We start from the raw sequence: 72,089 nt of genomic DNA, 5'->3' as shown, positions 1-72,089 counted from the left end.
AGAACAGTGATGGGTACGTGGGGGATTGCTCACCCACCATGCCTCAAGGCTGTGAACACATCTGCAGCTTCCAGTTCTGAAAACAGTCTTCCGTGAAGTATCACCCTGTTTTAGCGTCAGTCAAGACTCAGTGTTCTTTCTAATGGTGAGTTTTATATTGTGTACCAGCCTGAGTCCACTTAGGATCTGTTTTTAATGGCCAAGTCAGAAAGATGCTGTAAAGCACTTGACACCTCAACCGCCTCTGGAAAAATGTGTCCCAATAGGCTGCACAGTTCAGAAAACAGAAGTGAAGGGCTGGGATTGTGTTAGCTTCCACACTTTTCTGTGGATACCCAGGCCTAATCCAGGAGCGCGCTTTCCTGAACCAGGGCCACGAGAATGGATGACTGTCCTAAGGGTTTAAGTAGACAAAGACACAAGAGACCTGCTCGCTTGCCATTGCCAGAGAGTAAAAAAGCCGCTGTTTATTAACTCAGGTCGGGTATATATACCAGGAGGCAAGAGGGTTCAAAAGGGCATGGCCCCCTCCCATCAGGAGCAGTAGAATAGATTGATACATTCCCAGAACTCAGGCAGGGTCAGCTATGGGGGAGGCAGGCGTGGGAGGCGTGTAGGGCCTGTAGGGCCCGCAGCTGCAACCTTGTTTACAGGTGAAATTACCATAACAAAACAGCCTTGTTCTTTCTAAGCTACCCTCAAGCCAGTGCCAGTGCAGAATCTCCAGGGGCCAGAGGTCAAACAGCCCTGGGAAATGCCAAGGAAGAAAAGGGAAAAAGACCTGGGTACCTACAGGATTGGACTGCCGCTGTGCCCCTGATAGGAACACTCCACACTGGGATAATGCCTTCTTTTTGTGCATGTCTGTGGCAAGGAGCCTGCTTGTTTGTCCTGGCCGCCCAGAACTGAAATAACCACACATAAACTGTATTATTTAAAACATTTCTTGGCCTACTATCTCTACTTTCTTATTGGCTAGCTCTTACAAATTAATCTAACCCACTTCCATTATTTATATTTTACCACGAGGCTTGTGGCCTACCAGCAAGGTTCTGACATCTGTCTCCGGTTGGGCTTCATGGCTTTTCCTTGAATCCACGTTCCTTTCTTCCAGCATTTGGTTTAGTTTCCCCACCTATCTACCCTATCAGGCCAAGCCAGCTTCTTTATTAACCAATCGTTTTCACAACATACATAGGGAACTCCCACATCACGTCTGAACATTAAGTGCAAAGAAAACACCTGTCAATCTTCTCTCAGTCCGTTCTCAAAGCCAAGTAGCAACACACTGGCTGACCCAGGGAACATAATGATATCATTACCTAATGAACTGTCAAGAAACACATTTGAACATGGCGGTCCTTCGGAGAAGCGTGAATCTTCCCATGATTAAAGTGATTTAGAGCGGAGAAGTTCAGGGTAGACCATATTAATTTAGGAATGAGTCATTATGTTCAGCTCCAGTCTACAACCTAATGAGCTGATTGAAATTCATTTAAATCCCTTGGAAATCCATGCAGAGTCTGAACAATATACATAATTTGGAACCAACAGATATTTCCTCGAAAAAACCAATAGATTTCAATCACTAAAAATCAAATAAATCTACGGAAGGTTTTTTTTCCCCGTAAAATCATTGGACTCCCTCAGTCCTGAGCTTCTAAAATTAATGAAGACTGATGAAAACCCCTGAACTGAAAGCTTCCTTCAAAAAAGATGAATGAAAATGTTGATTAATAAAATGTCATGATTTACTTAAATGAGAGGTTTATTAACCAGGATGAGGTGGGAACCATCTGTGAGACTAACTGTGTGTTCAACTATGCTAATGTTTATGAATTTGCTAGAAATCTTGGTACCTTTGGTTAAAAACAATAAAAAGAATCAGAATTACATACATACTTTGCTTATTACATAAAAAATTATAAAGTGTTCTAAGAGTTAATGTACCAAAGTAAAGAAAAAATGCACCAATAATTTTAGACAAAAGCTTTGCATACATGAAGAGAAGATATAAAGCTAACATGAACACAGTTTTGAGTTGACTTTTCTACATCTTTACATCTTATTTTACTGTAAACATTATTTTTTCAGCTTAAGTCTCACTGTGGATCTCCATATGTAGCTCAGGTTAGCCTTATACTTGCCTCAGCCTCCCATATGCTGGGATTATACACATGTACCACTGCCTCTAGCTCATGTGCGTTTTCAGGATACTGTGATCCAAGGACAGTTTCTTAGAAAGTGGTTTCCCAGACTCCATATATTCTGGTTGCTTCCGTTCATCCCTGCACTGAGTGCTAATTGCTAGGAGTAGGTCAGCTGGCTTCGTTTAGCCTGAGAAGATGACCACAGGCTCTAATACCACAGAGGCCATCTTTTAGTGTGTCCTAGGGCCTGCCCTATACTCCATTCCTCTTTCGGGAGGCTGTGAAATTCTTGTTTCTTTAAGCCAAGTGCCTGATGGCTTCTCAGATCTTCTAGCTGCAAGTGTTCTAAATAGCATCCAGACACCCACAAATAGAAATTATTCCCCAGGGTGAAGCTAATTGCCTTGACCTGGAGATTAAGATAAGGGACCGCAGAGTTGTCTTCTGATGTCAGCTGCTGTACGAAGGTGATGACCTTTGTCTCCCTTACTGAAAGTGCACTGCCTAACTCCCCATCTCCCTTCCTCCATGAAATCTACCATTTTTCCTGTGGTCCTGGGATGCCTCTATCATAAGATGGTGGTGATGGTTAATGTTCATTAGCAATTTGACAGGATCTGGACTCACCTAAGAGACAAGTCTCCATGTGTGTCTGTGTGGGTTTCTAGATTAGGTTAAGTGAAGTGAGAAGACCCACTCCAACAGTAGAGGGCACCATCTTGGGAACCTGAGCTCTGGACAAGCTGAGTACCCGCACTCATCTGTTTCCTGACTGCAAACACAAGGTGGTCAGTTGCCTCCAACCCTGCTGCCATGCCTTTGCCACCATGATGGACTGCATCTCCTGGAGCTGTGAGCCAATAGAAACCCTTCTTTCCTCAAGTGGCTTTCGAGTTTATCACCAGAGTGAGAAAATTAACACAGCAGTGTACCTGGGTAGTGATGACAGGTGAAGACTGAAAGCAATGTAGCATCTAGGCCAATCTCTGTCTCCCAGGTATTTAATGGAGAACTGCTTTTGCCACTAGGAGAGGATTTGTGAGTTCTTAGAATGAAAAAAAATGTCAAAACTACCTTCATCCCACTCGCTCCCAGCTTAACACTATTCTGGCCTTGAATCTCAGAACAGCCCTGATTTGGCTAAGCAACAGGGGCAAGTGTTTGAATATGGGTGTACTAAAAGATAAAAGAACTTCAAAATGTTTTACAACAACAGTAATTCCGTTTCCTGAATCATACTCAGTTTAAGCAGAAAGATGGCTAGAAGCATAGTTGGGATCAGGAAGACCACGCATTTAACATCTGGATATACAATATATACAATATACAATATATAATAAGTAAATTCTGTACTGTCAACACTGAATAGCGTGGTGTGCGCGAGCGCACATGCACACACACACACACACACACACACACACATATATATATATATACAAGCACTTGTATAATCTATGATCTGCTTAGCTACTTGGTTAGAAAGTCTGTCTTCATTTTTATTTTAATATACACATCTTTAGTTGTGAACTCAGTAAATTATTTTATTTTTAAAATAATGACTTATTAATCTTCACTATTTTTCTTTTGAGATCCTTTATGTTTTTCTTATTAGCATCAATGAATGTTTAGCTATAAATGCAACTAATTCCTTTCAAGGCATATATGCTATTTTTTTCCTGTGTACTGTCTCTTTTCATTTTACATTTATTCCATAGTTTATATGTGTTCGATTGTATATTTGTTTTTTCATAGTTTCACGTAGCCCGGGATAGCTTTGAACTCTCTATATAGCCATAGATGACTTTGAACTTCTGCCCTTCCCACCTCCAATTCCAGGTGTTGGGATTACATGTGTGTACCCCATCCTCAGCTCTTTGCAATATTGGCAATGGAACCCAGGGCTTTGTGCAGGCCAAACAAGCACTCTAGCACTAAGCTGCATCCTCTTTAAAACACCCTGGAGATGCCATTTTCTCACTCTTGGATGCCTTCTGAGTCCTCAGACTTTTTCTTCTAATATTTTCACATTTTTGTAAATCATTGTTTATTAGATTTTACTTTAGAGCAAGAAGTGAGGTAAATTGGCCTTAATTGGTCTATGTTTGTCTGCCACTGTTTGTTAATTAATCCATTTTCTTTCATTGATTTGAATTGCAAATCTCATTTTGTGCTATTCTTCCATATTTACTGGAGGCTATTTCTGTACTTTCTTTTCTGTTTTAAGGAGTGTGTTTCTCAACTATCAGCAAAAGAACTCACTGAAACTTGGCAGAGTATGTTTATACTTCTGGGTATTCTTTATCTGGATTTTTTGTATTTAGTTTATAATCAATTCTTTTGCAGATAAATTCATTGATTAAGTTAGTGTTAATTATAACTAAAATATGAATTTTATCTGCCTCTAAATGAGGCATATCATGTACTTATTAAAGTGTTCTTTTTTGTGTGATACTGAGAATTGAACATAAGGAGTTACATATTCTGGGCAAGTGCCCCACTATGGATGTATATGCCCAAACCTTATTAAAATATTCTTGATTTGCTTTTGGAGTGTCTTAAAACCAACTTTGTATAAGTTCCAAATGTCTCGTACTGATTATTTATGTCTTTGTAACCAGCCAATGTGTACAGTTCTTCTCTCGGGCGTAATTCTCCTTTAGTTGCATCCCTGGGGCATTTAAAAAAATTAATGTCCACACTAACTTGTAAAGCTGTGTAAAAAAGAAAAACCTTTTTCTTTTTAACATATGTGACTTGATGATCATTCAGTGACTATGTTTTGAGTCAGAGACAATGTGAACATAATGGAACTTAAATTAAATTCTAGTAAAGCCTGTGCTTTTTCTTGGTTAATTACAAATAGAGAGAACCTCTGGGGTCTTCATTTTCACTGGTCTGTCCAGAGTTATGTATGACAGTGGTCCTGTCCTCAGCCCAAAACACACATCTCTATCTGTTATAAAGGTAAGATGTGTGCAAATAGTAATCTCTACATTTTATTCTTAGCAATTTTTATCAGGAACCTACGTACATTCTAGTTGTGTACCTTCTCGAGATCTGTGCAATAATTGCTAGTTTTCATCTTTTCCTACTCTCTTTTTTCTCCTCCTCCACTCCTCCTCCTTCTTCTGTCTCTATCTGTCTCTATCTCTCTTTCTCTCTCTGTCTCTCTCTGTCTTGGTCTCTCTTTTTCTCTCTGCCTCTCTCCCTCTCTCAGTAGGGTATAAACGTGAAGCCAAAAGCCACCCCCAGATGTTGTCCCTCAGGGGTCATCCGCCTTGTTTTTTGTTACCATGGCAGAACTCATTGGGTAGGGTTAAGAGGCTGGATAGAAGCCCCAAGACACCGAGACACACCCATCTCTGCCTCTGTAGTGCTAGGATGGCAAGCTCATGGCATGGTGTCTGATTTTTTTCTGCTCTCTTAACCTGTCAAAGTACGGTACATACTATTCTTTCATAAATTGAATGTTAAATGGTCTCTTGAGAAGAAAGAACCATCTCTGCCTACAGATCTTCTTGTATTACCCTTCGTACCACCCTATGTTACAAGTTTTTTTGTTTGTAGTCTTTGAATCACCCCATGCTGACTAAGTCATCAGTATCTTAAAGTGGCTGAAATGAGTTTGTTAATCTTGTTCAAAATTTTTAGAAACATTTATAATGCAATATTCTACAAATTCTTGGTTTTGGTTTATCAATCCAGTATCACCTGTGAGCCAAACTGATTTTTGAGCTTCAATAACAAAACAACCACCACTCACATGCATTGTGTATAATCTGGTTTCTATTTTTCTTTTTCTATGAACAAAGCTCCACTGACTTTTATTTTGAAGTTCAGAGTCTCCGTCCCCACCTACTCAATGGTTTGTCCTGTCTGTATTAGGATTTTGTCATACTGCAATCAGTCAGGGTCTGGGTGTTGACAGAAACTTTGGGACTTCAGGTTTATGGTTCGTACTATTGGACTACTCTTTATATCCAAGGCTTTATTTTCTGTTTTTCCAACAAAATAGATTTTTGGTAATCTGATCTTGGATTTCTTTGACGTATTCCTAGAGATGATTTTCCCTCTGATCCCTTTATCTCACTGCCTGTGTTTGTTACACTTCTCATTGCTATAAGCAAATGTACAGCCAGAAGCAGCCAGAGGGAGAAGTTTTACTTTATCTTATGGTTTGAGAAAGAATGTAGTTCATCATACTAGGGAAGGTGAAATGGAAGAAGCATGAAGCCATTGGACATACTAGCTCTCCAACTCACGGAACTGCCAGTGATTAGGGCCAGGTGTGAAGACCTCACCGTCAGCCCTCGAGGTTCACTCCAGCTGGCAACGCTCTGACTCCTTCATAACTGTTCTACAACCTTCTGAAACAACGCCATCATCTGGGTACCAGATATGCAAATAGGAGCTCTCAGGAGAGATTTCACATGCAAACCACATAACTACCCTCAAACAAAACAAAGCCAAGATTCTGAGACATGTAGTTTGACGTCTCTCCTGCATCGTGTCACATACTGCATAGGTGTTGGGATATTTTGCACTTTTCTACCTTTTCTTGACTCAGATTCATTTCTTAATCAGGAACCCATAAGTTTCAGTTCAGCAGAGTTCAACATGACTTCAACTGCTCTGGGATCAGTGTCTAGTGGACTCGGTAGCTTGGTCTGCATTCATTAGCCGAAAGTTGGCACAGAAATTCCATCTCAGGGATTTGCACAGCTGAAGATCAATATTTGCTTCCCACCTTGCAGCAACACACCTCTGTTGTTAAGATGGAGTAGTGGCTTAGGTGTTCGTTACAGAGATGAAACAAGATCATCTTTCTGAGAAACGAGGTTTTAGTGTGTTAGTCAGCCTGGAAGAATTATTATTATTATTTTTGAACAGCACACAGTATGTGGCATTAGAGACTATCTGAGTTTCTTTATTTTTGGTATGGAGCTTGCAGTGTTCTATTGTGGATACTTGCCATGGAATGTCTGGCAGATGGGCATCTAGGCCATCAGTTCTTGGTAACAGCTCTCCTGAGGGAGAGTCAGGAGAATGAACTACAAAGCTTTGATCTTTTCTTGACTGGCAAGGCCAATAACAGCTGCATGGCTGTCTCTCGCATCCTTACTTCTGTCGTTTGTAAAGCAATGCAACTAACACATTATTACCCTTCTCCAAGAGTCATGGGCACCAATTTGACCTCAGTTGCTTTGGGCTTGCTTGTTTAGACTTGGATGCCGCCCATGTGCCCAGCTTGTGTTTTAACACTCAAGATCCACTGCGAGATTACAAACATTTCTCAAAATGCTAAAACCTCTAATGCTACAAGCTGCATAGCTCAATTGCCTTTTCAATAAATACATTTATTGGCATTAGATTAAAAATAACCTTAACACAAAATTTCTACTTTCTAAACTTGGAAATTATTTATATTTTTAGTGTGCATGTTCATCCTGAACACATATATGTGCAGCATGGATGTACCTGGTGCCCACAGAGGCCAGAAGAGAGCCTCAAATTCCTGGAAGTGGAGTTACAGTAGTTGTAAACTGCCACGTGGGTGGTGGGAACTGAACTTGGGTCCTCTGCAAGAGCGAGCAAATGCTATTGGCCACGGAGACATCTGTCCAGACCCTAAAATGATGCTCTTTCTAAACAGCAAGAACTGAACTTAGGTAGTCTGTAAGAGCGAGCTAGCGCTACCCTTGAGACACCTCTCCAGTCTCTAAATTGATGTTCTTTCTAAATAGCAAGGAGCATCCCCAGAGAGCAGCTCATCTGAATGATGACTTTGAGGCATCAGATGTTGTAACGTTCATTTTCATGATTATGTCTGTCAACAATTTGAGTTTGGATTTCATCTTTGACAGAAGCCACCACACATTTATCTCTGGTTTTGCTTTCATGGCTATCTTTGCAGAGATTTGTAGTCCGAAGCTATTGGTGTTTGGGGTATTCATTTATTTTCCATTGTTCATGTTTAGGTTGATCTAAAAAGATTTTTTTAGAAGATTTAGAAGTTTAAGAAGATTGCATGAAATATTTTTTCTAAATTCTTATGGATGGATAAAAAGAGATTTTCTTTTGAGATAGGGTCTCATTATATCATCCTGACTGCCCTGGAATACACTCAGTATACCAGGCTGGCCTCAAGCTCACAGAGATCCTCCTGCCTCTATCCCTGCCTCTGTATACTAGGCTCAAATGCCTGCATTGCATACCTGATGCTATTAGAGATTTTATTGAAATATAAATTTTTCATATATATGCATTAATTCCAACACTGATAGTTTTATTTAGACAATCTATACCTTATTTTTATGTTCCATATAATATACTATGGGTAGCTACACTGATGTATTTCTGCTAATTTCTCTTCATTTCCAGTATACTTATTTAAATTCCTCCACAAAGACATGGCCATTGCTTGTTCTACGTTATACATTCTACATTTACCATTTCACAGTATCTATTTTTATTGTGTTTGACATTTCATATCTGAAATTAATTTGATTGGATGTTTTAATCATATTCCAAATCTTCTATTAAAACAAGAGCAGACAATTTTCAAAATGAAATTTGGAAAATAAAAATTATTATTTCAATTTTGAAAATTCTTATTTTATGTTTTTTTAAATTAACATATGACGTTCATTTTAAAACTTGACCCAATCTAGTTCTGTCAGTGTGTATAAAATTTCTAGTTCATTTTTATCAGCATACCATTGTGTTTGAATAAACATTGCCCTTCAACACTCGCAACTTAATGACCTTTCACATCTGAAAGTACTTTTGTGCTTGCTTGGTTTTTGCAAAGTGGATTCTCCCCCAAATGCTTCATGATATGCTGACATTTCAGTTAGCATTTCTTGCTGCTAATCCAAAAGGTTGATTCCTTTTAGAAATTCTAGACACCAGTGTTCTGGTAGGAATGCTTTTAGCCATCTTCTTTTTAATTAAGTAGTCAGAATCCAGCCTAAGCAAGCTAGGAAAAATTAGCATCGTTGCAATAACATCTTCCTTTGTTCAATAGTTGGTTTTAAATCTTCATATTCTTACTTTCAGGTTTTGTCCTTATTTTTTTCTAGGTTACTTTTGTTAGCTTATACAATATATTTAAATCTGCTTCATTCATTCATTCATTCATATGCATGTGTGCATTTTTATAGATAGGTTCTCAGTGTTAGCTTAGAGAAGGAGGTTGAGCTTGGCTTGGCTCTTGAGTTTGATACATTCTCTGGCATTCAGTCTTTTTATTTATTTATTTATTTATTTATTTACTAAAAATTTCCACCTCCTCCCTGCCTCCCTTCCCCCCCTTCCCACCTCCCCCTCCCACTTTAGTCCTAAGAGCAGTCCAGGTTCCCTGCCCTGTGGGAAGTCCAAGGTCCTCCCCGCTCCATCCAGGTATATAAAGGTGAGCATCCAAACAAACCAGGCTCCCACAAAGTCAGTCCATGCAATAGAATCAAAACCCAGTGCCATTGTCCTTGGCTTCTCAGTCAGCCCTCATTGACAGCCACATTCAGAGGGTCCGGTTTGATCACATGCTCCACCACTCCCAGTCCAGCTGGCCTTGGTGAGCTTCCATTAGATCAGTCCCACCGTCTCAGTGGGTTAATGCACCCCTCGTGATCCTGACTTCCTTGCTCATGTTCTCCCTCCTTCTGCTCCTCATTTAGACCTTGGGAGCTCAGACCTGTGCTCCAATGTGGGTCTCTGTCTCTATCTCCATCCATCGCCAGATGAAGGTTTGGTCTGAAAGGTTGTTCTCAGAACAGGGCTGACATTCAGTCTTATAACCTAGTCAGAGTTCCCACATATCACCCAGGGCTCCAGGAAGCCACTAGAGCTTCACACCGCTCCATACTCCCAGTTTCTCTGTCATTCAAAGTATCCCTTTTGGATATTAAATCCTGTTATTGCACATTTTGCTTTACATATATATATATATGATATATCAAGTATATCTTATACTTTATATATTAAATACCACTATATATTATAAATATATAATAACATATATATATATATAGTTTTAATTTTTATGGCATCAGGATACGAAAGGGTTGATTATAGCCTCAGACTCAAGGAATAGACAGTGAAGAATTAGAAGAGCAAGCTAATTCTACTAGTGGCCTTTAATCTTATAGCCTCCCTCATTAGAACGCCTGACAAGGCTAAAAATAAGTATTATTAATGAATATCTCCAGGCCACATTAAATTATAAGTAGACTACATGTGTTTTTAGAAAAAAAAATGACAAAATCTGTGTAAATTATATATGAAATAATTCTTGACTCCTAACACTATTTTGGGAACTATGTATCATTTCATTTTGATTTTATAGATTTAAAAATTATGTTGTTGCAACAAAATTTCATCTGAGGAGGATAGATTCTTTTCTAGGAATTTTAATTTTTAACTTTTGCCCGGCAATCTTGTTTGCTTCCAATGGGGGTGGGGTAGGGGTGGGGGAAAGGGAGAGGGGGAGAGAGAAGGGAGAAAGAAAAGACTGGAGAGATCTTGGGGAAGTGGAAGGGTGGAGATGGAGGAAGGGCAGATATAGAAGCAGGGAAGAAATTTACATTAAGGGAGCCATTTTAGGGTTGGCAAGAGACTTGGCTCTAGATGGAATCCCAGGTATACACGGGGATGTCCCCAGCTAGGTCCTTGGTTAGCAGAGGAGAGTGTGCCTAAACTGGCCTTGCCCCACTATCACACTGATGATTATCTCGAATATCACCACAGAATCTTTGTCCAGCAATGGATGGGGATAGAGATAGAGACCCTCATCAGAGCAGTGGACTGAGCTCCCAAGGTCCAGTTAAAGGCCAGAAGGAGGGAGAAGATGAGCAAGGAAGTCTGGACCACAAGGGGTTGGTCCACACACTGAGACAATGTGCCTGATCTAATGGGAGCTCACCAAATACAGCTGAACCAGAACTGAATGAGCATGCAATCAAACTGGACTCTCTGAATGTGGCTGATAATGGGGGCTGACTGAGTAGCCATTGATAAAGGCACTGGGACTTGTTTCTACTGCTTATACTAGCTTTTTGGGACCCTAGTCTATTTGGATCCAAAGCTTCCTACGCCTGGATGTAGCAGGGAGGGCCTTGGACTTCCCACAGGGCAGGGTTCCTGGCCCTCTCTTAAGGAGGGAAGGGGAGGAAGAAGAGGAGGAAGAAGAGGAAGAAGAGGGTGGGGGAGCAGGAGGGGAATGGGAGGAGGGGAGGAAATGTAAATTTTTGAATGGAAATATAAATAAATTTAAAAAATAAAATAAAATAATTAATAAAAGAATTTTAATTTTTACTTATGTAGATGTGCATGCGTATGTTCGTGTGTCTGTTACATGTTTGTGTCGGTGGCCGCAGAGGTCACAGGAGGGAATCAGTTCCCCTGAGTCTAAAGGTGGTTATGAGCTTCCAGACACGGGTGCCGGGAAATGAGCCTGGATCCTCCACCAGAACAGCCAGAATTCTAAACCACTGAGCAATCTCTCCAGCCTCAAGGGCAGAATTTCAAAGTAAAATTTAAACCCTGTTTCATAGAGAATATTCCTAGTTTTCTTTTAAAGTTATGCAATGTATGTATGCCTCAATTTCATATTCTTATTTTCTACAGAAGTTTTATCTCTCTACTTTCTGAAATTCATTTCTTACTTTCCATTTCTCTTCCACTTTCAACTCTCAGAATTATTCTATATATTACAACAGTTTTCAGAGGATCCTACTTTTTGGGTTAAACTCCAAGTTTGGGTTCTCACTTCTCAGTTTCTCAAGCTTTCCTGCTAGTGAAGAAAGAGAAACAAAGGGTTTCTTGTTTCTCCCACCTCGTCTCGAAGTTCCAGTCACTGCAAACCCTGCATCGTATACGAACAGAGTTTACACAGGCATGCTACTATCTGACAAACAGCAGTCCGATTCTTTGTGCTCTGCTTGTGTTTTGCTTTTCAAAACTTAAAGCGATGACCACACATGTATGGCTCATTCATAAAATGATGAAACCATGTAGTTGAAACCATGCAGAAGAAAAATAAACCCAGACCTCAAATAGATTTGTGAAGTTGACAACATGAATTGTACTGGTATTTCTGGGAGATTGTATTTAAAGTTTCTTGAAGTTTTCCTCGTCCGTATCATGCTGAATTCTCATTACTCTAGAGCAGTGGTCCTAACCTTCTTAATGTTGTAACCCTTTAGTACATTTCTTCATGTTTTGATGACCCCCCTCAATCATAATTATTTTGTTGCTACTTCATAGCTGTAATTTTGTTACTGTTATGAATTATAATGTAAACATCTGATATGCAGGATATCTGCTTTGTAACCCCAAAGGGAGTCATAACCCACAGGTTGAGAACCACTTCTGTAGCTCATATGTTTTCCCTGTATTTTGCTAAGTCTACATCTTGATGAGCACGTCTGAAGTTCTTTTTAACAAATTACAAAAAAAACCACAGCATCCTAATCTCTTTCAGGAGTAAACGTTTGATCTCGTCGTTGACTGGGGACATAATGCTTGGTTTTAAGATGACTCATTTTCTTCAGATTTTAATTGACCTCTTCTTTTCTGAGCCCATTGCTGAGATGGCAGAAAACTGCCTACATGCAGTTTCTTTGTGAGAACTTTCTCAGACTCTTTGAAAGGCTTATATTTCCCTTCTGTCTTTCAGGTCGGGGAGTTTCGATGTGTGTAGGTGTGGACAGCATTTTGTTAGTTGCACTTCAAACCTAGCAGGTCATTTCAATTACATCAATGTTTCTTTCTTTCTCTACACTTCTCTTCAGATAGCTTTTATTATCTCTGCCTCATTTGTTCGTTTTCTTCTTCATTTAGCATTCTCATTAGAAAGACAGAGGAACACTTTTCTATTTTCCCCAACCCTCTAAATTTTTACTCTGGGTTGCCCACTCCTTCCACAACGAAACAAACTCTACAGTTACTAAACTCTTTCACTTTGCAGTGGAAGACAGTAGAGGACCACCATCAGCAACACTTTTCTATAGATGCAGTCCATATGATGGGATGTGGATGGATTCAATTTAATGGGACCATACATATTCTTCTGGTGTACAAGCTGGTGTCAGTGTGCCATATCAGTACTTCTTTGCATCAGCAGACTGTGGAAACCATAGAGCCAAATACAGAAGCAGGTAGGCTTTCTGAACTATTAGTGAGAAAAGGGTTTTCCAAAGAAGATCATTGACTTTTGTTAAAGAGTTGAGTTTGAAATCAAGCTACTTTGCATGGTGGATTAAATTACCTGCACAAGTATCCTTTCACACTTTTATATAGATTATCAGAATAGCATAAATTTACCTTCCAGATATATAATTTAGTTGTCAATGAAAACATTTATTTAAGTGCATATGTTAACAGTTTTAATTGCCTTCTGTACAACAACAACATTAATTTCTAAAATATTTATTTTCTTTGTTGTTGCTATTTTCCATGGGGCTCATAGTTTTTATGCTTGAAGTATATCTTCGACTATCAAATCAAGACTTTGTTCTTTAAATTATGTTTTATTTGTAGAATCGATTCTTCTGTTTATTCTTCCAAATCCTTCTCTATGTACATTCTGAACTAATGCTTGAATTTTTAACTTGTAAGAACCCTACATCTGAAGAACACATTGTAAATAAAATATTAAATTAAATTTAAAAAATTAAAGTGAGGTAAAAAAATACACAAGTATTTGGCATATAGATTAGTAACTTTTATAATTCCTATGATAAAATGCCTAACAAAAGCTATGGAAGGAAGGAAGGAAGGAAGGAAGGAAGGAAAGAAGGAAGGAAGGAAGGAAGGAAGGAAGGAAGGAAGGAAGGAAGGAAGGGTGGGTTCCTTTTAGCTCACAGTTTGAGGGGATACAGTCCACCATGGCCAGAAAGCCTGGCAGCAGAAGCATAAGGCAGTTTGTTACATTGTGTCTTCAACAGGAAGCAGAGAGAGCGGAATGTTGCCTGTTCTAGTTCATATTCTATTGCTGTGATAAAACAGTCTGACCTAGAGCACCTTCAGGGAAGAAAAAGATGATTTAAACTTACAGGTTAAAATCCATCACTGCAAAGAAACTGGAACAGGAACTGAAGCAGGAACTTAAAACGGAAACCATTGAGGAAATCTGCTAGCTGGCTAGCTCATGTGCTCACGCTTAGCTAGAATTCTGATGCAGCTTAGGACCACCTGCCCAAGGAATGGTTCTGGCCACAGTGGGTTGGGTCCTCCTTTATCAATTAACAATAAAGACACTCCCTGACAGACACTTATAGGCCAATATTTAGACAATTCTTCAATCAAGACTTTGGTCACAGATAACTCTAGGTTCTGTCAAGTTGACAAAGCTAACTATGACTCTGGACCTAGTCATTTCTCCTTTTATAGTCAGTTCTGGGACCCTGGACAACAAAATGATGTCATACTCACTTAATAAGGTAAGGTGGGTCTTCCTACCTCAACAAACCAGTCTAAAACCTCTTTAACAGACATGCCTAACGACTCATCCTGTCAAGCTGGAGATCAATATCAACAATGTATTTAGCCTTCTACTTTGCTGTTGTTTTTAACACTTACTCTCACCCTCAGGTGCTCTGCCAGCCTCTGCTGTTCTCTCAGACTCTCCTTCATGACTCTTCTATGTGCCAATAAAGTCCCTCAAAGCATCAGGGTCTAATAGACTTCTTAGTTACTTGAATCAAGCTTTTGAAAAACTGAATTCAGCCTTGTGCTTCTATATGGAGAACAAAGACCATTGTGCATTTTGGCTTGAACGGCAGGGTCCATTTCCTCCTCACCCCAAGATGGAGATTCACAGCTACAGTGATCTCTCCACAGCTCAAGTTTCATGTTAACCCATTGCTATGCATGCTTTACCTGGAAACTCTGCCCCTGTAACTTTAATTTACATCACATAACTATTCCACATTAGGACAAAAATAGTAGCCTGGCTACATATTGTGCCTTCCATCTATACAGTTCATAAACTTGTTTTAAATTTAGTACCCATCAAGCCCCCTGAATATTATAGAAGTGAGAATTCACCAATGGTGTGTCTATTTACTTCCAACTTCCAAGCGAAAATATCTAAGTTTAAATGGCATAGCACTGCGTAAGAACATGAGTATAATATCTCTAAATCAATCAATCAATGCGATTCAACTTTTACTAGGAGGTCATCTATGGACAATAAAGGCCTCAAAGATTCAAATCAATAAAATGTTGAAACAGAATGTCTGATAACCTGAGAAAATGTCCAAGCATAAATCAGAGTCTTAGGGAGGCTGAGTCAAGTTATTCCTGACACCTGGCTGCCAGTTTATGCACAATTTATCCAGCATCTTTGAAACTTTCCACTTAATGAGGCATACAGTAAGGAGAAAAATGAGTAGGGAATGTACGATACATTCAGAAAAGGTAGCAATTCAATTTATAAATCTGCATCGCCCCGCCATCTGGAGGTGCCAGATTGGCAGGGTTTCTAGTCAGCATTCTGTGTATTATCCATGCTTCACAAAGCAAGAAAGGAAACCTTTCAGCATTCTGGGATGCTCAGAATGAAGGATTCCTTCAGCGTGTTGATGGCCAATCTGCATTATCTCTTTTAAAATAGCTTTTTCCTATTGTACTTCTTTCAAGAGAGTGGGAGGCAAATAGTATAAATTGCCTTCCCTTTTGGATAACAGTGAATACTCAGGCATGAAGTATTCACCAGTTAGTCCTGAGGGTACACTGTCATTCTCTCCTGAAGCCTCTTGCCCCTGAGGCGGTTAAAATACATGAACTCCATAGTTGAGGTAGGGTGAGGTCCTCATTTGTCTGTGAAAGTACTAGCACTACGGCGAGCAGGAGAGGGAAGCTAAGCGAATATATAACGGAATTATGCTCAGTTTCAGGCATTCCTGTTACTGTCGTGAGCTAACCTTGGACAGTTCTCTTGTCCATTGAGTATGCATCCCTTTGAAAGACCTAGATGTTAACACTCATTAGCTGTAACCTTTGGCAAAATACTCTCTTATTTGTCATATCAGTCTTAGCACAGAGATAGTAAAACCCTTTAATCATGCTGATAAAAGGAATGAAGAAGAGAATGAATTTACTTCTGATGAAATAAGCCGCTGCGGTAAAGCGCAGACACCAGTCACGTTTGTTTGCGGTGAAACATCCCCTGAAGATTCTCAATGCTAATGGGGTTTAAGATACATATAGCTCAATGTTTGCTGACGGACACATTCAACTCTGGGATTCCCTATACATCTGCAATTTTGGATTTTAACTAATGCAAGAAGGAACTTTTTGAGATGTCACACTACTGAGCAAGTGTGTCAACGGGATGGTGAAAAGAATCAGAGAGCAAACTGAAGATGCCATGTGGCAAGAAGACCACGGAAGGATGCAGAATTCCTGTCTCGGTCGATGAAATACAGAGACTTCTAGGATCCACACAGACAGGAAATGGCAGGGAATGATGGTGAACTTTAACACCCCCCCCCCAAAGATAAAATTCTGACTAGAGATTTGATTTCTGAGTCATAAATCAAAGTAATAAGAAAAAAGTAAGAGTGTCTTCCAAGGAACAGTCTGTATATAATTTTCGAGAACTGTGGTGCTTTGAATCAGAATGACCCCCGTAGACTCTTCTGTGAATGCTTGAACCGTAGGGAGTGGGACTTAGGAGGTGTTGCCTTGTTGGAGTAGGTGTGGTCTTGTTGGAGAAACCGTGTCACTGTGGAGGAGGGCCTTGAGGTCTCATAAGTTCAAGTTTGGCCAGTGTGGTTCACAGCCTCCTTCTGCTGCCTGTAGATCAAGATGTAGAACTCTTAGCTCCTTGTCAGCACCAGGTCTGTCTGCATGCTGCCATGCTTCTCACCATGAGAATAATGGACTAAAACTTTCAAGTATAAACCAGCTTCAGTTAAATATTTTCTTTATAAGAGTTGCCATGGTCATAGTGTCTCTTCACAGCAATAGAACCCTAACTAATACAAATACTAAACTTTTAAAGAGGAAACCCCAACAGTGATGGCCCTGCTCTTAAGGCTGATTTAGTTCTGTTTTGTTTCTGATGTTGAAGAGATCATTTTATATCTAATAGAAATTGCAGTTGAAATCTGTCCTTGAATATCATGGAGTATATTCAGAAAGTGATGGAAGTTGCCATTCACACCCCGAGAGCATGGTGCAGGAGGCTGAGTCATATCACTCAGGTACGTTCTTAATGGGTGCTTGTGTGGGTGACTGCAGGAGACACAGAGAGGTGAGATGTCACTGAAATGATCCGAATTGAAACACGATCGTTTCGAATTTACCAAAGTGCAAACAGCATTTGAGTTGAAAGCTCTGGGAAATGAAGGTGAATTGGAGCAACAAAGCACCTTGAGGTTTAGCATCAAATAAAAAGGTTCAATTCAGATATATAGTTTGCATATTTTCTCATATGTGCATCTGTGATTAATCTTTGTAGAACATTCATTCCAGTCTGCAGTCAAGGAGAGACTGATGCCTATAGGGCAAAAGACAGAAAGTTTCACCGCAATAAAAGCTTGTACCATTTCTCCTTTTCTTCAGAGGGTTGTACCTGTCTGGTAGGTCTCTCTCTTTCTGTGGTGTATGTGTGTGTGTGTGTGTGTGTGTGTGTGTGTGTAAGAGAGAGAGTATGTGTGTTTGTTGAGTATAAACTTGTGTGTGTGTGTGACATGTGTATGCCTGGTGAGTTTGTGTGTGATGAAACATACGCATGAATGCGGTGAGCATATGCATGTGTGAGTGTATGTGTGCATGTAGCCTGTATGTGTGGTGAGTGTGTGTGTATGATGAACGTATATTTGTGTGTTGAGTATACATGTGTGTGTGTATTTGTGTGTGTATGTGGTAAGTGAATGAATGTGCATGTGCCAATGTATGGTGTGTGTTCGTGTGTGGTGAGTGTGTGTGTGTGCATGAGTGTGTGCCTGTGTGTGGTGAGTGTGTGTGTGTGTGTGTGTGTGCCTGTGTGAGGTGAGTGTGTGTGTGTGTGTGTATGTGTTTGTGAATGCAGGCACATGTACATGTATCACACGAGAGCACCATATGTTGGTTATTACCAGAACGTTCTCACGTTGCTGCGAATGCCAGGCTAGGTTGTCCCTCAAGCTTCCGGGCCGGGGCTCTCCTGTCTCCACTTCCTCTTTGCCATAGGAGTACTGGAAATACAGATTTATGTGAGCTCTGTGGAAGCAAACTCAAATCGGCACTAATGTTACAAACCTTTTCCTTTTTCCATCTACTGATCCCTGGGTTAATCTTTCATATCACACAAGATGACTGATTTTCCCGTCTTTTCCTTGGAGCCATGATATTATCAGGATTCACCTGCCTCTTGTATGAATCATTTATTTTCTACTATATACTATGAGTGTGATCAGGAGTCAATGATTCTTATGTCAGAATAAAGGTGCCTTGCCTTATAGAGAGCTGTTTCTTAAAGACGGCGTGCATGTGTATACATGCATGTGTTTGTATTCATGTGTCTGCGTGCATGTATATACATGCATGTGTTTGTATTCATGTGTCTGGGCACACGTGTGATTTTTATTTTGTCTGGCTGCTCTGTGACAATAGGTTCTCTTGGATAATCACACGCTGTCTGGAAGAACATCTGCAAGTCCTGTGTCTTTTATCATGAGCATTACTTGTCAAAGACTTCTACATTATTAATATTCATAAATGTTTACTGGGATGAAAATTATAAGCATTCACAGGTAAGATAAGAGGTGCGAAAAGTTCTTGTTCTTAAGAAAACAACTCAGGTGCCAGAGAGACGACTCAGTGATTCAGAACAGTACTTGATGTTCTCCTAGGGGACCTGACATCTGTTCCCAGCACCCATGTCAGACAACACACAACCACCTGTAACATCCGCTCCAGAGACTTCAATGCCTTCTTCTGGCCTCACCAGATATCACATGCACATACCCCAGATACCTAAACTCACATGTGCATACCCCACACAGTGACGTATGTATCATCACTAGACTCCTGACCCACCAAACAGATGGTTCAGTTCATAGCTATGGATGCTGAGTAAGAAGCATGAGCTCACTAAACAAAGAAAAAAGCTTTGCTCCTAAGACAGGAATATGTGGAAATGTGAGAAGGAAACACAAAACAGGAAAGAGAACATCACTGAGTGCTCTTTGGGCTCATGAAAGCCAAAGACAGCAATTGTCACCAGCAATTAGTAAGGGGGTTATTTATGTTTTTATTGACCTGATTTCTATGGAATGCCTACTGTGTTGTGACGCGCTCCCTGACCAGCAGGAATGGACGGTCACAAAATCAAGAATCCTTCTCAATCACAATTTATTAGAGCTCCTTGCTTGAAAGGGGGAATGGGGAACAGGGATGACGAGAGAGAGCGAAAAATCCAAAGACAGCCGCTTTTCTAGGGTGAGAGGCTCGAATGCTGATTGGTTGATGCCATTCTACTAGGATCCAAGGCCACGGGACAGGTCAGGAGACCGAGTCTCTTGAAATGCAAAACAAGGCTCCAGCACACCGGCCTAAGGCGGCAACATCAAAGGATATGTATACCTCCAGGCTGTAGGAGTGCTGGCACTATCTGGCCAAGGCCACATCCAGGCGGCTCCCTACAGCTCCTCCTTTTATTGTCTTTTAGAGCAATAAGGCAAAACTATTTTCCAATCTGGTCCCCACCTCATGATGTGTGGACTGATTAAAGAAAAGAAAAGCAAGACACACCCTTCCCGTGCAATGGGACAATTACTTCCCTGGGAGTGCTAGGGCTGTGTCTGCACACCCTCCGCCTATGCATACCTTCCTCTGTGCCGTGGGACTATCTGGTCCCTAGAGGGTGCAAAGGCTATGCATGGCTAATTGCCTGTGAGCTCTTTTGAGGCTGAGAGCCAAACCTGGGGTGAGGATACACATTCCAAGACTGCCAAGGCTTGTGCCACAAAGACCTTGTCCCTCCTCACTTGGGCTAGCAGGTAGCACACCAATCAAAGACATACAGCACTTCCACCTAGACACAGCATGCCAAGGATATCTCTGCTCCCACCCATCCCCAAGGAGGGAGAAAGGCAGAATAGAGTCAGTCAGAAAATTGTTAAGAGATAAGAGGTTGCACAGGGTGCTGCTCAAGGTGATAACGTGAAACAGTTGCTCTTGACACCGCCCAGAGGGTCATCACTGGCACGAATCTTCCACAGCAGGACACTCAGCATCCACTGGATCATCTTTCTTCTTTATTTCTCTTGTCAGTCTCGTTGGCACCCAGATTGGATCTTCACGATTCTGAGGGAAAATGCAAATTGCTCCCCTGGATCTGGTAATTACCTGATCCGGTCCACACCATTTATTAATCAATACATCCTTCCACATGACCAAATCTCGCTCTGTAGAGCTTTCAAACAGGGCATGCCTGTCTGCTGCTGTTTTTTCAGCAATATTTTGAATTAAAAAATTAAGTGTAAAGAGTGCAAGAGAAATCCTTTCTCTGGGGGAAGCTGCTATAGCTATTCCCCCTTTTTGCTTTCGCAAAATTTCCTTTAAATTTCTATTTGCTCTTTCTACGATACCCTGGCTTTGAGGATTGTATGGTAGGCCAGTGGTATGTTCAACTTGTAATTGCTTGCAAAAGGCTTTAAAGCCTTGTGAGGCATATGCTGGGCCATTGTCGGTTTTTAAACGACTTGGCTTTCCCCAAGCTGCCCAGGCCTCTAAGCAATGCATTTTTACATGAGTTACCTTTTCCCCTGCCAGTGGGGTGGCATGAATTATTCCAGAGCATGTGTCCACCGACACATGAACATACTTTTGTCTGCCAAACTCCGAGATGTGAGTCACATCCATTTGCCAGAGTGAGTTTGGCTTTAACCCCCTGGGATTTACCCCAATATGTGGGGGATGTAACATGGTCACGCAGGAGGGACAGGCTTTTACTATCCTCCTGGCATTTTCCCTAGAGATCTTAAACTTTAAGCGAAGTGTATTCGCTGGAACATGATAAAGCTGATGGAAATCTCTAGCTAGCTGGAGTGAATCTGTAGCCACAAGGGCGAGTGCTCGAGTAGCACCATCAGCTTGAGCATTAGCCTCTGCCATAGGTCCTGGCAAGAGAGAATGGGCTCGAATATGAGCAACATAAAAGGGATTTTCTCTTTTTAAAATATGTTTTTGTATTTGTAAAAGAATATTAGACACTGTACTTGAGCTGCGAATTGAGGCTGCAACCTCAAGAGAGGCCACAGCATTGACCACATATTGTGAATCTGAAATTAAATTAAATGGCTCAAGAAATCTCTGAAACACCTCCAAAACCACCAAGCACTCAGTGACTTGGGGGGAATCAGGCCGAAATTGAAAGACCACAGGTTTAGCATTTCCTGTCACCAGAGCCCCTTTTCCGGTCTTTGAGCCATCTGTATAGATAGTTAAGGCTCCTTCTAATGGGTGGGGTGAGGTAATCCTGGGAAAATACACCAAATTTTTCTCCACAAAATTTATTAAGGGGTGCCTTGGCACATGATTGTCAATAACATTAGGGAATGCACAAAGCAGGATAGCCCAGCCATCTACTGTGGCTGTCAAAACTTCTACCTGTTCCCTCGTATAGGGAATTATCAACTTGTCAGGCATTCTCGCAAAGTGGGCTAAGCAAAGCTTTATTCCCATTAATGCTTGGCCAGCCACCAATTCTGGATAATATTGAACAGATCTTGCTCCTATGGAATTTCCATGCATCCACCAGAGGGGTCCATCTTGCCATAACACTCCAGTGGGATAATTTTTTGTTTTGAGAATGCATAGCAAAATTGGTAAGGATGGATTCACTCGCTGTAATTGAGCTGTAGTAATAGCAGATTCTACCCTCTTAAGGGTCTGCATTGCAGCCGGGGTCATGGCTCTAGGTGAACAGATATTAGGATTGCCTTCTAAGATGGAAAATAAAGGCAAGAGCTCAGATCGAGGTATATTTAGATATCCTCTAATCCAATTTATATCTCCCAGCAACTGCTGGAAATCATTAAGAGTTTTAAGGTGATGGGTGCGAATAAGCACTTTCTGAGGCCTGATGCTTTCAGGGGTGATTATAGTCCCCAAAAATTTCACCATCGAAGATGTTTGTACTTTATTTGAGGCTATGTGGAGTCCTTGCTCCTCCAAAAGGGATGTAACCTTTTGGAAAACTTCCTTCAGGGTCTCCTGATGTGGGGCAGATAATAATAAATCATCCATGTAGTGAACAATTTTTACCGTAGGAAATTGTCTCCTAACAGGACTCAATGCTGCATCTACATATAACTGACATATGAGGGCGCTATTGGCCATTCCCTGAGGCAAAGTTTTCCATTGAAACCGAGCATTGGGTTGCTCATTGTTAACAGATGGAAGAGTAAATGCAAACCTTTCCCGGTCCTGAGGGCACACGGGAATTGAAAAGAAACAGTCCTTGATGTCCAAGGAAATTACAGGCCAATTCTTTGGTATTGCTGAAAGCAATGGAAGACCCTGCTGGGCTGGGCCCATGACCTGCATCTGAGCATTGACTGCCCTAAGGTCATGCAGTAACCTCCAACCTCCAGAAGCCTTTTTAATCACAAAAATAGGCGTATTCCAACGCGATACAGAATGTTCTAAATGTCCTAGTTCTAACTGTTCTTGTACTAATTGTCTTGCAGCTTCCAGCTTTTCCAAGGAAAGGGGCCACTGAGGGACCCATACCGGCTTATCTACTAGCCAAGGGATGGGCATTGTCTTTTGTGTGGAAGCTACAGCTTCAGTGGCCCCTATGAAAAACCCAAGCCTTTTCTATCTAACTTGGAGACAGTCTCAATAGGATTCTGTCTACCTTGGAGACATTTACCAAGTCCCTTATTGGGAACATAGCCCTGACGTGCCATCATTTGCTTACTGGTATCAGAATAATCATTTGTAAGTCTCAATCTCATTTGAGACTGCACATCCCTGCCCCATAGGTTGATGGGCAAATCAACCACAAAAGGCTGAAAAGTCCCTCTCTGATCTTCTGTTCTCCAGACTAACTCCTTAGCACTTATATGCGGTGTTTGTGCATACCCCAGCCCTTGAAGGGACTGGGAGGCCTGTTGTAAGGGCCAGCGTTTTGGCCATGCTTGGGATCTGATGATACTTTTATCTGCTCCAGTATCCACTAGGCCTGAAAAAATCTTTCCTTCTATTTCTAAATTTAAGATTGGTCGCTGATCAAGCTCCAAGGATAAACAAGCCAAATCTACTCCCATGGGAGCAAGGCTTTTGTCCTTTAAGACAAGCCCCTCCGCTGGAAGCTTATTACGCCCTGAAGGCAGAACTAAGAGTTGAGCTATTCTGTCTCCTGGGGCGATGGAAACTACCCCGTATGGAGAATGGCAAAGAATTTTAATGCAACCTTCATAGGCAGGGTCTATGACTCCAGGATGGACTATCAGGCCTTTCATAATTGAGGATGAATGTCCCAAGACTATGCCAACAGTATCTTTTTCTAATGGCCCAAACACGTCAGTTTCTATGACCTGAACTCCCATATCCTGAGTTAATAGCAGTTTGGAGGTGGCACAGAGGTCCAGCCCTCCGGAGCCTTTGGCTGCCCTTCTTGTTGGGACGATGGAGTCATCTCGGGGACTGCCATCGTGTTCTGAATTGCCCCAAATATTTTTGGGCCCTGGGTGCATGGGCCCCTCAATCCGTTTTTTGACAATGACTGAATAGGCATAGGAATAAGTTGTCCATTTATATCCCTAACTGATCTGCACTCATTAGCCCAATGTTTCCCTTTCTTGCATCTGGGACAAATGTCTGGCTGCCTCTGCGATGTTGCAGCTGAGAGCCCTGAAGAATCTGAGGCATTATGACTATTGGGACATTGTTTTTTGAAATGCCCCAACTGTCCACATTTAAAGCATGCCTTTCCCTTATCTCCTCTGACACCTCTGGCAGCAGCAAGCACAGCAGCCGCCAGCCCTGCATTGGTTAGAGGCCCCCCAACTTCACGGCAGGCTTTGATCCAGGCTTCTAATCCCTTTCCCTTTACTGGACCTATTGCTCTTTGACATTCCTTGGTGCTCTGCTCAAATATTATTTGCTGGACAAAAGGCAATGAAATATCTAAATTCCCAAACATTCTTTCAGCTGCCTCTGTCATCCTAGCCACATAATCAGAGAATGGCTCTGCAGCACCTTGAATAATCTTGGTTAGGTTACCAGCTGTTTCACCTTTATTAGGGAGTGATTTCCATGCTCTATAATGAATCTCACTAACCTGCCTATAAACCTCCCAAGGATAATGATTCTGATTTCCAGCAAATGCCCCCTGTCCAAGAAGCATATCAGCCGTCCACTCTGGGTGGCCACTTTGTATGTTAATGCGCTCTTGGGTCTGAGCCTTGTCCTGGACTATAGATTTAAAATCCAGGAACTGCCCTGCTGGAAGAGCTGCTCTTGCAATCTCCTGCCAGTCTGTAGGAGTCAGTGCTACTGTAACAATCCTTCTCAATAATGCGATTGTATAACTGGCATTTGCTCCATAATTTCTCGCAGCTTCAACCAAATCCTTCAGCTGTCTGTATGGGATTGGTTCATACCACCTATTGTAATTCTGTGGCTCCTCAAAAACAGGAAAGGCAGCAGCCAGTTGCGACCAAGTTTGCCTTCCTATGAAGCTGTGACCTTCTGTAGCTACCTGCTGGTACATGGGTGGAGGGGCGGATGGGGGGAGGGCAGCAGGAACTGGCGCCTCGTCTCTTCTGCCCTTTGTAGTAAACACATCAACATCGCCCCGCCTCCGGCTACCTTGCTGCTCTTTCTCGGATTTAGCAGCCGTTCCCTCTAGTTGTTCTTCCTCCTCTGATAAATCTAAATCTACAAATTCTTTCACTACTAAAGCTATGGGGCTTCTCTTCCCCTTTTCTCCTTTTTTTATTTCCGGATCCTTATCTTTTAATTTTTCCTTTTTCTTTCTAGGCCTACACTCTTGTTCCTCCTTCTGATCTGATTCTGAAAAGCTGTCCTGATGTTTCTGTAATGCCTTGCGACCCTGTTTTAATATCTCTATATTACGTTCTTCCTTCAAGCAGTCCCGCACCATCCTCCAAAAAGGAAGTGTGCCTCTCCCAATATTTCCTTCTGCTTGTTCCAAATCCCTGCCTAGCTTATTCCAAGATGGTAAAGTTAGGTCACCTGAAGCTGCAAACCAAGGTGAGACATCAATAATGTCTTTTACAATGTTAGCGACAGTGCTAGAAGAGATCTTTAAATCACGCTGTCGCAAAAGTGCCTGGATTGAGCGATAAATCTCCCTGGGGTTCGAACTGGCTCCATAAGAATTGCCCATGGTGCGCACTTACCCCCTGGGCTAAAGAAAAAAACCTCCTTTTTACTTACAAGGAAGTCCTTTTAGAAAAATGCTGCTTGATCAACTGCGGACTTAGTTTTACTTTTGACTAGAGCTGTAGTCGCAGCAGCAAAGGCACTCACCACCTGGTTAATCACAGCGCAACCCAAAGCAACAGAGAAGAACAAATGCACACATTACCACTCTGGACCAGCCTTAGCAATCAGCTTACATCTGGAGGATTTCCTGACGTCAGTCACCGCTCTTTGTGTTGAGTTCTGAATTCTGCTCCCTCCTTGGCTTGTTCAAATCCGGCGTCCCGGGTTTCGGCACCAAAATGTGACGCGCTCCCTGACCAGCAGGAATGGACGGTCACAAAATCAAGAATCCTTCTCAATCACAATTTATTAGAGCTCCTTGCTTGAAAGGGGGAATGGGGAACAGGGATGACGAGAGAGAGCGAAAAATCCAAAGACAGCCGCTTTTCTAGGGTGAGAGGCTCGAATGCTGATTGGTTGATGCCATTCTACTAGGATCCAAGGCCACGGGACAGGTCAGGAGACCGAGTCTCTTGAAATGCAAAACAAGGCTCCAGCACACCGGCCTAAGGCGGCAACATCAAAGGATATGTATACCTCCAGGCTGTAGGAGTGCTGGCACTATCTGGCCAAGGCCACATCCAGGCGGCTCCCTACACTGTGTGACATGCTCATCTCTCTGACTCTCATAACAGAGGCACCACCGTCTAGTCAAGTCCTGACAAGAGCAGGCAGACTCATTTGCAAACACTAACCCTCAGGGTTCCAGTCATATAGTAAGTGTCCAGCCAAGACTAACAAGAGTAAGTGTCTAGCCCAGAACCACTGACCTATGTGGTGATATTTTATTTATGCTATAAATGGGTAGTAGCGTGTATGTGTTTTCCTTCTTTGAGTTGTGGTAACTATTCCTCCTAGAGAGATGCTGTTCCATTTGCACTGTGAGCAAGAAAGCTCACATCTTAGTTATAGTCTCCAGAAGCTGATGTGGTGTCAGGCCCTGGGATATTCAACAGAAGAGATGTTCACCCTGTAGCAACCTGGTGGTCAGACTTACACCAGACTTCTCGATGGAAACCATGAAAGCCAGAAGGTCCTGGATAGAGGTACTGCAGAAACTAAGAGACAATGGATGCAAACCCAGACTACTTTACCCAGCCAAGCTATTGTTCACTATCAACGGAGAAAACAAAATATTCCAGGATAAAAACAAATTTAAACAATACGTAGCTACTAATCCAGCCTTACAGAGAATACTAGAAGGAAAATCACAACCCAAGGAATCCAACATTCCCAACACTGCCTACATTAACTCAGACATCTAGCGACCCTTCACAAGCACAACTCAAAGAAGGAAAACACATACACGCTACTACCCAAAAAAATGACCGGATTCATCGATCACTGGTCATTAATATCACTTAATATCAATGGTCTCAACTCACCTATAAAGAGGCACAGACTTAGAGATTGGATACAAAAACAGGATCCAACATTCTGCTGTCTACAAGAAACACACCTCAACCACAAAGACAGACACCTACTCAGAGTAAAGGGTTGGGAAAAGGTTTTCCAAGCAAATGGACCTAAGAAACAAGCGGGTGTGGCCATTCTAATATCTAACAAAATCGACTTCAAACTAAAATCAATCAGAAGAGATGGAGATGGACATTTCATACTCATAACAGGAACAATTCATCAGGAAGAAATCTCAATCTTGAATATCTATGCCCCTAATATAAAGGCACCCACATATGTAAAAGAAACTCTTCTAGAACTCAAGGCAGTCATCAAACCACACACACTAATAGTAGGAGACTTCAACACTCCTCTCTCACCAATGGACAGGTCAAACAGACAGAAACCTAACAGAGAAATAAGAGATTTACTGGAGGTACTGAATCAAATGGACTTAACAGACATCTATAGAACACTCCACCCAAATAGGAAAGAGTATACCTTCTTCTCTGCAGCTCATGGAACCTTCTCGAAAATTGACCACATACTTGGTAACAAAGCAAACTTCCACAGATACAAAAAAATATTAGTGACCACCTGTGTCTTGTCAGATCACCATGGATTAAAATTAGAATTCAACAACAATGGTACCCCCAGGAAGCCAACAAACTCATGGAAGTTGAACAGTCAACTACTAAATCACCCCTGGGTAAAGGAAGAAATAAAGAAAGAAATTAAAGTCTTCCTTGAATATAATGAAAACAAAGACACAACGTATTCAAACCTATGGGACACTATGAAAGCAGTGCTAAGAGGAAAGTTCATAGCACTAAGTGCCTACCTAAAGAAAACAGAGAAAGCACACATTGGAGACTTAACAACACACTTGAAAGCTCTAGAAAAAAAGAAGCTGATTTACCCAGGAGGAGTAGAAGACTGGAAATAATCAAACTGAGGGCTGAAATCAACAAAATAGAAACACAGAAAACAATTCAAAGAATCAATGAAGCAAAAAGCTGGTTCTTGGAGAAAATTAACAAGATTGACAAACCCCTATCCAAACTAATCAAACGGCAGAGAGAGAACTTGCAAATTAATAGGATCAGAAATGAAAAGGGGGACATAACCACAGACACAGAGGAAATTCAGAGAATCATTAGATCTTACTACGAAAGTTTATATGCCACAAAGTTGGAAAATGTAAAAGAAATGGACATTTTTTTAGATAAGTACCATATACCAAAGTTGAATCAAGACCAGGTGAACAATCTAAATAGACCTGTTAGTCGTGAAGAACTAGAAGCTGTTATCAAAAATCTTCCTACCAAAAAAAGCCCAGGACCAGATGGTTTCAATGCAGAATTCTACCAGAACTTTCAGGAAGAGCTAATACCTATACTCCTTAACGTATTCCACAATATAGAAACAGAAGAGTCACTGCCTAACTCCTTTTATGAAGCTACAGTTACCCTAATACCAAAACCACACAAAGACACAACCAAGAAAGAGAATTACAGGCCAATCTCACTCATGAACATCGACGCGAAAATTCTCAATAAAATACTGGCAAACCGAATCCAAGAGCACATTAGAAAAATTATCCATTATGATCAAGTCGGCTTCATTCCAGAGATGCAGGGCTGGTTCAACATACGCAAATCTATCAATGTAATCCATCATATAAATAAACTGAAAGAAAAAAACCATATGATCATCTCACTAGATGCTGAAAAAGCATTTGACAAAATTCAACACCCATTTATGATAAAGGTGTTGGAGAGACTGGGGATACAAGGATCATACCTAAATATAATAAAAGCAATATACAGCAAGCCGACAGCTAACATCAAACTGAATGGAGAGAAACTCAAAGCCTTTCCACTAAAATCAGGAACACGACAAGGCTGTCCACTCTCTCCATACCTCTTCAATATAGTGCTTGAAGTTCTAGCAATAGCAATAAGACAACATAAGGGGATCAAGGGGATTCGAATTGGAAAGGATGAAGTTAAACTTTCGTTATTTGCTGACGATATGATAGTGTACATAAGCGACCCCAAAAACTCTACCAAAGAACTCCTACAGCTGATAAACACCTTTAGTAACGTGGCAGGATACAAGATCAACTCCAAAAAATCAGTGGCCCTCCTATACACAAAGGATAAGAAGCAGAGAGGGAAATCAGAGAAGCATCACCCTTCATGATAGCCACAAATAGCATAAAATATCTTGGGGTTACTCTAACCAAGGAAGTGAAAGACCTATTTGACAAAAACTTTAAGTCTTTGAAGAAAGAAATTGAGGAGGATACCAGAAAATGGAAAGACCTCCCCTGCTCTTGGATTGGGAGAATCAACATAGTAAAAATGGCAATTCTACCAAAAGCAATCTATAGATTCAATGCAATCCCCATCAAAATCCCATCAAACTTCTTCACAGACCTTGAGAGAACAATAATCAAGTTTATATGGCAAAACAAAAAACCCAGGATAGCCAAAACAATCTTATACAATAAAAGAACTTCTGGAGGCATTACCATCCCTGACTTCAAACTCTATTATAGAGCTACAGTATTGAAAACAGCTTGGTATTGGCATAAGAACAGAGAAGTCGACTTATGGAATCGAATAGAAGACCCAGATATTAACCCACAAACTTATGAACACCTAATTTTCGACAAGGGAGCTAAAGGTATACAATGGAAGAAGGAAAGCATCTTTAACAAATGGTGCTGGCATAACTGGATGTCAACCTGTAAAAAAATGAAAGTAGATCCATATCTATCACCATGCACAAAAATCAAGTCCAAATGGATTAAAGACATCAACATTAATCCGTCCACTTTGAACCTGATAGAAGAGAAAGTGGGAAGTAGTCTACAAGATTTAGGCACAGGAGGCCTCTTCCTAAGTAGGACCCCAGCAGCACAGACAATAAGAGAAACAATGAATAAATGGGATCTACTGAAACTGGGAAGCTTCTGTAAAGCAAAGGACACTGTCAGTAGGACAAAAAGGCTGCCTTCTGACTGGGAGAAGATCTTCACCAACCCCTCATCAGACAAAGGTCTGATCTCCAAAATATACAAAGAACTCAAGAAACTAGGCACTAAAACTCTAATTAACCCAATTAAAAAATGGGGTACTGAACTTAACAGAGAATTCACAACAGATGAACTTCGAATGGCCAGAAGACACTTAAGGTCATGCTCAACCTCCCTAGCGATCAGGGAAATGCAAATCAAAACCACTTTGAGATACCATCTTACACCTGTCAGAATAGCTAAAGTCAAAAACACCAATGATAGCCTATGCTGGAGAGGATGTGGGGTGAGGGGAACACTCATCCATTGTTGGTGGGAATTCAAACTCGTGCAGCCACTGTGGAAATCAGTGTGGCGGTTTCTCAGGAAACTGGGAGTCAACCTCCCTCAGGACCCAGCAATACCACTCTTGGGAATATACCCTAAAGATTCCCTAACATACTACAAAAGCATTTGTTCAACTATGTTCATAGCTGCACTATTTGTAATAGCCAGATCATGGAAACAACCTAGGTGCCCCTCAATAGAAGAATGGTTAAAAAAGGTGTGGAACATATATACATTAGAGTTTTACTCGGCGGTAAAAAACAATGACATCTTGAATTTTGCATGCAAATGGATGGAAATAGAAAACGCTTTACTGAGTGAGGTAAGCCAGACCCAAAAAGAGGAACACGGTATGTATTCACTCATAAGTGGATTCTAACCATAATTAAAGGTCTTTGAGCCTATTATTCGTGATCCTAGAGAAGCTAAATAAGAAGATGAACCTGATGAAGATTATTTAGCTATCCACCAGGAGGTAGGAAATATACATGAGTCCCAGATAACCGCGGGTGCATGGGGGGGTGGGAGGGTCGATGGAGGGGGAGAGGACTAGAGAGAAGGGAGTAGGGGAGGAACGGGGAAAGCTTGGTGGCCGGGGATGGGGGGGGGAGGGAGGTAGGATGAATATGGGATCAGGGAACAATATATTTCAACTAAGGGAGCCATTTTAGGGTTTACAGGAGACTTGATTATATATGGGATCCCAGGTCCAAGGAGAAATCCCCCTGATTGCTCTCTGGACAGAGGAGAGGGTGCCTGAATCGGCCGTGGCCCATGACCATACTGATGTATATTTTGCTTATCACCATAGATCCTTCCTCTGGCGAAGGACGGCTATGCAGTCGGAGGCCCACATTGGAGCACCGGATTGAGCCCCCCGAGGTCCGGAGGGGGAGCGGAAGGAGGAGGAACATGAAAAACGAAATCAGTACTGCGAGGGATGCTATCACCCACTGATACAAGGGAACGGATCTGATGAGAGTTTACCAGGGCCAGCCAGACTGGGACTGAACGAGGACGTGATCTAGCCAGATTCTCGGAATTTGGCCGGATTCTCTGACTGTGGCTGGCCCGGGGTCTTTCTGAAAAGCCATTGACTATGACACTGGGACCTGTTTCCTCTGCATATGCTGGATTTTGGGGATCCAGTCTCTTTGGACGCTCACCTTCCTGGACCTGGAGGGAGGGGGAGGGAGCTGGAGCTTCCCACAGGGCAGGAAACCCTGACTGCCCTGGGGGACGGAGGGGAAGGAGGGGGGGAGTGGGGGGAGTGGGAGGGTGTTGGGAGGGGGGGCGGAAATGGAAACTTTTATAATTTAATAAAATTTACTAAAAAAAAAAAAAGGAAATGATCTCCTTGATAGTGAATTAGAATGATGCTTCCCAACTTGGGGAGGGGTAGAGTTTTCCTCCCTGTATAAGGAAATACTTATAAATTTTGGTCATTACGTGGGAAGAATGTAGCTTGCTGCTAGCATCTGATATAGGAGCTTTCAGAGTTGGCCACTAAATATTCCGTCATTCACAGGACCACTCCCCACAACAGAACACTATGCAGGTCCTAACGCTAATGCTGATGTCTTTGGGAGATGCTAAGCCGGAATCGTGAAGCATAAGATCCAAGGTCATCTTGTTATCTCGGGAAACACAGAACCACAGGAGCACAAGGGAATGGGTGACTGACGTGGAATGGGTGACTGACGTGGAATGGGTGACTGACGTGGAAATGCTCGACTCGGCAAAATGGGAATGAAAGACAGAACCCCAAATTTTGAAAAGATTGTTCAAATCACAGTGTGGATCAGAAGAGGCAGCCCTTGAGGGTGTCAGGATAGCAAATTCTGGGGAAGGCTTAGCGTTAGAAATTAGAGGACAATGGACAAAAAAATCAAGCCAAGTCTTAATACAAGACCCAATTCTTGTTATCAGCTCCTTTGTCTAGTGTTTCCTACCTAAGAAAATCAAAATAGGTGCCTTTAAGAAACACGAGAAGAAAATTATACTGCTGTAGATTGCTTAGTACGTGGTCCCTGAAGTCCTCTGAAGATAAACATATTAGACATGATGTTATCTCATTCAGGTCAAAGTCATTCGTCAGATCTCAAGTAGGGTGGCCATTCTGTTTACCCCAGCCATCTGTAGACTCCAGTGTGGGGATATATATGTGGAGGCCAGAGGTCAACCCTGGGTATCATTTCTCAGATGCTTTTCATCTTGTTTATTTAGGAGGCTGTCTCACTGACTTGGAACTTGCTGTTCACATGAAGCTGCTAGCCAGAGAGGCCCAGATCTCTGCCTGTTTCTACTTCCCCAGCCTTGGGGCTTTAAGCAGGCTCCACAGCTGGCAATGTTGTGTGGGTTCTGGGGTCACATGCTCACGAGTGAAGCGTGTTACCGATTGAGCTATCACTTCAGACCTTAGAGGTAAATCTTTGGAGAGAAAGAAGTTTCATTTTTTTTTTCTCACTTTGAAATCAAATTTCTTTACCTAAAAAAAAAATTAACTGATTAAAACAATTTGCTACCGAAAACAATATTGACTGGCTTTTATCTCCTCTGTGGTTAAATGGGAGCAGATACCTGCCATTGCAGGACTTAAGGGACATTTCCAGTAATTCGGTTTTCCAGCTCTGTCATGGTCTTGTCTCATCTCCCCCGACACTACAGTAACTGAAATTCTCTCCTCCTTCGGTAAGTTTAAATTCTATTAAATTTGATCTTTTCAATTAGTTCCAGTTACACACTTACAGGAGCGATCCCCAAGGACACTGACACAGGCTCATGGAGGGTAGTGAGGAAAAAAAAATAAGAGATAGACATCTGGGGAAGAACAATGTATTTTGTGATAATTTTTCTCCCCTTATGGCTCGAATTAAAGAGATAAGCGGCTGAATCAGGATGAGCACCTACAGAGCTATCGGCAATGGAGGTCTTGAGAGATGCCCCATTGATGAGATAGAGTGAGGACGGCAAACTCAGCTTGCTTTTATGTGAGCTTGAAAAGACCCCAAATAAGGAACTTTGATCATTTTCTGGTATCCAGATAAGCTCTTCTTTCACTTTAGTTTCAGGGGTCTTACTTATATCTTTTTATATCAACTGAAGTAATTCTTGGCTGTCTTAGCTGTTTGTCCCTTTGAAATAGATCTTGGCAGACCTAACCTGCCATTAGCTATTATCTAGCACAATGACAAACTATGTGTCCTGCTTTAATCTCACCCTGTGTATCAGTCCCTTCAGTCTTTGAATTATTTTCTAAATCTTCTTAGGATGCAACTGGAAAAGACTCACTTCTTTCTGGGTTAGTTCTGCGGGTGTCCTGAAAACTGAAATGCTGGTCACACGCACAGTGGTGTAGTAAATGCCCCTTTTCACACATGCATCTATTTGATACATTATCAACACTATGAAACAGATACAAAAAGAATTAACACCGTATCTCAGTAAAAGCAAAGAGTACAGTTCCTTGGCTACTTAAACCACATATTTTCACCCAGGAAAGAAAAATATGTGTTCTCTCTCTCTCTCTCTCTCTCTCTCTCTCTCTCTCTCTCTCTCTCTCTCCTTCCATTCACTAAGTGTTAAATGCTTAAGCAGACAGTAAGTATTTTCTAAGGTATTTTTCCTTGTGCTTGTATTGGAGAGAACTATTTGAAAACATTGTTACAAGCCTCAACAAAGTTATCATGTGTAGTCATATAGAGACCCAAACATTGACATGTGTCCCTCAGAAAGGAATAATAGATACATGCGTTATTATCTCAAAACTTCTCACTTACTTCACAGTTTTCGATGTTCCTCTTTTTCTGGTTTTCTGTTTTTGTTTGTCAAGACAGAATTTATCTGTGTGCAGTTCAGGTTATCCTGGAACTCACTTTGTAGGCTATACTGGCCTTGAACTCACAAAGATCAACCTAAGGTTCATATTTTTATATTTCTCTTTTTTAAAAACCAGGTTATGTGCTTGCAGGAAGCCCTTCTGTGTATTTTTATTGAACATCTTTAAATCTGCTTATTTAAATATATGACTCCAAGATGGGTAACTGGGCGACTTTGCTGTAATCCCAGCCCCTGTAGAAATTCAGGAGTTCAGATTCAGTATGATGTATGTAGCATCCTGTTCCAACAAATCAAATAAGGGGTCAGCTCATTTGCTGTCAAGCTCCATAACCTGCACACTGTCCCTGAGACCCCCATGGTGGAAAGAGAATGGGCTCCCTCAACTCATCGTCTGAATTTTATACTGACTCTGGCGCCATGACATGCATAATAATTCCCCCTCTACACAAATATCAATAAAATGCAGTTTTTCAAAATCAAAATTCTCTCACTTCACATTGTCCAGTTTTGAATATCTGTGCAAATTATCATCTTCTGTCAGTCAAAGCCTCTCTGCTGGGAGCTGAGCTATTTTGACTTTAGGACATGGCGTTGTCATCTACCTTCACACCCAGGGATGACACGGTTAGACGGGCATGGTGGTGCACACCTTTAACCCCAGCACTCAGGAAAGAGCAGGAGGCAGGTCTCTGTGAGTTCAAGAACAGCCTGTTCTATGTAGTGAGTTCCTGGACAGCCAGAGCTACATAGTGAGGCCCTGTCATAAAAAAACAAGGTTGGATGCACTTGCTCCAAACATGGAGCTGCTCAGCCCTCAGATTGTAACCCGTACCAGAGAACTTGATATCCGGCTCCTTGGGTTCCCAATTCATGACTCTGTATTCTTCAGCCTTCTAGAGGACTCACTGCTGTCAGCTCAGGATTTCCTTAGGCCTCTCCTGAAGAACTATATCACTGTCAGAAAATAATACATTAATGGTTCTCTGTCCCCTCTTCAATAATCTAATTAATTCATTAAAAAATGGGCCTGGGAATTAGTATAGTTATAAGGTAGAATGCTTGCCTAGAGTGCACAAGGCCTTGGGGTATATCCCCAACTCTCCCAACAGGTAAATATATAATAATACATAGGAGAGGAAATATTTTGTTGTAGCTATGGGCCTTTTGCTAATGCTAATATAGAACCTCATGGCCTGACACCACACTTAGCAACAATAATACTTCTAACACTGTGAATGGGAGCAGATGCATTGAATTTGTTGGGTGCTCTGTGGAACACAGCACCCTAGAACCTGCACCATGTGAATCTGCACCCCCTGGAGCCTGATCTGCCATTCCCTGTCACTGGACACCTGCTTGGCCCAACGGAATCAACAGCTGCTGGCTGACAAGGGAAGATGTCATTTTGCAGTTTGGTGTCTAGCTATATCTGGGGTTAGGCAAATACTCTGCCCACACTTGTTCCTTATTCCCTGTTATTTGTTTATTTATTTAATGTGTATATACTGTACACGTGGGATATGCATACATGTGTGTGTGTGTGTGTGTGTGTGTGTGTGTGAGAGAGAGAGAGAGAGAGAGAGAGAGAGAGAGAGAAGAGGGCAAATGAAAACATTGGGTATCCTCCCCTTTTATTCTCTAGAGTATTCCCTTCGAACATACCCTGGGGAACCACCTCTCTCTGCATCCCATACCCTGGGAGTGAGTGACAGGCACATCCATTGCCCTTTGAAGGGTTCTTGGGATTGAACTCAGATCGTCAGACTCTGTCCAGTAAGTACTTTATTCACTAAGTCATTTCCCCAGCCCAAAGAACCCTGATGTGTACATAACAAATTTAAAGAGAATTTAGTTAGAAAGAAAAATGCATTTGCATTTACCTCATGCTCACACTTAGCCATCAAGGGTCCAAGAACACCAGACCCTTGCTCCTGTGTGCTGTGTAAGGAACATGAAGCTCCTCACAGCGTACACATGGCACATGTACCTCCGGCATGGGACAGCACTACATAGTTTGGAAGAGTATTTAACTCCATCTAAGGTTGGATCACATTTATGTTCTCTAATATATTTTATATTACTATTATTGGTTTTGTTGTTGATGATCTAAACAGTGTATTTCTCCCACCCTGCTTCCGTTTTTGTTCGCAGGCTGTATAGTGACTACTGCAAGGCTCATCAAGTCTGGCAGAAATGAGTGCCTGTATTAATTACTAGACGCCTGCACACTGCTGTTCGACAGCATCCAGAGTTTCCAGGCTCTAGTAGATTACAAATTAGCCCTCCCTTACCCAGACACCATAGGATCCCAACAGATTCCATCTCAGAAAGACCTGGGCAACACTTTGTGAAGAGCAGAGTGGCGGGCGTTTAGAAGGGCTACATTTCACCTTCATCTTTGATGTTTCGGGATAGAGGGATTTTAGGCAAATTCCCCTCTCCATGAGTCTGAGATAAACGTCTGTTGCACATAGCCACCAGACAAGGAGAGTGTAAAGCAGTTTATGGCACGTGGTAACATGGATGGTCTGTGTTCTCTTGAGGTCAGGAATGACATATCATAAAATGTCTTCCTTTCTCCCTGTGTCCTGGCCTTACAAATGGGTAGGTGACCAGGTTTTATCAATTATGCTGGTGTTCTGGCTAGTTTTATCACACCTTGGCACAAGTTAATGTCACCTGAGGAGAGGAATCTCAATTAAGAAAATGTCTCCATTAGAATGGGTGGTAGGCAAGCCTGTATAGCATTTTCTTAATTACTGACTAATGGGGGAGGCCCAGTCCACTATGGATGATGTCACCCCTGGACAGGGGGTCCCAGGTTCTATAATGGAGGCCGAGCAAGTCACGGGGAGCAAGCCAGTAAGCAGCACTCCTCGATGGCCTCTGCATCAGCTCCTGCCTCCAGGTTTGAGTTCCTGGTATGACCTGCTTTGATGACGAACAGTGACGTGGACGTGTAAGCCAAATAAACCGTTTCCTCTCAATCTGCTTTGTTCATGGTGCTCATCACAGCAGTAGGAACCCTGACTAAGACAGCTGCCCTATTGTCAGCCTCCATGCCATGCCTTCAGGAAGGAGAATTTCATCAGGAGCTTCCTCTGAGAACCACCCGTGAAGGGTGATGTGCTCCTTTATGCTTTTTTTCCCAGTATGGTGGCTGCTAGCTACACGTGGCTTTTAAGAAACTGTGGCCATTTCAGTTGTAACAGAATCTTAAGAGGAATTATACAATTTAAATATCTGAATTGTGCTTGTAACTACTGTTAGGCTACAGACCCAGCAAAAGCCTTCTCTCTGTTTCTCTCTCTCTCTCTCTCTCTCTCTCTCTCTCTCTCTCTCTCTCTCTCTCTCTCCCTCTCTCTTTCTCTCCCCAATTCCACAGATTCAATGAAGCCTTGAGTCTTCACTGGTATTGTGAATGCTTTCCTGACTTTTAGCAGGCAGGGCCCTATCTTGTGATATGGAACTTTCATTGTTACTCAGAAGCAAAGGACTTCTCCCTTGAGAGTCGGTCATATGGCCAGTGTCTAGCATCTCTCTTGACTATCGTGTCTTTAGACCTAAATGTTCATGTTACCCCTTCAGGCCCCATCATGGCTGTCTGTGGCCATAATGCTTTTTATCTCTTTTGGAGTTTTTGTTTTGTTCTGTTTTGTTTGATTGTTTTTGACACAGGATGATGTGGGATTCCCTTCTGTATGCTGTGAACCCACATCAACATGATTTTACTGTGTAGCCATGACTGTGCTGGAATGATCTGCAGGTGTCAGACTCACAGAGGTCCACCTGCCACTGCCTCCTGCGTGCTAGGGTTAAAGGCTTCTGCCGCTGTGCCATGCCACCATGCTCCTATCTCTTCATGAGCCTCCCTTGAAGGGTGATTCAGCTAGGCCTCCTTTCTCTGAATGAACTGTCTTCCATTTATAACAACTACAATTGGGGACAATACAATATATAGTTTATTACTAAGTATTTTGCTTATTTGCTATTCGTTCTTCATTATAACTTGTTCTTTGTGTGTTCAAGATGGCTTTGTGGGTACAGGCACTTTGCACTAAGCTTGAAGATTTGAGTTTCTTTCCTGAGACCCATGGTAGAGGGACAGAAGGGACTAAATCAATGTTTTTTCTGATCTCTGCACATGTACAGTGACAAGTGTATGCCAACACACACACCACACATATACACAAAACAAGCAAATAGCATAATTCGAACAAAGGTGTGGATTTTTTAGGTCAGTTGGCTGATATATATATATATATATATATATACATATACATATACATATGTGTGTGTATGTATATGCATATGTATAGTGAGAAAAGGTATTGCTATGGACCCCAGGCTGACCTCAAGATTAAGAACCTTCTGCCTCAACCCCCCTCCATGCTATGATTAGATATGTGCCAGGTTGCTTATACTTGGCCCAGACATATTTTATAAAACTTCTTCTCCCTATGACCTGTTTAAATAGCACTTAAAATCTCTGTTAGCTGAGCATTTTGAAGAATGTATCTGTGAGAACATCTTATTGCTATTTTTTAACTTTCTTAATATATTCTGTAGTTATTGGGGCGATTATATTTTCTTTTTCTTCCTAAATCACTCTTTGGGGTTATTGCTGAGGAGACATTTTGTCATGGAAATTTTCTGGGAAATAATTTACGTTATGTAACTTTACAAGCTTATTTACATAATGGTGAGGCCCTGGCCCTGCCAGCAGCCTTCTCTGTGATCATTTCTTCCTCTCCAGGCTCACCCTGCGGACCCACGTCATTCTTTCTTATCCACTGACCCATTTGGCGTCCAGGTTCTCTAAGAATGAACTGTGTTTTAAAATAATTTTGTTGTAATTGCTTTCTTTACGAGTGTTTGATTTCTACATCACTTAGTTCCGTCCCCTGGGACTTTTCTTCTCGGTTGCATGTTGGATGGGCTATGTCAGGGCTGCTCTTGACTCCTCAGTGACTTAAAGGATTTAGATAGAAGAGGTGTTGTCTCTCGAACTGACCTTGCCTCACGCCGAGTTTGGGTATCTATCACCAATTTTTTTAAAAAATATATTTCTTCCTTGGAACTTTTAAGACAGATTTTCTTTTGATCAAATAAGATTAATTGGGTTAATTTTTTTACTACTAATTATCAAAGAGATTGTACTTAAACTTTTAGATAGAGTGGTATTATTATTGCCTAAAGGTTATTTTTTATTTTTTTCAATTATGCCTTAAATTTTCATATTTCACTCAAATTACTATTAATCAAAGCTTCTATAGTCTTATTTATTTATTTTGATTTTTTTCACCTAGAATTGGTTTAAAGAATCATGATTTCATGCTTTGAATTTTACTGGGTTTAACTTCTACCCCAGGTTTCACTGTCAGTGTAGTCTTGTATGTAGTTGTCCAGACATCACATTTCCTCGTCCCATGAAATACAACTCTGACTAAATGATCATACTATGGCCTTTTCCATAGGTTGTCAATATCTGCTTACTATTTTTGCGAGCTGACCTTGAGTATCTTTGCAGATCTCTCTCCCTCCCCCTCTCTTCCTCTCCTTTGTGTATTAGCAGGGAATTCATTTTGGTCCCTCTGCCCCCTGCTAATCAGGTGCTCCTCTGGGCTACATAACCCTCTTTACCCTGTACATCTCCATGTAATTCACTCTTTCTACTAAGCGTGTCTCAATATTTGTGGTCCATCCTCACGTTACCCCCTTAACCCAGCACTTCCAAACACCACTGAAATCTATTGTACACTGAGATCTATTTCAGCTTCCATATGTGAAAGAGACCATGCAGTATTTATCTTTCTGTAATTGGTTTCCTTTATTCAATGTAATATCTTCTAGTCACTGCTTTGCTGAAAATAAGAATTTTATTCTAAATAATAGTCATTAGTCCATGGAGAACCCCATGGGAGGGGTCCTTAAGAACTTAAACATGGAGACACCTGGTGATCTAGTCAAGGCACTTCTGTGTATGTATTAAAGAGATAAAATATCAAAAAGACCCCTGGGTCTCCACGTTTCCTGTGACGCTGACACAGCGGGCTAGAGCACACTGTGTGTGGTACTGCGGAAGCTTTGCCAACGCTGTTCCAGTGCAAATACGCTTTCAGAGTAAATGTCTTTATATACTGTTTGTATCTATGCACGGACAGTAACCATGGAAACATCTGCATACCACTCCCTTCACGTGCAGGCCATCTCTTCTGACACAGTCTGTCTGCAGCTGCATTGTGCCTCTGATCACAGTCGGGACAACACAGTTCCTGGCGTCACCTCCTAAGCACTTGATACAGAAGAGCTGAACTAATTGTCCGTCTTACAGTACACAGAACTTACAGATTAAAAATCATCAAATATTTAAATTAATGTAATTGTGAAATCATAATTTTCCACTCATTCTGTCTCATACCACTGAGGTAAAGAGAATATTACTAACAGTGGTCATATTTTATTGGTTTATTTATGTTAATTTTGTTAAATTTAGATTGAGAATGCTTACAATTCTTTATTACTTTAACCATAATTTTATACAAGGTAGTAACATAAATAAAATAATATATATTAAATAATAATAAATCTGTAAAGAACAATGAACACAAATAAATATGTCAATGTAGAATGATTTTTATTTATTATCTAAAGACATATTTAATTATTTCTGTGTCTGCTTGTGTGTATATGCAGGTGCTTGTGTACACAAGAGGAGGGAGACAGAGCCCCTTGAGCTGGTGTTACAGAATAATTAAGCTGCCTGGTATGGATTCTGGGAATCAATCGCTGGTCCTCTGAAAGAGTAGAAAGAACTTTTAAAAACTGAGAGGCCCCTCAGTTTTCACATGCAAAGTGTCATTCTCTGTGACCCCTTGACTCTCTTCCACACATCTCATGTGATATCTCTTCAAAGTTCTTGCTTTGGCCAACCCTAATGTTCCATAAAAACCCAAGTGAAAAAAAAATGACATCTAGACCCAAGTACAGGGTTAGATTCAGTCCCGCATGACACTCACACAATGCACTGGGACACGTGGGGACTGACAACGTCCCACAGAGAGTTCTTGGGATTGGGAAAGGGACCATCTTTCTGTTTGTATATGCTTTCTGTGCATGTCATTGTCTATTTCTCCTGCCATAGTAAAATACCACACACTGAATAATTTGTAAATAGTAGAGATTCATATTCTGCTGGGTTTGGAGGCTAGGCAGAACAAGACTGAGATCCTGCAGGCTTAGAGTCTGAGAAGACGTGATCTCTGAGTCCAAGGTGGTTTCTTGTGGCCCTGTCTTCACACTGCAGAAGGGGAGCCAGGGCAGAGAAGCCTTTGCTAGAGTTGGGGGTGTAGGTCTGTTGATAAACGATCCCCTTAGATATATGAGGCCATAGGTTTAATCCCCAGACTAGGCAAGATGGTACACATCTGTGATCCCACCCCTCAGGAGACTGAAGCAGGCAGGAAAGGTGTTCAAGACAAACCTCAGCCACACAGTGAGTTCAAGGGCAGCCTGGACTCCATGAACACGCTTCAACTTTGTAAATAAGAGAACTAGCTTTATCCTGTATGCATGACTTCATTATTCCATAACCTGCTAAGTCTCACTTTCAAAAGTTACGACCTTGGGGTTAAAATTCCACTGCATGAATTTTGGAGGAATACTTTAACTCTGAGGCAGTTTTGATGGACTCACAAGTAAATACTAAGCTTCTATTTCATTATTGTTCAACCATCTTTCACAGATTTTCTGTTCATTCATGGAATTAAAGGTCATCAGGGAGGGGCTGCAGATGGTTCAGTGGTTAAGAGCACTAACTGGCCTTCCCGAAGGTTCCAGGTTCAATTCCCAGCACCCACCTGGGTTCACAACCACTTGTAACCCCAGGCATCTGAATCTGTCATCTGGCCTCCACGGGCCCAGGGCTCAGCACACACACACAGTGCACAGACATACATGTAGACAAACACCCATACACAGAAAAAGTGTGATTAAAAGATTTCTTAATATAGGGAAATTTATTATTCTATAGACCAGGGTGCTCTGTTATGCACTATGTAGTTCAGACTAGCCTCTATCTCATACCAATCCTCTTGCCTCACCTCTCAAATGCTGGCACCATAGGTAGTTCCCATCCAAGCACAGACTCTACATAAGTAACCCCACCCTTTCACTGTGGGTCTGGTTCTGTGCTCTATACTCTATACACTAAGTCACAGCCATCTCCCCTTTCTATTTTCTTCTCTTTTGTGCACCTCCTAACTTCCCGGAGTATAAGTGTGGTGGCAGCAGCAGACACCTTATCTACTATCAGTTTCAGAAACGGATGGAGTAGGGAGAGAAGTTTAATTGGCCAAACCGAGACCCATAAGTAATCAGTGGAGAGGAAAGCAAAGAATACCTGGCTGAAGAAACAAATGTATTATAATTAGGCCAATTATCCCCCATGTAGTTCATCAGACCGCAGTGATAAAGGCCATTAATGAGCTCCGTCAGTGACAGCATTACTTTCTAATCTTAATCCCTTTTGGGGGGGTTATTAGCTTTAATGCCACTTGCGCAGAGATAAGTTAATTTACACTAAAATAAAATTGAAAAATAACAAGTCATGATTGTTACGTTTGAGCAGTGATTTCTAAAAGTTTCCCTCTGACAAAACTTGCTGGGGACACTGCCATCAACCCAGTCCTCAGGGGCAGGTAGAGGATGTTGGCAACCACAGAGTCAGCCCTTGAAGGATACATGGGTATTCTTGTGGGCTGGAACTAGGTTTATAGTGAAGTGTGTGTGTGTGTGTGTGTGTGTGTGTGTGTGTGTTCTATGTTTGGTGTGTACTGTGGTGCGTGTATTGTGTATATGTGTGTGATGTGGTCTGTATTTATGTGTGTGTACTGTGGTAGTGATGGTATGTGTGTGTGTGTGTGTCTGTGCATGCATGCATGCATGTGTATGTGTGTTGCATGCAGATGCTCGAGGAGCGATGGGTTCGTTCTCTCCCTGAATTGAAAGCTCACTGTCTTGACTGGGCTGACTGGCTAGTGAGCTCTCAACAAACTCTTGACCATACTCCGATTCTCAGTCAGGGGTTACAGGCAAGTTCAGTCACACCTGGCCTTTTATGTGGGTGCTGGGGAATTGAGCTCAGGTTCTATACTTGTAGAGTATGCATTATTACCCAATGAACCATGTCCCCAGTATCTGTTAAACAGGGACTATTGTTTGATGAAGTGAGTGCTCCAGACATCTTGAATTACTCCATGTTCTGTCCTATGGGCCTTCAAGAAAACACTATTTAAAAAAAGGGCCAGTCTTTTAAGACCTGACAGTCACTCTTCAACCTGTGGTGTTCAGATATATTGGGGACTGGACCTTGAATTAAGGCCTCTGTCTGCCTTGCTTAATCTGTTTTTCACTGGGGTCCCAGAACGTGGATAATTATTAGAACAACTTCCAATCTCTCCCAGGATGTTCTAATAAACTACTCAGATGAAGTCATCTTGAGAACGAAAAGGTTTCTTTCATCTGGCTCATAGCTCAAGGACATAACCCATCATGACGAGGAAGTCAAGGCTGTAGGAGTGTAAAGCATGTGCTCACATCACATCCACTGCCAAGAAGCAGAGAACAGTGATCTGTGCTGTTACTCAGTTCTCTCTCAGCTAGTCCAGGATCCCAGGCAGAATGCTGCCACTCACAGTGGGTGGGCCTTTCCATTTCAGGTAATGCAATCAAGATAATCCCACATGGACATACCCAGAGATCTGTGTGAGGAGGCCACTTGTTCATTCTGGCTACCCAGAACCAAAATAACTACACAGAAACTATATTAATTAAAACACTGCTTGGTTCATTAGCTCTAACTTCTTATTGGCTAGCTCTTACATCTTAATTTAACCCATTTCAAGTAATCTGTGCATCACCATGAGGTCGTGGCTACAAGCAAAGCTTCAGCATGTCTGTCTCCAGCAGCTCCGTGGCTTCTCTCTGATTCTGCCTTCTTTCTCCCAGCATTCCATTTAGTTTTCCCTGCCTAACTCTGTTCCTCTACAGCTCTGCTATAGACCCAAAGCAGTTCCTTTATTCTTTAATGGTAATCACAGCAAAGAGAGGGGAATCCCACATCAGGGATCCGTCCCCCATCTGGTGATTCTAGATTGTGTCAAATTGATAATTCATATGAACCATTATACCATCACAACCGTGAACAGCACTGTTCTCTTAGCCATGTTCCTGGAGTGAATAAAAAGGAGAACAGAGCTGAGTACCAAATATTTACCTCTTTCTGCTTCCTACTAGGAACCCAGAAAACCAAAGACATTGAAATAATCTCTCTCATGAACAGACATGCAGTATAATATTGTTACATAATGGATACAAAGTGAGGAAGTGATTCAATGTATCAGCAATTTATGAAAAAAATAACTCCTAGACAAACAGAGATAAAACAAGTTTACTTTCTTAATTTGACATAAATTATCTGAGAACGATTTATAAAACATCCCTTTAATGGTTGCTTCATCACTGAACTAGAAATCTGTGCCAGACACTTAAGCAAGAGAAGTAATTAAGTCACGAGTGAGTTGGAAGCAAAGTTAGAAGTCCATCATTAACTGCCAAGGTCTCTTCTGAGAAAATAAAACATCTTTAGATATACTGCTGCAGTTAATGGTGGGGATTTAGCATTTTTATAGACTATTGTGTCAATATACAACTGCAAGTTATATGATACTGAAAAATTGACATTGATAATAATTTATTTAGTATTCATTTATAGAGCAGTCTAAATGAATGTGTAAGAACAACACATCAAAATAACGTTGTAAATTTTTTACCTGCCCCCAAATACAGTGATATAAAATATAGCCACCCCTCATCCGTTCCCCAGATCCTGACTTCGGGTTAGTTATGAGTTCCCAGCAAGTTGTGAAGGTTTCTATGACTCTTGATTGGTCCCCCTTGGGTTTGTTATCCAATTCCTCCAATAGAAGTGGCTGCTTGTGAGCCAACCATGTGATGGCTGGGATTAGAACCTGGGTCCTTTACAAGAGCAATATGTAATTTTAACTGCTGAATTAACATTCTAACTTCTAAAAGGACCATTTGAATTGAAATAAAGGTTGGCACAAGTTTTTGTCATGTTAGTGTTAGTAGAATTTGTGCTCATGGGAAACTAGACTCAAATATCACTAGCCACATAGAAAAATACTTAAAAATTGAATGAAATTTTAATTAGAAACATTTGCTTTCCAACCTCAGAAGATAAAAAGATAAAAATCTGGGTAAGAAATGAACAAAGATATCCAAATGCCCAATGAATATGTAGAAATGTATTTGATATCATTAGTTATAGGGGAATGGCAAGACATTTGGGTTGAATATAGAAGCTCTTGACAGGGCAGGAAAACTTGGAGGCTCTGAAGTCTGGAATGCATAAGAACTACAAACAATAATTTCAGAAAAGAGAGAAACTCTTTGAATTATAAATCCCCAACTTCACAGGGCGGGAGAGACTGATTGGCATTTACAGTATGTACTGTTCTTGCAGGGAAACAGGGTTCGGTTCCCAGCAGCCACATCAGATGACTTACAACTGTCTGCAGCTCCAACTCAGGGGAACTGATGAACTCTTCTGGCCTCTGAGGGCAGCTTAAATCATACGGTAGACAACAAAACACACACACACACACGCATGCACGCACACACACACACACACACACAAATAAAAATATCCCATAATTTAAAAACATTTTATCTGGTACATCTGCAGTTATCTGCTGATTATAGCAATGGCCACAATGGTGCGGGAGAATTATCTGTATTCTGTCAATCATGTATTTTAATAAAACGCTGATTGGCCAGGCAGGAAGTATAGGCGGGTCAACCAGACAGGAAGTATAGGCGGGGCAATGAGACTAGAATAAGGCTACGGAGGAGGAAGGTCCCTCCGTCATTCCTGCACAGATCACTGAAGAGGCAGCATGTAACTTGCCCAGCTGAGAAAGGTACGGAGCCATTATGGCTAACATAGATGAGAATAATGGGTTAATATAAGTTATAAGAGTTAACAAGAAGCCTGACCTAATGGGCCAATCAGTTTATAACATTATGGAGTCCTGTGTGTGATTTCTCTTTGGGATTTGCCGGCTGTGGGGTACTGGGCGGGACAGATACCCCAACAAGTCGGTCTTCATGTTACACCACAACAGCCAAGAATGCAGTCAACCTAAGTGCCATGGAGTGATGGATGTATGTATGTTATGTATATATGGCTGGATGGCTGGATGAATGGCTAGATGGATGGAGAGGGTATGGTATACACACAAAAGAATATTATTTGACCACAAAATGGGTGACAACTTGCCACCTATGACCACGTACATGATTTAGAGACTGGTAAATGAAATGAGGTCTACTTCACGATCTCACTCAGATGTGATATATGAACACTGGTTTCATAGATGACAAGTGCCAGAGAAAGGGGGGTTAGGGGAAGGGTGATCAGTGGGACTAAGTCACAGCTAGAGAGCAGTGAAAACTCTGCCACCATTGCACAGTCTTGTGGCCGCAGACTGCAGCCATTCACTGTGCATTTCCAGCCATCACCAGGAAGGCCATAAAGTTTTAAACACAGGAAATGAGAAAATTTTGAGTAGATACATTTATGTTGAGTTTAAATGTTATGTAATGTATACATGTATCAAGTATAATATACTATCCTATTTATGCACAAATTTTATGTTTTATGTATCCCTTAAGAAGTGGGAGAGGCTGGATATTTAACTCAGTGATAACATGAGTATCATAACATGTATAAAGTCATGTTTTGATCCATAATACCACAAAAATATAGACTTTAACTCGTTAAAGATAAATTAAAATTTTAAACTACCTTTGTGATTTTATGCATATTGTATATTAAAATTCAAATTACATAGGTACTTTTGGGTGACTATTCTGATCTTTTAGATGTGTGTTGGCTAATCTTAGAGCTACTTACCCTTACCATATTATATCATGTATTCGATTTTTTTAAAAAAATTAAGCTTATTTATTTATATGAGGGATGTATGCACCACAGCGATATATGGAGATGGAGGAAACTTGTAGAAGTCTGTTCAATCTATGAATTCTGAGGATCAGATTTAGTTGGTAACAAACTCTTATATCCACTGAGCCATGGATATAATACCATGTTCTCCTTAAGCAGTCCCATTAGTGTATTCAAATGAGATATTCTGTGGCTGACACACTCAGAAACTGCTGTCTTTATGCTTCTGATTTAACCTCTTTGCTCTTGGTGTCTATTGTCACCCTTTGTGGGGACTTTGCTTTTGCTTTGTTCAGAGAAGGAGTTGTAAACCCCACCATGCCCCTGTTTCTGTCTTCCCAGTATTGGGATGATAGGAGCATACCCCTCAGATGACTGACCCTCAGTAATCTTTTTGTTAATATATATACATACATATATTAACACTTTTAGCTATTCTCAATGTATTTGTATATATATGTGGATATATGCATATTTATACATATATGACATTACACAGAAATCTGTCTAGAACACACACATATTCTCTCTGTATGTGTCTCTACTTCCCTCTCTCCCTCCCTCTCTTCTTCCCTCTCTCTCTCCTCCTCCTTCGCTCCCTCCCTCTCTCTCTCTCCATTAAAAGTCAAAGATGGCTCTCATCCATCCCCTTGTGTTACTTCTTCTTCCGTTCCCTACATCATCAACAGCTTTGTCTATGAAGACCTGATATCCTGATCTTGCATTCATTCTCTCTGCCTTGCATATGTCCCAGACTTTACCTTTAGCCCCCACAAAGGCAGAAATGGACACAAAGGTGATCAACTAGGATCTGATGTACCAGGAAACAAGCCATCAGCAGCTTTCAGTGCTGTTACTACTCTGTTCTTTCTCCACCTGCAACTATTCTAGTTTGTTCTATTCTATACTAGGCTTTGCACTCTATCCAGAGATTGTTTGATCCTGCAGAATTACAGGGGTCACTCTGGCCATCTGGTTACCACCTTACTATCTCACAATCTAGTATTGTTACTTTTTAAGGTCCTAGCTGTCAAAACTAGAATCTATTACCATTGGTTAATAAATATGCTGCTTTGGTCCATGACAGGGCAGAATATATGTAGGCAGCAAAACTAAACTGAATGCATATGGGAAAAAGGCAGAATCAGGCAGATGCCATGCAGCTTCCAAAGGAGAATGACATCAGAACCTAACTGGTAAGTCTCATCCTTGTGGCAATACACAGAGGAATAGAATACACAGATGAATAGAAATGGGAAATTTAAGATGTAAGAGTTAGCTAGGAATACACCTGAGCCATTGACCAAACAGTGTTATAATGGATATCATTTCTGCGTGATTATTTGAGCCTGGGTGACTGGGAAATGAATGCACAGTCTCCGTCTACAAGAATCTAACATATAATTAAAATAGAAGGGGCAGAGATGGGAGTAAACCCACAAATCCTATTTCTGAGTTCCAGAGTCTTTCTTCTCATAAATACAAATCATGGTTTAAATAGGACCTAGTTGCTGTGTGAGTTCCTTCTGCTCCTTCAGCCAATAGACTTTAAAATATCAGCCCATTTGCGCGTGGACTCTGATACTATAAATGCAGCTTTAAAACCTCTACTTTCTCTCTTGATTCTGATTCTTACTTCCGGCTGCTAGACTCTGCTCCTGTTCCCAATTTGTGCAGACGACTGTGCTCTAGGACAGTAATCTGTAAGTCTCCCCTGAATAAATAACCCTTTATTATACGTAATTCTGAACTAGTGTGGGATTATTTTGTATCTTCTGCCATCACCTAATTATACCCTGGAAAAGTTTCTGGGGAACTTGGCAGACACACCGCTTTTAGAAATGGTCGTGTACTTGAGTTGTTACCACTTTTTCCATGAGGAGGACTCCTCCCCTGATTTCTCCTGAAGGTAATTGATGATGATGATGATGATGATGATGATGATGATATGCATCTTGAAGAAGGACTGGGCTGTATCAGGATCTGTGAGCTGCATCAAGAAGTCAGTGAAGGGTGTCTCCAATTAGGGGAGCTGCTCAACACCCACCTGACACAAAGGAAAAAATGGCAGAGTTTGCAGCCCAAATTAATTTAAGCTGGAACCCTCAGCCTTGCTGAGTGAAGGGCACAGAGGAGGAATACATGGCAAGGTGTGCAGCCAGAGATCAGCCTCTTGGTCTAGGAATTACACATGATTTTTGGAGCAGTATCTGGGAAATTTTCTGAACACGTGGGCTGGAAATAGTTTTTATTCTATCCGTAGCTCATGATCTGAAAGGCAGAAGAACTTCACTCCCAACCCACATTGGTTGGTCTTGGCTTCTGTGAGTGCTCGCTCTCGGGAACCTCTCCTCAGCCCTGCATTTGGCACACATGCATCTTTACCAGTTTTGCCTCTATGTGAGGCAAGAAGTCAAACACCTCCTTTTCAAAATTGTCTTCTCTGTAGAACTTATGTTATACAGACACCATTTCCTTCCTTTCGTTATAGTAAACCTACTACATACAAACCCTGAATTTCAGCTTTAAAGGGACGGAGTTTCTGTGTTGGTCATCTGGGCAACTGAGCAGCCATGAAAAACACCCCATGACCATACTAAAGAAATAAGACAGAAAAATCTTTCAGTTTCCATGGATATGGAATGATTTCATTTGGGATAAGCCTTGGCCAAAAACAGGCATGGGATGAAGTCCTCCAGAACTTTCTAAATTTATCAGTCTGTAAATAAACCATACAGAGTGACCCATCACTAAAACATGGGTCTGCTTCTGATTTTTCCCAGTGATAGGACAGCAGCTGAGACCCAAGCCTTTAATCAACACATGAACTTTGTGAGGGGGACGTTCTGTATCTAAAACAACAACAGAAACCTTAGCAGAATTGTAGAAAATTAAGTCAACAAAAACCTTAACCCTCATCTCCTTTGCTTCATTTATCACATCTCGGGACAGGTCTCGATGAAGTTTTTAAAGGTTCACCAATCCAAAGACTGGTTTCTGATATACCTGAGAAAATAAATGCATAATGATCGCTTGAAGATTTGTTTTTTTTTGTTTTTTGTTTTTTTTTTGTTTTTGTTTTTTTTTAGTTTTTTTTTTTAATTTTATTAAATTATAAAAAGTTTCCATTTACGCCCCTCCTCCCAACGCCCTCCCACTCCCCCCCTCCCTCTCCTCCTCCCTCTTTGTCCCCAAGGGAAGTCAGGGTCTCCTGCCCTGTGGGAAGTCCAAGTTCCTCCCCACTCACTCCAGGTCCAGGAAGGTGAGCATCCAAACAGACTTGATCCCAAAAATCCAGTATATGCAGAGGAAACCAGTCCCAGTGTCATTGTCAATGGCTTCTCGGAAAGACTGCAGGCCAGCCACATTCAGAAAAACCAGCCACATTCAGAGAATCTGGTTGGATCACATGCTCGTTCAGTCACGGTCCATCTGGCCTTGGAAAACTCTCATTAGATCCGACCCCTTGTATCAGTGGGTGATAGTATCCCTCGCAGTCCTTCGTCATTTTCTTCCTCCTTTTGCTCCTCGTTTGGATCTTGGGGGGCTCAGTTCGGTGCTCCAACGCGGGCCTCCATCTGTTTCGTCATCCAATGCCAGATGAGGGATCTATGGTGATAAGCAAAATATTCATCAGTATGGTCACGGGCCAAGGCCGGTTCAGGCACCCCCTCCTCTGTCCAGAGAACAATCTGGGGATCTCTCCTTGGACCTGGGATCCCATATATAATCAAGTTTCCTGTAAACTCTAATATGACTCCCTGAGGATGTGGGGTGAGGGGAACACTCATCCATTGTTGGTGGGAATGCAAACTCGTGCAGCCACTGTGGAAATCAGTGTGGCGGTTTCTCAGGAAACTGGGAGTCAACCTCCCTCAGGACCCAGCAATTCCACTCTTGGGAATATACCCTAAAGATTCCCGATCATACTACAAAAGCATTTGTTCTACTATGTTCATAGCAGCACTATTTGTAATAGCCAGAACCTGGAAACAGCCTAGGTGACCCTCAATAGAAGAATGGTTAAAAAAGGTGTGGAACATATACACATTAGAGTTTTACTCAGCGGTAAAAAACAATGACATCTTGAATTTTGCATGCAAATGGATGGAAATAGAAAACGCTTTACTGAGTGAGGTAAGCCAGACCCAAAAAGAGGAACACGGTATGTATTCACTCATAAGTGGATTCTAACCATAATTAAAGGTCTTTGAGCCTATTATTCGTGATCCTAGAGAAGCTAAATAAGAAGACGAACCTGATGAAGATTATTTACCTATCCGCCAGGAGGTAGGAAATAGTCAAGAGTCCCAGGTAATCTTGGGTGCATGGGGGGGGGGTGGGAGGGTTGTTGGAAGGGGAGAGGGTTAGAGAGAAGGGAGTAGGGGAGGAATGGAGAAAGCTCGGTTGACCGGGATGGGGGGAAGGGAGGAAGGATGAATGTGGGATCAGGGAAGAATATATCGCTTGAAGATTTGTGTCCTGCACATAAAAGGTTCTGCTTCCTAAGGAAGATGGACTTAATGTCAATTAATTCAAATTAATTGTGTTGTTCAAACATATGAATTATATTTCTGATTTTCCACTTATAATAAGGGAAAAGAATTAAAACCAGTGGTTTTAATTGTGGAGTTCTTATTTCTCCCTTTGATTCTGATAGTTTTAACTGTATGTGTGTGGGGGAAATTTCTTACTGAAATAAATATCTAATATTTTGATATCATTCTCAACAACTACCTTTCTCATCACAAAAAGATATCCTGCTTTATTTTTTAAAATTGTTTTTATTCTAAGGCCTACCTTAACTAATGTATTTCTCACTATTGCAGCATGTACATCATTATCTTCTTCCCACCTTCTGTCTTCAGATGTTCGTGTAGATGAGATAAATTTGTCTTTTTTGTTTTTACTTTTCTTTCCAGAAGATTAAATCCAGAGGGGCTAAGCAAGAGGTCTATTATTGATCTCCACCCCTAGTTCATGGATCTTGTTTTCTTAAATAAGTTTAAAGTTCTCAGCCTTTTATCTAGAAGATTCGGGTTATTTATATTTAATGAGATTGTATGAGATTTTACATTTTCTATTTTTACATTTTGTGTTTACTCGGTCCATTCTTTGTTTCTTTCTTCTTTCTTCACCTTTACTCCCAGATAAAATTCTAGACAGTTTTTAAACTCACACTAATAAGATTTAAAAGGTTATCTTTTCCTTCTTCCTATTTTGAATATTCTATCACATTAGTACATCGCTCTCAATTCATTAGGACATGTCTGTTTGTATCTCCTATATCTCTGTTGATGGAATGCACTTGAAGAAAGAGATCATGGAGACATTGGTAGGCATCCTTTACTGCCTGAGACTATGCATTTAACTCCTCATTTCAACACTACCACATCAAGACAAACCTTGATAAAATTCATGGTGAATCAAGTATTGTTACATCCATACTAAATTTCCTTGGTTGCCACACTTAGTGCTTCTGTTAAGAAAGAAGCCAAGCTGGACTTCGGTGACCATCTTTATCTTTACAACTGACAAAGTGAATACCTTGGTCCCAGACCATGCTCCTGAGGGACTTGTGTTCCCACAAGACTCCTAAAATGTCCCTCTTGAGTGTATGTAAGAACCAAAAATACTCTAAGAGAGCTAATGGTCCTTCTTGGAAGCTGTTTCTTCAACCCTGTACCGCCATGGATAGTTTAAACTCCTGAGAGCTTCATGAAGTGACTGTGCTATGTGACTCCCCTCGTTCTTTATCTTTACACTGGATTGTTCCTCAGTCCTTACCCCTGCTATGTGGCTCACCCTCTTTAGCACTCTGTTTACAGCTCACACAGATTTTACAGCAGACAGACCTTCATTGCTCTCATGTCAAATCTGTTACATATCTACCTGTGTCTCCTTTGGATTACTTTCCTTTTTTTTCTTTTCAGTCTGTACCAGCTTCAGCTGGAACTGAACCGCTTGTGTTCATCCCCACTACAGCAAATTCACTGGGCCACCATCTGTTGGTACATCCTAATAGTCCCCTCAATTCTGGGGCACACACAAGTATGCATATGTGGAGATTCTTTTTGTAATGTTAGCATTCTTCTCTTTTCACAGTTTTGGCCTTATCAACACACATCAGAATCTATAGGACATCTTTGGAGCTTTTTAAAATTAACCATGATTGTATTTTAAAAATCAATCCCAACTTATCTTTATCTTTGAATTTATTATTATTATTATTATTATTACTGTTATTGTAAACATAGTTGTTAGATGAACATCCAAGTGTGCCTTCACCCAGTGTTGAGTACACAAAACCTATCCTAACAGTCAGTAAATGATGAGAATATAAAGGTGAGGGTGGACAAATTAGCCTGTGCATGCATAGCAGGGTGGATGGCAAAAAACAAAAACAAGCAAACAGACAGAAACAACCACACACAAATGAATGATTACATTTCAGAGTCTTCTGTGCCCCAAAGCAGGTAAGATTATGTAAGCGAACTCTTGGCAGACAATACCTCAGCTTGGGAGCAGAAAGGTCTTTTGGGGGAGACGGCAGGCATAGTGTTAAGTGATAAAAAGGAATAAAATCTACAATGTTCTTAGGGATGGAAAGGGCCTTGCTCAGATATAAAACTGACCCATATAGTGGGAATGAAGTGGATGCTGCAGACGATGAGGCCCTTGCTGTGTGTTTGCAGACCTCTAATCCTCATCAGCTGAATTTCATCCATTCTACATGATCTCCGAGGAGACAGTGCTATCGATTAGGGGTTGTTTACCAGCCTTTCGTGTGTTGATGATTTATGTTGGCTGCAGTGTGAAATAAATGGTTTTTATATCAAAGGGAAAATTAAGAACTCATCATTAAGTGAGTAAAAAAAGAGCAAGATGTGTGTCTCTTTCAGATGCAACTTTGAAGTATCACCTCAATTTATTTTCACCTCTGTTGGACTTCTTAAGGCCAATATCTTGATGGCTTTCAAACCAGGGCACACTCATGAACATAAAAGAAAACTAAGTACCACACTGTTGAAGCAAAAAGAATGGCTGAAGAGGAAGTACATTTTGAGTATCTACGCAATTTTTTTTCAAATTTTTTTAAATAGAAATACTATGGGCTGTATCTGGCTTCTGGAGAAGAGGGTAAATCACTGAAAAGAAGTGATAATGGAACTATAATTCCTTATTATGGGTCACTGACACAGGTGCTCAGATTGGAAAGAGGCAGAATGCCCTCACACCACCTATGCAGTGGCATCCACATGCAACAAGGCGTCTCTGTTTTTTAACACAGAAACAAAGGCTCCTACGGACCTTTGGCAAAGAAAATAAACATCGTCTTCAGATTTATAGTCAGTAGCTCTACCATCATGTATCATTGTAGGAGCCCAAGCCAAAGCCACTATGAAATGTCACCTCAGGACACACACACACGCACACGCACACGCACACGCACACGCACACACACACACACACACACACACACACACACACACTGGTGAAGGTGAGGAGAAATAGACACACTTACTCTGTGTTGGTAAGAATGAAAGGTGGCATAGCCACCACTGAAAATGGCATCTTGGTTCCTCACAAAATTGAAAGTGAATATTACATGATAGACTCCGTGAGCAAAGACCTTCTGTAAGAATTAGAAAACCCGAATAACTTTAGCTTTCAAAAATACTAAACATAAACTATTTCAATGCATCATTCCTTGAAATGAAATATGCAGAGAATAAAATATGAGGATCTCTACTAAATTTATTTTTAGAATAATAGAGTAGCGTAAGAGCTTTCTTGCCTCGGGGCCTTAAGGTGTTAAATTGTTACAGGAAGCATATATTTCTTTCTTTTATGCCTAAGAAATGACAAATTACATAAACTTAATAATTAGGTATATGTAGGTTTTATTTATCTGTAATAAATACATAATGGAAATCTCAAGGTTGAGGAGTAGGCAGGCATTATTGGATGCTGAAAAATCAGGGGTCAGTCTGGATTCTAATCTTTTGATTAAGTTACTTTCACTAATCTCTCAAATGTTTCCTACTTTTAAAAAGACATTAAAGTATTCAACTTGGTCATGCAAATTGGCTCAGTGGATGAAAGTAATTGTAATCAAGACGGATGACCTGAACTCAATGCCCAAATCTTACGTGGGGAAAGAAAAGAACCAGCTCCCTCAGGTTGTCCTCTTACCTCTGCATGACACACCAATATATGCTCTCCCTCTTTCTCTTTCTTTTGTTCTCTCTCTCTCTCTCCCTCCCCCCCCACATTCACATACATATACAGATGTAATTAAGAAATTAAAGTGTTGAACAACTTCTTCCTTAGTATGGATTCTCCACAGAGTGCCTGAGGCATGGATCCGGGTAGAGTTAATTGATTGGGAAGGCAAGCACAGAAATCAATATAAGGAAGATGGTACAGAAAAGGAAGAAATAACATCTGTTGACAACAATCAAAACTTGGTCCTCTGAGGACCGTCCCAAGGACTGACTGTGTAGAAGGCATGTCAGCACGGTCTTTGTAGATATCAGATCTGGTGGGTGCCATCCAGAATCTCAATCTGCTGTTACTGAGGAAGTTGAGGTTTTTTTTCTTTTGGGTTCTTAGGTTCATTTATGTGATCTCAGTGGTGCCTGACCTGGAATATTGGGGTCTTTACAGTAATTCAAACAGCACACATTTGATGTGGGATATCCTTCTGTATGTGTTGCTTTATTGGCTGGTGAATAAAGCTGCTTCAGTCTATGGTGGGGTAGAATAAAGCCAGGCAGGAAGTCTGAACAGAGATATAGGGAGAGAGTAGGTGGAGTCAGGGAGACGCCGTGTAGCAGCCAAAGAGACAGATCCCTGGAACATTTACCGGTAGGCCACGACCTTGTGGTGATACACAGATTAATAGAAATGGATTAATTTAAGATATAAGAGTTAGTTAATAAGAAGCCAGAGCTAATAGGCCAAATAGTGTTGTAATTAAAATAGTTTCTGTGTGATCATTTGGTATGACTGGCTGGAAAATAAATGAGCAGTCTCCTTCTACACACATGGCTTGCTGCTGAGAGTTACTGTCCTATGAGTCAAGCAACAGCTATTTTAAGGAGTTCAGTTCCAACCCCTTCCAAGAAGATGATCCCAACTGGGCATGTCGACTGTTTATACAACCATGAAGGGTTGCGTAGGGAAGGAGACCCTCCCCTAAGTATCCAGTTGCTCCCTTCTACCAACTGTGTGCAATTCTGCCTTAGTTGCATGCGGTTTCTGGGCAGGGATAAAGCAAATAAAAGAGATGTCTAAGGGAAGGGGCCTGAACTACACAGCTATTGGGATGCTTTCATGCTTGCTGGGTAAGGACCCTCCAGTGTGGTCTATTAGAAAGGGAAGCACTCATGTCCCTAAAGTAACCCTTACTCTATGCATTGTAAGAAGCCCCAAGTTCATCAGTTCAGTTCCCAAGGATGAAATCTTGGGATTCTGCCTCAGTTTGTTGCTTGATGTCTAGGACAATGGACGGCTGTTTCTATGTCTCCCTCCAGGAAGGGACTTTAAAAACATTTGCATGTGGTCTTGCTGCTATGTTGCCTTTGCAGTAGGTCTTCTCTCTTTCTCTTGCCAACTGGTTTCTTTCACATGCTGTTTTTCATCTAGGCTCACTGTCTCTCCTACTTCCCTGCCAAGCTTGCAAGGAAAGCAAAGCTGATGGAGGCATACACCATCCCTCTGCCTGTGTTCCCTTGAGAATGGCTCCCATAGGCAGGGTAGGTGTTTGTCCCAGGTTCTGGGGACAGTTGAGGAAGCAGGATCACAGGAACATCTCTTACAAGGGGCAGGAAATATGGACCAGAGGACACAGACCCGGAAGTGCCTCATTGCTTCTCAGTTGATGTGCTGACAAAGTCAGTTAACACTTGGCATCTAGAAACATTGAACTTGGCATTTGCTAAAAACCACAACTTGAGTCTTCAACAACTACTGGGTTAAGAATCTGATTTAGCATGGCTAGGTGGTCAGAATTCAGCTCCAGCTTCTTAATTCTGATTTCTCATATTTTATGCTTTCTTTCATGAAACCTATTTATTGCTATGCTAAATATGCCTTTCCAGTCTGGGCTTATCTGTGTATACATGTCCGCATGTAATTGAGCTTTTAATTAGCATTTTGAAGGATTTATTCTGTGTGTTTTCTTAATTGAATGCAAAGAGCTTTAAAAACAAGGTCAAGTACTCCCTTCAACTCTGTGGAACTGTGCAGACCCAAAAGGATTTTATATATAGGAAGATACTTGGTACATGGTATGTTTTTGTCATTTTTATTCATCTATTAATTTCCTTATTTGTGGTTGGACAGGGGCACATTGTCAGAGAATGTGTGTAGGTCAGGGGACAACTTGTGGATGCAAGTTTTCTCTTTCCACCATGTGGGTCTCAGTTATCAAACTTCATCAGACCTAGTACCAAGTGCCTTTACCTTCTGAGCCACTTTGCTGTCCCCATATTACACTTTAAAAAATACACACTCGATTTTATTTTCAATTATGTGTATGTGTGCATACATGGGGATGTGCATGCATGTATGCACATATACATACATAGGTGTGCTTTGTTTACACATTTGTGTATGCACAATTACGCATGAATGCAGGTCTTCTCAGAGGCCAGAGGCATTGGATCCCGTTGGAGCTAAAGTTACAAATGGTTGAAAGTCACCCAACTTGGTTGCTGGGAACTGCACTTGGGTCCTCAAAGAGCACTAGTAATCTCTGAGCCTCTCTCCAGCCCTCAGCCACATTATGCTTTTTAGTACAGTATAAAGTGATCGTGTTTCAGCTGCTCTTACCACCGAGTATCCCAGAATTTCAGACACAAGGTGGAGATCAAATCCACAACTCCCACTAGCATTGCAGAGCACTCCTGGTCAGTACTCAGGGAATCAATGGAAGTGCAAATGTTCCAATGAGCGTGGGAAGTTTTGGTATTTATATAAACCACTGCCACTCCCTTCACCTAGGGGTAGAGAGAAAACGGACTGTTACAGATCAGCTGGATCACACTTAGCTGGCAGTGAAGTCGTTTTGTAGGTTAATTACCGCACACCAAACAGTGATTTGTGTGCTTTCCAACCTTGTGTTTAGCTTATTGGACAAAGTCTTTAGCTCTTCCCACTGTATTCACAGGTGCATTTCTCCATCGGTTCTTTACCATGGGCAATCTCCTCTCCTGGATTTGAGGTACGTGCCACTCAGTACAGTCTCAATATCTCTGCTTTGTTGTAAGGTAAACATGTGTGTATAATGCCGTATTCCCATTGAAAGTTCCATCAAGAACCTAGGCTGAGCTTGTCACTTGATTATACCCATTACAAGCAATGAAGGGGATGCTATCGCGGTTGTAAAGCAAAGGCCTCATAGCTCTGTTCTTTGTCCTTGATTATACTCTGAGGCTTCCTTTAAAATACCTGAGAAAGAATATGACATAGGCAATGGACGGGGGAGAAGGCTCAATGGCTAAATGTATGCACTGTTCTTGCAGAGGACTGGTGTTTGATTCTCAGCACCCACACGTAGCAGCTCACAACTACCTGCAATTTCAAGTTCAGGGAATCCACTGTTCTCTTGTTGTCCCCAAGGTTGCCTGCATTCACATGTAGATAAAAATCTTTAAAAGCTCACATTAAAACAAACTAGGTTAAACTGTTAAAAATCATGGTAAAAGAGAAGGGGGTGGTTCATCTAATCTGGGGTCTCCATACTTAAAGAGCTTCCAAAGAATCTGCCAGCCTACAGAAAACACAGAAGTCCATGTCACGTGACCAGGTCACATGGATAGCAGCATCAGAAGCTAAGTATAGCTTAAATGGTGACTGAAATTCATGCCGCCTACTAAGTCCTGAAGTGGCTGAATACAAAGTAATAGATAAGTTTTACATATGCTGAATAATGGCACAGTGGCTTATCACAGAGTGACAGCGAGGTGAGCTATGTGTTGAATAATGGCACAGTGGTTTACTTCCAAATAACGGATACAGATATTGGAAATGCTGTAATGGCTTATTGTATAGCAAAAGACACACAATATAGCTGTTTGCTAATGCTGCTACACAATCACACAAACTTAATGTACACAAAAAGGAGCCCTGGTTTCACTGAGGCCTGCAGGAGTCTTGCAGTGAGATTTCAGCTGATAAGGCAGAAGGCTGACTCACTAGAATGAATACATTCTGATGGATGGATACTTAGTTCGCAAGGCACTGGGTTTACCACCTTTTGCATTTCGATTGATTTCTTGTGAAGCCATAAGTACTCTTCCTTGGTGCAAGACTCAGCAGAGAATGGGTAAGTGTGCACAATTTTTTTCCCATGTCCTGGTATATTGGGACATCCCCCCCGACACACACACAAACACTCTGTGGGACCTTCAGTGGGAAATTCAGTCACACAGTAAATAAGCTTGTTTCCTACAGTCCAATCTCTGCTCTGTTCCCTGAGATATGTTAAAAGCCACCTCCCTGAAACCATCTTCCATTTGACAGGACTTGCAGTCAGGAAAGGAGTCTTTCATATAGATCGTATTTGGGACCTTTAAAGATAAAGGGACGTCCAAGCTCAGAGAATTACCTTTGTTTTGTGTGCATATAAGCTGGAAACTTTACAGAACTGGAGGAGAACAGCAGGAGAAGAATAAAGAAACTAATGCAGAAAAGTCCATAGTGGAGAATTCATTTCACCCTCCGATCTAAGTACCACGCTTTCTGTGAGTCTTCTTCTAGACCCTGAAGGGAACACTGGCACTGGCACTCAGAGGTTCCCAATATGGTTTTAGTTCTTAGCTTAGTGCCGTACCGTTTCCCTTTTATTAGAAAGTGTACATATTCTGTTCTGTGAGTGTTCACAGTAAAACAAATGTATATTTGGGGGGACAATGTGATCAAAGTACTAAATGTGTGTATGAAAGTATATATTTTGTATATATTTACACATATTTACATATAAAAATGTGAAAGGATACGTTTTTTAAGACCTTATACCTGGTGTGGCTCAATCAAGAAAAAAAAATAGGAGACAGGCGTGGTGGTGCAAGCTTGTGCTCCAAAGCACTGGAGAGATGAAAGCAGGCAGATCCCTAGGGCTCCCTGGCCAGCCCTCCCACCCGAATCAGTATTTTCCAGGTTCAATGAGAAGAGAGACCCTGCTTCGAATAAAACAAGGTGGTTAGTGACTGAGAAAGAAACCAAAGTTGACCTTTGCCCTCCCTATGTTTGGTCACATGCATGTAAGTGTAACCACATACATGTATGTTTCCCCATAAATATGCACACACACAACACAGACACACACATGCATACACAGACACAACCTTTTAGTCATCTTCCCAAATTATTTTGCTTTCTCTTCCTAGCCAGCATTACCTTCTGCCACACAGCAAGTCATGTCTTTCTCTTTCCTTGTCTCCTGGATCTTGGCACTACCACCTTTCACTTGGATTATTACTGCCAACTCCCAGGCTCTTTCTTCCTTCTACTTTGATCCTCTGCTACCCAGTATTCTCACAGCAACCATAACCTTGTAAGTCAGAACTGTGTCTTTGTCATTTCCCCAAAGGAAAATCACTGAACCAAAGATGTAGTTTTGTGCCACCTCTCAAATTTAGACTGAACAGTTTTCCCATGACTTGGCAATTTCATTCCTAATTATATATTCAAAATATTTAAAAATAAGTACTCACATAAAACCTAGACATCGTTCTAATGTCCTCTGTTCTTGTACACTATAAAGACTTGTCACTGGTATTGCTTTAATGAAATGCCGATTGGCTAGTAGCCAGGTAGGATGTATAGGAGGACCAGCAAGACTAAGAGGATTCTGGGAAGAGGAAAGCAGAGTCAGTCATCAGCCAGATGCACAGGAAGCAAGATGAGAATGTCTCACTGTTAAAAGGTACCAAGCCATGTGGCAAACATAGACAAGAATTCTGTGTTAATTTAAGTTGTAAGAGCTAGTTAGCAATAAGCCTGAGCTAATGGGTCAAAGAGTTTATAATTGTTAAAAGCCTCTGTGTGTTTCTTTGGGATTGAATGGCTGTGGGACTGGGCAGAAGAGAAACTTACACCTGCAGCCCTCTCTGCTGCTGTGATAAAACACCCTGATCAAATCTGACCTCGGTGAGGAAAGGGCTTTCAATTCATCATTGACCAGAAGTCAAGGAAGGAGCTAAAAGCAATAGTTATTGATGTACATATAACAAGTCAGTAGCAGAAATAATAAATGCATCAGTCCTGGTGCCTGATTGCCTGTTTCCAAAGCCTTCTTCTTTTCCAAACAGGTTAGTACATAGCCCACAAAATGGTACCTCCCACATTCAGGGTGAATCTTCCCACCTCAGTTTATAACCAAGACAACCTCACAGCCATGATCATAAGCCAACCTGATGTAGATGATTCTTCCTTAGGACTGTCTTCAAAGGTGATTCTAGACTATGTCTGACTAACATTAAAAACATCCAAAAGTCCACTAACCAACATTCACACTAACCAAATGGTGAAAGTAACTTGGATGTCTCTCAATATCAATATATCAACTGGGTTAATAAATTTTGGTCTACCTGCACAATGGAAACACTCAGCAAATATAATATACACACATCAAATATACAAAGAATTATCAGTGAGCCACTTGTGAATGGCTGACAATGACACTCTGAACTCAGTGGTAAGGATGAAGCAGGGATTCACACTGAGAGTCTACTCATGGATTCTTTTTCTATCTAAAACATTTCCTCTACTGTTTACTGCCTTTCAGATGAGTAAATTAATTTGATTTGAAGTTCTAATTTAGAGGACACACTGTTCTTTTCATGGACTATTTCTTCTTGAATTTTAAAAATATCTTACTCAAAGAATTTATTTCCACTCCTGGGGAAGTTCTTGTATGTAACAGTGTACACAATACCTTCACATCTATAGTGTTTAGTGCCAACCCCAGGGCTGCAGCAGAGCTGAATGCTAATCATCACGCCAGTCAGGAGTGCTCCACACAAAGAGACAACAACAGATTTCCTCCTCTTTTTATAGCCATTTGCTGCATACACGTATACATGGAAGTATTATTGGTATAGAGTCACTAAAAGACATAGTTTTATGAATATTTCATTACTTTTAAATTCTTTAGAAAGAATTAATAGAACACTCATTATTAAACTTTCAAACATATTTAATGTATATACATCAAGAAATTTTTAAGGAGACAGTTATTATTACCTTAAGAAAACATGGAAAATGAATAAGACACCTGAGCAAAAAGGGCAAAGATACCTTGCCATCTATCTCTAGACGTCTAAAAATATTTGAGTAAATGAATGGGTAACTTAAAATTTAAAATTATATTTATTCATCATGTCTGCATGTGTTTGTGTATAGGTGTATAGGTATATATCTGCATGCACATGGGTGCATGTGTACAAGTCATAAGACAACTTAAAAGAGTTGGTTCTCTCTCTCCAGCATGTAGGTTACAGGAATCAAGTCCAAGTCAACAGGTTTGACAGTAAGTGATGTTGGCTACTGCCTTTACATCTTGCCAGCTTCTAAAGGCTTATATTTGAGATAAAAATATGCCATGAGATAAATACTTGATAAACAAACAAATCCAAGAATGAATAGAGTAGCTCTAATTTGTGTTCTTTGACCAGAGACTTAGATTTCCCAAGTGCCTTCAACAGCCAGCTCTGTGATTTGGGTTCCATTTAGAAGCTAATACCAACACTCACTTACCCACCAATTCCTGATCTGTCCATTTCCTTTGATTTGTAATTGTTCAACCACTGAACCAGTGTTTATTGAGTTCTGATGGTTTGAGACACGGTTTTGTTTTGAGGGAACCAAAGAGCATGACATAACCAAAGACAATGGCAGATGTCGCAGCATCTGCACCATGTCACCACTCAGCTCAACCAGTTCCCAGCTAGGGAATAGGGCTGTCTGTCAGAACAGGGACATGTTGGTCTCCATCTGCAGAGTGGGAATACGTAGGTGAGTAAATGTCTTGAAATGGAGGGAATATTTGAGGCAAAGAAAGAGCAAAGACAGTACAGAATTCAGTAATTCAGTACATTGTGGGTTAAAAGGGGTTCATTAGGACTTTTCTAGGAAACCTAGAAGGATTTAAGATTTAAACATGCATCTTCTGATATAATTCAAGAGTTATAAACTGTATAAACTGTGAACTTAATACAGAAGTCTTGTATCTTGGTTGTAAAGAACACCAATGACTAGCAATATGGAACTGCATCTGATTACTATTATTGCTTTTATAGGATATTGAATTTTTCACATTTCTAAACTCTTGCTGTCTGTATAAGCCCTTATAAACAAGCTGTTCCCTGTTAAGAGTCTAAGAGCTACATATGTGGGTTACATATAGCCTGCTTAAATCTTCAGATCATATGTAAGACGAGAACCTTGGTGAACTCAAAATGAACTGAAGCCATGCTAACACTGACATTAACCGTATGAGGGTGGAGTCCTCATAACCAAAGATCTCTTCCTAGACATCATTTGCCAGCACTGGTATATGAAGCACTAGATTTCCAGCCCTGGGATTTAAGAGAATACACTCAAACTCTATGATCATTTGTATGATTTTTAAGCTTATAGAGAATTACTTTGGAATAATCAATATTGGTTATTATTTAAATCCTCAAAATTGTCTCATGAAAATAACTGTCATATTATACATTTTATTTTTCAGTAAAAAGCCCTTCAGACTTATGCTAAATGTGGTGGTTCATGGATGTCACATAACCCAGTCTATGACAGAATAACCAGATCCTTTAATCCTTTGCAGATTTGAGTGCATTCAAAAGAATCTGTCTAGGGCCAAGGAGATTGTCCAGCTGTTAAGAGCAGGTACTGCTCTAGTAGATGACTGGGATTCATTCTCTAGCACTAGCACTCACCTGACAGCTCACAATCATATATCATTCCAGTTTCAGGGATCTCTTCTGATCTCTGTGTGTTCCTGAACACACATGGTACAGATGCATACACTCAGGTGCACATGGGAACACATTGAGGAGGAAGAGGAGCTGTATGGGAAAATGGTGTAGGAGGTTCTTACGTCTATGTGTTGCTTTCATTGGTTGAATAAAGAAACTGCTTTGGCCTTTTGATAGGGCAGCCCTTAGATGGGTGGAGTAGACAGAACTGAATGCTGGGAAGAAGGGGAGAGTGGCAGATGCCATGAAGCTCCTGCCTGAGACTGACACTGATTAGAATCTTTCCCGGTAAGCCACAACCTCATGGTGTTATACAGATTATTAGAAATGGGTTGAATCAAGATGTGAGAGTTAGCCAATAATAGGCTAGAAATAATGGGCCAGACAATAATTTAATTAATACAATTTCTGTGTGGTTATTTCGGGTGTAAGCTAGCCAGGCATCAGGACGCAGTCCGTTACCTACTACTACAGATAAATAGCTCTATTTCAGTTACTGAAAACATGTTTAGAGAAGCAGTTGAGCATTTATGATAATTTCCTCATTAGAGAGCATAATAGTCAAAGACAGAATACCATCTAAGGATCATACACAATTTCAAAGGTATTGGTTGCAGGTAGGGCATAGAGAATGGTTTGGGTTGATGGTGCCCTGGTACAAATAAAACATTGGAGTTTATATTCAGGGCAGAAAATAGCATACATAGGGTCTAACTCTGGGGTGTGTAGGAGATCCATTGGTACCCTGATGGAAGACTAACCAGAGCCTGCTCCTTGGGGAATTAGCGCAGTCTGTAAGTTTATTAGAGAACATAGAGAGTGGTCATCGTATCCCTGATGGTTGAGTATAAACTGCAGATTGCTAAGAAGGCTTCTGAAAAACAATTCCACTTTTCTATATTAGATCTCCTCTTACCAAAAACTGCCCTAAAAGGCTCAAGTCTCCTTGGCATGTTTGTGAAGTATCTTTAGAAACCTCTCCACTGTAGCTCCTCCCATGCTGCATGGCAACAAACTCTGTGTTCTGTTCAGACCAAGGACTGCCTGTATCCACACTCAGTCTCCCTGCCTTGGCCTGCTTCACTGATGGGCCTCTCCACACTGACCTGTTCTTTCAAGTTCATCTTCTGTAACAACACCCCTCCACCCCATGCTCAATAAGGCCTTTGCATCTTCTGAGATTGTATTGCCATCCACATACATGTTCTTTACTGAGAATTAATCTTATTTCACTTTTTGACGTGTATTAGCCCTAAAGATCGCCGATGTAATATAACTTAAAGGGATGTTCAGTGTTTAATCTATATTAAACTTATCTTAAAACTTATATTAAACACTATCTTAAAACATCATTAGGAAAGAACATTGAAAACATTGGATTGACTACTCTACGTTTAGAAGGAAAACCATAAGTTCACATTATTTTATATAATAGGTAAATAATGGCCAAACCTTTAGTGGTTCTTTTAGGTATGTGGATGTGTGTGTTTGTGTGTATTTGTGTGTGTGTGTGGTCTATCTTTTTGTGTACAAATGTGCACTTGTGTGTACCTGCATGGGGAACTCAGAGATTGCTTTGCTATTTCTTTCTCTATTTCTCTCCATTTAAATGTGTGTGTGTGTACGTGCGCAAGTGCGCACTGCATGCATGCGAGCATGCAACGGTTCATTTTATTGTCAATGGATAATCAAGAGGAAAGGAGGTCCCAGAGCTTCACATCTTATTGCCAACCATGCATTGTAGATAACTCTTATAATCCCAGCTCTTAGAGCTTGCACCATGAAGATTGTGAGTTGATGTACAGATTGGTAAAGGAACTGTTACAAACTGTAAAGAAAATGAAAGTCTAAAGTACAAGCCTGGCTGGTCCAGGCTGGAGGAGATTCTTCTGTAACTATCAAGAACAGCTGCCAGGCTGGTCAGCTGACCCTGTTTTCTCAGTAAGACGTGGACACAGAGTTGGACATGAACCTCTTCCGCATACTGGTACTGCTGGGCCTCATAAGAGAGACTGGATGGAGGAGAGACTGACACGGGACAGTAGATTGACCTCATCATCCAATGACCTCCACACACATGGATACATGTGTGTCCACACAAACATAAACATACAAACACAAATAAATAGATAAATAGTGCAATCTGAAAGTACAAGGGCACCAAACACGCTTCAGGGTGCTCTCTCAGGTAACGTCACTGTGGCCACTCCTTAGACTTGCTGCCTCAGGATCCTCCCATGCGAATGTGAGTGTTAAACCCTTGCCTCCAGGTCTATACCTTCGACCATCCCATATTTTTCAATGGACGCTTTTCCATTAATTAGTATCTTTTGTAGCCATCCTATCAAAACATTTTAATCTGCCCCTTCTCTCCAGGCTTAGCACTTTCTCATACAAACAACTTCAAAATTCCTGGAAGAAGTCCAGACCCCAGAGCTAGCTAAAGTGTTCCTGGACATTTGAAGTCTGAATGTCTTCTTCTGTTGTCATTGGAAATGTTCTATTGTTCATTTATCTTTCTCAATGAATGTTATTTTGCTTAGTACACAGTGTCTCTCATGTTCTCTCTGGAAGAGAAAAAAATCCAAGGTAGTGCTCTCCCTCTTCCTCTAAGTACTGCTCCCTCTCTTCCTCTAGGTAATCCTCCCTCTTTTCCTCTAGGTAGTCCTCCCTCTCTTCCTCTAGTAGTGCTCCCTCTCTTCCTGCCGGAATAGTAGGCATCTATGAAACCACTAATGAGATATTCTTGAGGAGCTTCTGTCTCCTTAGGATAGCTCTCCAGCTCTCCAAACATGACTCTTGCATTCTTGACAACCCTTTTTCAGTCTCTACACTGTTTCATTTTATTAATCTTTATTTTATTCCTTATTTCTGTTTCAGTTTGTATGTGGAAGTCAGACACACAGTTCTCTCTCTCCACTGTGACTTCAGGGGATTGAAGTCAACTCAGGCCTGCTCAGCAAACACTTGTACCCAAGGAACCATCATACTGGGCCTCTCCCTACTTTCTACATGTACTATGCACTTTGAGATTTATATTCCATTCTTTTATTTGTTTGTGTGTGTGTAAGAAAGGTCTCCTAGATCCAGCTGTCCTCAAATTCACAGTGATCCTCCTTCCTCAGCCTCCTGAGTACAAGGGTCACACACATGCACTGTCATTTCTGACCTAGGGTCACACACATGCACTGTCATTTCTGACCTAGGATCACACACATGTACTGTCACATCTGACCTAGGGTCACACACACATACTGTCACATCTGACCTAGGGTCACACACATGTACTGTCACATCTGACCTAGGGTCACACACATGTACTATCACGTCTGACCTAGGGTCACACACATGCACTGTCATTTCTGATCTAGGGTCACACACATGCACTGTCACATCTGACCTAGGATCACACACATGCACTGTCGCATCTGACCTAGAGTCACACACATGTACTGTCATGTCTGACCTACAGTCCAATTTTGATTCATTTGCCTCTGGTTTTTGTAACTTTTTTCTGAACGTTTGAAGAATAATAATTGTAAAATTTTTAAACAACCCACAAACCACGATGCTACTCAGAAATAGTAAAGCATTAAAAAATAAAAAAGTGTATCCAGTGACATCCCGAATGTATGCATTAGTCAATTTCAAAATTCGCCATGGACTGCTATCTGTTATGGCCACACAGTCACCTTTAATCTGTTCCCTGATTAAATCAGTTGATTTTGAGTCACCCTGATTACCTTTGCCAACAGTCAGGTGACTCACCACATCAGAAGCAATCTGTCTAGCTATTTCATTTTTCTGTTTTTCTTGTGAATTTGCAATGGAGCAAAGCTGCAATGTTCCCACGGGCTGCTTTATTGGTACTGGAAATATGCTATTTTTTACCCGTAACCTGCTGTGGGACACCAAACACTTTCTTCTACTGGTGTGTGCCTTCTGGGGCAGACTTCGTTTTGGAATGGTGTCCAACCTTTGCTCATTGGAACCACTAGCGGCTGTGATGACCTGAAGAAAACCCACACACAACTGGGCCCATCCACTTTCCAGTACGGAAGGGAAAGGCTGATTCTCTTCCCCAAGGACTCACGGTAGTTACTGGAGGAGAAGACCAAGGGGTCCCAACCACTCTAAGATTTACAAATAGCTCATGGTCTCTAGGGAAAAGGGCTCACTAGGCCATATCCTACCCCAAGGATGTATAGATAATTAACCCTTGCTGCAGAGGGACATTTTCCTTTCAGTGTTGGTATCTGTGTCCATAAGTAACCCCAATTAATCTCCTCAGTTCACCAAGCTACACTTGGGTGGGGTCCTAGTTTGCTTCTCTGTTGCTGTAATTAAAAACATTCTGACAAAACCAACTTAGGGGAGGGACCGGTTCATTTGACTTACAGCCTGTAATCCATCAAGAAGGGGAGTCAAGGCAGGAGCCTAAAGGCAGGAACTGAAGCTGAGACCATGGAGGAAAACTACTTACTTGCTTGTTCCCTCAGGCTTGCTCAGCAATCTCTCTTGTACAGCCTGAGTCCACCGACCTAGGAATGGTGCCACCCACAGTGGGCTGAACCTTTCTAAATCAATTACAAATCAAGAGAATGCTCCACACAACGCTTCTAGTCCACTCTGATGGAGGCAACAGTTGCTGCCCCCTCTTCCAAGGCATCTCAAGTTGATAATCCAGATCTTTTTCTGAGGGGTGGGGTGGCTTGTTTCTGTTATTGGGTATATCACTATCTAGAATAAGATGCTTTGTTTCCTGTGTCTCTTCAGAAAAAAAACCACATAACAATTTACAAGCCCTGTAAGAGTTATTATGTCTCCATTCTCCAGTATGCTAGACAGTCATTCATTTTCTAAGAATAGATGTGCATGAATCAGTAAACACATTATATAACCCCCTGAACTACTGTGGCTGATGTGGGCCTTCCATGTCTGCCAAGTAAGAAATTCCCTCCTCTTTCTGTTGGCTAGAACGATTTCTGCGATGTCTTCATTACTCCCTAATTGTCTATATATTTTTTTGCTTCGTTTCTCTTGTTAAGGGGAGATTTAAAAAATGAGTTCAATAACTCAGCCGTTTTAGATCATCATTAATTTCACGGTTTTCCTCATTCATTAGTGGACCTATTTTCCTGTGGCTTTCTTTTCCCTCTGGGTCTTTTTTTTCCCTCAAAAAAAAAAAAAGAAAGAAAGAAGTCTTACTTCCTTTAACCATTTCTTCCCCTTTTCCTGGCCATCCTTCTATCTCTCCTGGAGACTCAGATAGAATAGTAAGGGAAAATAAATTTGACTCCTCTGACTTCTCCTCAGCCTTGTTTTGTTTTTTCTGTGAAAAGTCATGTTATTGTGCTGACTGAATTTTAAAAGTCTTCCTAATCTAATGACATTTATAGCTAACTTCCTACAGAGAATGCTAACTGTGCTCTCTGCCACTGGAAGGCAACCTGCCTTTAAACTAAAATTGGATATCGAGACCATTGTTTTTATTTCACCATACATGGTTTCTGCAGCCAGCCTAAACTCCTGATGCTGCCCAGGCTTGGACTTTGTCTCATATTAGAAGTACACCCTCCTCCAGAATTTAATAAAGGCCATAGCTCCTTTCCTTACCCCTGTGATACATGTGATTTTCCAAACACTGAAACTTTGTGTAACAAATGTATAATACTAAGCAAAGGATGTTTTTATATTTGATTGTATGAATTTCAGCTTAATGTTCCTGTCTGTAATACTGACTCTTGAGAAGACACCCTAAATTTAATGTGTTTATATATGTGGTGGTCTTACCAAATGGGCCATGAAGATTCTACTTAGAAGATTTCAATATTTCTAAAGGTCAGCTTCTTTCATTTCCTTCTTCCCACTCAGGATAAAATTGCTTGCCTATCAGTTAATACAAAATGAAGTGAAATCTGAAAGCAACTAAAATTTGCCTGTTCTGGGTTTGCATCTGACCTGTCTAGTTTCTATATGCTGGGTATTGAGTAGCTTACGTAAGTATGCTGAAATTGTTTCAGGCCAGGCTCTTCCTGAGTCAGTAAAGGGAAGTCTAGTTAGTCGTATAACATTCCACTTTCCCAAAATATAAGCATGGGAACTTATTCAAATTAAATGTAGCACTTTAAATAATAAGGCAGTGTACCAAATCTGAAATACAATAGTTTTGAAATGTCTTCTCCAAGGATCAAATTAAATTTCACAACATATAGTGGAATTAGACATTATCTCTTCAGGGAGCTGGAGAGATGGCTTCATGGTAACAGTAAGTTTATCACTCTTGTAAGGCACCTAAGCTTGGTTGTCAGTATCCAGAACGATCAGCTTACAACCCCTGTAACCCTAGCTTCAGAGGGCCTAGTATTGTCTTATTGCCTCAGAGGACACTTGAAGTCATGTGCATGTGCCCACATACAGACACATGTGTGCACACATGTGTGTACAACCACCCTTTAAATAAGTTCTCTTTAAAGAAAAAAAACTTCATTTTCTGAAGTCTAGGAAACTTTATTGACTTCTTGCCTTATATATGTTTATTTCTTCCTAGGCTGAGACGTTTGCAAACACAAGAGGGACAGCCATACAGAGCTGTGGTAGCTGGTGTAGGTCCAATAGGAACTCGTTAAATTCTTCTCTGGTGCTTTCTCATGGCTGGTTGGTGGTCAGTGGGAGGTAGGTTTAGTCAAATCCCATGTCCTACATTCTCATAAACATCAAATGTTCTGGGAATAGAAAGATGGCCCAGGAGTGCTTGTGATCTTCTGGAGTTCTTGACCTGTTCCCAGCACCCACATTGTTGCTCAGCTGCCTGTAATTCTGGCCTCCAGGCCCCTGAACTTCTGCTCATAACCACACAAGGACATGCACAGACAATTAAAAGTTAGAGTAAAATAAAGGCTCTATCATGGTGTGCCCACAAATAAGAAGTCACACTCTCAGACTCTTTTGAAAGAGAATCTGATTTTCTTTTCCCCCTTTCTGGCAGGATCTAATGTCTATTCTTTTCCACAATTCCTCTGACCTCCTGGTCACCATCTGTGCTTACTGCTGGGGTATTCCCTAGGCTGCTCGGTTCCAATCGCCATACATTAACCATGCATTTGTGATTTTTTTTTTTTTTTTTTTTAGAAAAAGGGCTCTGAACAGAATTATAAAAGCTTTGAAACCTGAACCACAAAGGAGCAGTTTGATCACATGAAAGCTAATTCTTAAAAAACCGAAATACACAGAGATTCAAAGTCACGAGCAGGACAAGCAGAACTCATCAGGTGTGGCAGGAAAGGGCCTCTTCCAAGCAGAGCCAGGGAAAGCTGCCGCAGGCCGTGGCTCAGAGCTCTGCCTCCCTCAACCTGTCAATTTCTAAGGCTGCTGGATTCCGATTATTCAGTCTGCTGAGTTTTTTCATTATAGGTAACTAATGTGTCATTTTTATTTAATGACGGTCTTCTTCCATTTCCTCCTGCAATTACAGTACATGATCAGCCATTTAATTGTGGATTTCAAAAGAAAATGCTGTGTAACAATATTTAGAGCCAGTTGATAGAAACAAAAGATGTCTAGAGCCCCAAATCAAGGGGAGTGTACCCTTAATGTTACTCATAAATATTCTAATGCATTTCCCGCAGTGATCTTGGGTTTGGAGTGTTCTGCTGGAAAATATTGGTTGTCAACTTGATAGGATCTAGAATTACCCGGCAGACAAATCTCTGCAAGTGTCTGAGGGAGTTTCTAGATGGAGTTAGCTGAGAATGGAAGACACACCTTAAATGTGACCCTTTCCCATGGGCTGGGATCCTGACTTGCTACAAAGGACAGAGTGAGCTGAGCTACAGCATCCC

This window comes from Myodes glareolus, chromosome 4 (assembly GCF_982192425.1).
Source record: "Myodes glareolus chromosome 4, mMyoGla1.1, whole genome shotgun sequence".
Taxonomy (NCBI): domain Eukaryota; kingdom Metazoa; phylum Chordata; class Mammalia; order Rodentia; family Cricetidae; genus Myodes; species Myodes glareolus.
The sequence above is the reverse complement of the archived record's forward strand: the minus strand, read 5'-3'. Positions refer to the sequence as shown.